The sequence below is a fragment of the Garra rufa genome, chromosome 4, assembly GCF_049309525.1.
Source record: "Garra rufa chromosome 4, GarRuf1.0, whole genome shotgun sequence".
NCBI lineage: Eukaryota > Metazoa > Chordata > Actinopteri > Cypriniformes > Cyprinidae > Garra > Garra rufa.
In genome coordinates, this window is record NC_133364.1 from 55,053,261 (window position 1) to 55,125,349 (window position 72,089).

Genomic DNA, 72,089 nt, shown 5'->3' on the forward strand with positions numbered 1-72,089 from the left:
CATCATGGCCATTACCACTGAACAGAACTGGTAACTTTCCATAGTTTTAGCAAAATAAGTTTTCTGAGTAAATTTCCAGGTGGCCAAGTGTAATGGTCGGCACTTCCCCCTACCCTAGTTTTGTTTCAGTTTCAAAACGCTGATCATCTATATATATTGGAATACTGTATAAACCACCCTGTCATACCATGCTATCACTGGGTTATACTTTTAGAGGTTTTGAGTTTACAAGAGAAAACCAATGAATTACTTTACTCTTTCCAACCACCGGGCATTATTTCGAGGAAACATTATAGTGGATAATCATGTCTTTCACACGTTACACTGTTTTGGCCGTGTTGTTGGCCAATTTCTTTATTTGGGAATACTATTTTAGTGATCCATTTCTTCTAATTTACAGGAAAAGATAAATACAATGTCTTCCATTCAAGGCAATCCAATCAGTGGGTTGCAAGGAAACTGTATGAGCCAACAAAACAAGACTTCCGGAAAGACTTGGTGCAGCAGGTAATTTCACGGCGGCTTGACAAAAATGTCACACTAGGAGACAAGGCGTTCCAGATACATCCTCCAATCAACCTGCCAGCCAACATTGCACCCACTCCAAAGCCAAACAAAGATAACTTGGTGGCACAACATACATCCCGCTTCCGAAAATAACATAATCAACAGGGATGACAGGAATTAAACATTCACAGGGTTTATTTCTGTTTTCATACAACATGTACATATGTGAAAATGTATTATTTAAATATTACACTGTTCAATAAAACATTTTTCTTTGACACATCTAAAACAAAAGCTCTGCTTCCTCTGACTCTTTGAACCCTTGATATTGTCCATTTGGTGATGGATATTTTGTTCTTATGAGGTCCACCACACATGAGGGAAGAACACGTCTGTTGCCTTTGCCGAGCTTCTCTCCTTTTAGTGCCCATTCTGTCACCATGCGATAGGCAACAAGCCTGTACTGTCTGGAAGAGCAAACAAACAACACAATATGAGCTGGTACATATTTTATGAAAACTAGCAAACAGTACTTGTCTTTGTAGTTATTTTTCAAATTGACAGCATGGAGAGCTTTATACAGAATCAAAATGACTGCTGAAGATTTGTCTGGAGAAACACTGGAGGGATGAATGAAATGCAATTGTCTGTAGGCTATGCAATAACTCTAGTATCCATCAAACCCTGAGCATCAATTGTGAAATGAATTGGCAGATACATTTGGTTATAAAGACAGTATTTCAATGGTTGATGTAGGTTAGTTACATTTGGTGTCAACTCAGTAATAAATTATTAATAATTTTATAACTGTCCACTCAGTAAAATAATAATGCAGTCAGATAGGCTATTCTATAGCCAACTGGTCAAGACAATGTAAAGTTGTCGAATTATGAAATAAAAAACTACAAAGCAACATGAGAGATCACACTTACTCTGCAGACATCTGACCGTCAAGTCCAGCTGGTTTGGGTCGCTTTTTCCAATTGATTTTAGGTACGTAGAACAACGTCTCCAGGACACCAGCATTTAGCATTGCAGGGAAAACGTCATTGGATGTAATGCAGACAGACGCGCTAGCCTCTTCGTCAATCGATAGGTTTTGCATCTGTGGCATGATGAGTTCCCATTCGTGGCAGCAATAGCTTTCAACCTCTGTTGGCATAACTTGACAATTTGAACAAGTGCACCACCATTTGTCGTTCATCCTGGCTCTTGCTACAGCTGTGGGCCCAGCATCAACTTCATCTCTGTCCTCTCGCTCTCTCTCTTCCCGTTCTATCTCCATCTGCTGAAGTTCGGCATTGGTATACTCCGGTTCATAAAGGTATCCCTTTGGTGTTGTACTATAATTACGTTCATCATCATCTGTTTCGTCTGACATTGTGCTAAAATTGGTTTCATCATTAGAAGTTTCGTAGTCAGACATGTTGTCAGCGAGTCGCGCTATCAACAGCTGATCGGAACGTGCGCACTGTTGACATTGACGTTGACATTGACAGCAGCGCGGATTGATGGAAATGGAAAGAAAATAGTGCCGATTAAAACAAAGGTATGATTTTTGTCCGGAGTGTTTTTTGTGATGTAAATTAATCAAGCTTTGAAACGCATATAATTTTTTCACGTAAAAACGCACAGTTTTGTGGCCCCGGAAACTAACCGTGACTACTTTTTTGAAAAACTTCCAGCGGCCAGAACTCTGACCAGGGAGGTGACCACGGAGTGGGTCAGTGTGTATACACTATAGTGCTGGTAAGGATTGCATACAACTTCATGTCTTAAATGGGCGAACTATCCCTTTAATAAACTATGATCTAAAGGGATTTGTTATTCTTCTGTTCCCTCTTGTGGACAACATTAGTATTACAGCCTTCATCTCTGAATCTGATTAAAATAAATGACTGGTGTTTTTAAAAATTGCTGTCAGAAGTTCATGAAGCTTGACATGTTTACTAAGAGTGAACATGAAGTTTTGAGAAATTATATATTCAAACACTAAAACTGGTCTCCCAACTTAAATTGACCACAGTAGAAGCTGAGAGGTGCTTCTCAACCATGAAAAGAATTTTAAAATTTCTGAGAAATAGCATGACCAAAGAGAGGCTGAATTCATTGGCCATGCTGTCAATGGAGAAGAGACTGGTGACCGAGATGACTGACTTTAACCGGGAGGTCATTGAGAAATTTGCAAGCCAAAAAGCGAGCAAAATTTGTTAGTAGTGCTACTGACCAGTGATTAGGCTACATTTGTGTGTGTGTGTGTGTGTGTGTGTGTGTGTGTGTGTACCTGGTATTCATCACGTTATGGGGACCAAATGTCCCAACAAGGATAGGAATACCAGTAGATTTTGACCTTGTGGGGACATTTCTCAGGTCCCCATAAGGAAACAGGCTTATAAATCATGCACAATGAGTTTTTTGATGAAGTAAAAGTATGCACAATCTCCTGTGAGGGCTAGGTTTAGGTGTAGGGCCATAGAAAGTACGGTTTGTACAGTACGCCTATGGAATGTCCCCATAAAACATGTAAACCCAACGTGTGTGTGTCTGTGTGTGTGTGTGTGTGTGTGTGTGTGTGTGTGTGTGTGTGTGTGTGTGTGTGTGTGGGCATGTTTTTGTGACATATCAGGACACAAATGTGTGTAATAACATGGGTATGACATAGGTATTACAAGGAGAGGGTGACTTATGAGGACATTGCCCATGTCCCCACTTTTCAAAAGGCTTATAAATCATACAGAATAAGTTTTTTTGAGAATGTAAAGATATGCACAGTCTCCTGTGAGGGCTAGGTTTAGGTGTAGGGAAGGTGTAGGGTGATAGAAAGTACGGTTTGTACAGTATAAAAACCATTACGTCTATGGAATGTCCCCACATTTCACAAAAACAAACGTGTGTGTGTGTGTGTGTGTGTGTGTGTGTGTGTGTGTGTTTAATGATTATCTTGATTACTTCATTACTGATAATAAACTCAAATTGAACTAAATTCACAGATTTATGGTACACTTATTGCATGCTTTGGCAGTCGTATTTTCATTTTTTTGATACATCACCTGATAAATGGCTTTTACACTCCTGCATTACTCCTGCATTGCACTGTTTCTCACACTAATGTGCCCTAATGTTTAATCAGGAAGTTTGCTTTTAAATGCTTTTATTTTGTACAAAATTGCAAAAAGTCACACTTGTGGTGTTCCCGGTCAAAAATGACCGGACTCCAAAGAATTGCTTATAAATCTCTCATTTTTCTATATTATCACCAAAAATTGGATTCATTCTTCTTGTCAACTTGTTTTCTTTCATTTAGGACTGGTTCTGTGTTTCTATTTGCATCCGATTAATCGTAGGCCTCATTTATCTGAGAGTAGTTACCGTGTTTTTTGAGTGAAAAAAGCATTTTTTTTTTTATGAATAATTTTCACAAAAATAAACAAAATAATATGAAAATTTGCACTGTTTCTCACACTACTGTGCTTTTATGTTTAATCAGAAAGTTTGCTTTAAAAAGCTTTTATTTTGTACAAAATTGCACCAAGTCACATTTGTCAAAAATGTCCGGCCATTGAAAGTGAATGGGGGAGATCACAAAAAACAGGACCTTTATTTGAAATGGTTTTATTTTCTAAAAAGGGGCACAAATTAACACTTATGCAGTTCCCTGTAAAATCTGACGATTGTGACACAAAAAAGAACACATTCAGATTATTTATATTATAACATTTTATGGAACAACAAACCAAAACTGTTATATTTCAGTTCCTGCAAACAGACACTGTCAAACTGAGACAATATCATGTAACAACAAATCTGACTATTGTGACAGAAAAAAAAAAATACATTAGCATTGCCATATAGAGAACCACTTCAACAAACACCTGGTTGTTGTTTGAACTCATGCATGCATTGACACTAGCATTATGTGTCTTGCAAATGTTTTTTTTTTTAATTATTCACATGACTCTCAAATAAATTTTGCAAATGTTTGCTCTCCATTTGCAACAGACCATGGATGTTTTCACATCTTTTGGGGCACAAAATGTGCATCTCTTCATTTTCTCTCAAAACCTATTGTCATAATGTTTTAAATGTTCAGGAGCACAACATGCAACTGAACACTAATTGTGATTTTTTTGCCCCGATTTTCCACCGATTTACAGTCTGGAGAAACTGAGGATAGTTGCTGAAAGTCAGGGCAAATCTTCAGATTTGAGTCGATGGATTCCATAAAAACATTGCGTAGTGTATGATGGTCACAGACTCCGAATTTTTAGCTTCAGACTTTGATTTCATCTAGTTGGAGGATAATCAAACATGTTTGATATTTTTAGCCCATTTGAGAACCTATACTGTTTTCATTTGTTATGTGACTCATAGCAAAAAGGCGCACGTTTCTGCATGAGTTTGTTGTGATCAGACTTCAAAGTCTGCTAGTGTATTATCCTTATGTAGTGTATGATGGCCAGTTTTCCTCTGTCACTGTCAGTGATGGGAATAACGGCGCTATAAATAAACGGCGTTACTAACGGCAACACTTTTTTCAGTAACGAGTAATCAAACGAATTACTCTTTCTCCCGTTACAACGCCGTTACCGTTACTGACAATAAAATGCGCGTTACTATAACTGAGAACACTGAAGCGGTTTTCATGCGAGCAGCGTCTTTCTCAGCCATAGGACCTCTCTTTCTCTGAGGTGTTTGTGTATGTTCGGGGCTGAGGCGGGACACATAACCAATGATGATGATTGGTGTGGCTGTAAACGTGGTGTAACTGAGAACGCGATGATTGGCTTACATTGAGTAAATTTCCATTGTTTGCCAATCAGAGGCAGAGTAGTGCGGGTGTTCACACACAAGCACGTGCACGTTTAGTCGCACACACCGACATCCAGGAGTCACAACGATGGCAAGTCCAACAACTTCAAAGGTAGCTTTTGAAAATTGGAAGTATAAGCATACTTTTCCCTCGCTGAGGTGAAAGGCAAAAATATTTATGTAACGTGCAACTTATGCAGGAAAAAAAGAGTCTCTCTGCGTCTGTGACAAGTAATTCTAAAATGAAGCACCTCACATCGTCACATGCCTCCACAAAATTAGTGGCTTAGAACGCAGTTGATAACGATATTTAAATTTCTAAACCATCTTTATTTGTGCTTTATTGTTCCACTATAGTAATGATAATGTTTATAATAATATGTTGAATCTGATAGTTGTCTTTCACGTTGTCCCACAACAACATTAAACTAGTGTAGATTAGTGTACAATGTTTTATATTTATTTTACAGTTATTCTAATTAGATTTTTTAAGTAACGCAATAATTACTTTGACTGGTAATTAGTTACTTTTATAATGATGTAACTCAGTTACTAACTCAGTTACTATTTGTGGGAAGTAACTAGTAACTATAACTAATTACTTTTTTAAAGGTATGTGCCCAACACTGGTCACTGTTTACAAAGTTGGTAAGTGTATGATGCCTATTGTTTAAAAAAATCTGTTCAGATTTTAAAAGTCATGTAGTGTATTCCAGCCTTTATGCTCATTCTTCCCCATTCATTTTCAATGGGCGGCCATTTTTGGCAAGTGTGACTTTGTGGAATTTTGTACAAAATTAAAGCAATTAAAAGCAAACTTCTTGATTAAATATTAAAGCACACTAGTGTGAGAAACAGTGCAAATTTTCATATTTTTTCAACTCATATTGTGAAAATGATTCATAAAAAATGATTTTTTCACTCAAAAAATGAGGTGCCTACTTTGAGAAAAATGAGGCTTACAGTTATTCAGATGCAAACAGAAACACAAAACCAGTCTTAAATGAAAGAAAACAAGTTGACAAAAAGATTGAAACCAATATTTGGTGATAATATAGCATAATGTGATATTTATAAGCAATTGTTTGGAGTCCGGTCATTTTTGTCCGGGAACACCACAAGTGTGACTTTTTGCAATTTTGTACAAAATAAAAGCATTTAAAAGCAAACTTCCTGATTAATCATTAAAGCACACTAGTGTGAGAAACTGTGCAAATTTTCATAATTTTTTATCTCATATTGTGAAAATTATTCATAAAAATTGCCTTTTTTACTCACAAAATGAGGTGCCTACTTTCGGATAAATGAGGCCTACGATTAATCAGATGCAAATAGAAACACAAAACCAGTCCTAAATGAAAGAAAACAAGTAGACAAAAAGATTGAATCCAATATCTGGTGATAATATAGCATAATGAGTGATTTATAAGTAATTGTTTGGAGTCCGGTCATTTTTGACCGGGAACACCACAAGTGTGACTTTTTGCAATTTTGTACAAAATAAAAGCATTTAAAAGCAAACTTCCTGATTAATCATTAAAGCACACTAGTGTGAGAAACTGTGCAAATTTTCATAATTTTTTATCTCATATTGTGAAAATTATTCATAAAAAATGATTTTTTCACTCAAAAAACAAGGAACCTACTCTCAGATAAATGAGGCCTACGATTAATCAGATGCAAATAGAAACACAAAACCAGTCCTAAATGAAAGAAAACAAGTTGACAAAAAGATTGAATCCAATATTTGTTGAAAATCTAGCATAATGTGAGATTTATAAGCAATTGTTTGGAGTCCGGTCATTTTTGACCGGGAACACCAGGAGTGTGATTGGGATCTGAACACAACCAGAGGGTTAAATTTATGATATAGTTTCGTGAGCCCACACATCCGAAACATGCACAAAGCTGCTGTCACACAGAGTGTGCGTACCAAACTAAGTTCTCTTTCATGTCTTAAGGCATTAAACTGTCAAATAATCACAAGGTTATTTCAAAAACACACATAAGTTATAAAAACAGCAGGGAAAGCAAATGAAAGTGTATATTAGATTTGTGTATTAAGTGACAGCAGCATAATATACAGTACCTATACTGCTATCTACACTGTTAATATGATCAATCAAGTAAAAACAGAAAAGCACTGCTCCTAACTGAACAACTTATTAGGTATTTTGTGACATCACAAAAGGTAGCGTCTGCTGACGGCTTGTTCTGAGACACTGATTATTATGGATTAAAAAAAGGGAGTTGATGGATTTTTACCATTCTAGGGTGGTTGTGTACACATGCTAGACACACATTTATGTTCAAACACCATGTAAAAGTAAATTTTGCATAACAATGTGCCCTGTACATGTTATAAATGGAGGGAGAAGTTTTCAAAACCTTTAGCTAGGGTGATCATATACGCCAGGCATCATTTTCCCAGACACATCCTATCCAGGCTATATTGCCTAAAATATCCAGGTTCTGGCTTTGTTTTCCTGTTTTTGTAATTGTGGAAGGTAATAATAGAAGAGTACTTTGACCAATAACATGCAAGCATTATACATAATCGACAAACCACACCAAGCAAAAAAATAAATAAATAAATAAACATTGTAATTAGGGATGGCCCGATACCGATACTGGTATCGGGTATCGGGTCGATACTGTCCTCATATACTCGTACTCGTACTCATAAAAATGAGCCGATACCACGCACCGATACCACGTACATTTTTTTTTAAACGAAACTGGCCGCCGCGAGCCGCCGCTTTGTCTAGGTTAACTGAAGAACGTAAAATGTCGGCGGTTTGGGCTCATTTCAAGATAAGGGAGGATGACAGCAGCAAGGCAGACTGTAAGTTATGTTCAGCTAAAGTGTCGAGAGGAGGAAAAGAAAGTACATCGTTTAACACCAGCAATCTCATTAAACATCTGAAGACGCATCATAGCGCTGAATACACACAGTTTAGTCAAGCTAAACAAGCAAATCAGCAGCCAACATTGACACAGGTTTTACAGAAGCGCGAGAAGATGTCAGGAGATAATCCACGGGCACTAAAAATAACAGAGGGAATTGCATACTTTATTGCACTTGATGACCAGCCATTGTCGGCTGTTGAAAATATAGGATTTCGACATCTTCTTGGCATACTGGAGCCGCGATACGAAATTCCGAGTCGCCATCACATTACAACCGCTATGCTACCGAAAGTGTTTCATGACGTGAAAAAGCAAGTCAGTGGACTGTTGCGTGACGTTTCGGCCGTCAGTTTTACAACAGATATTTGGTCAAGCAGTGTCTGCCCAATGTCTCTGCTCAGTTTAACTGTACAGTGGATTGATGACAACTTTTCTCTTCGCCATGCCACCTTGCAAGCAAAGCCGTTTCGGGGTTCGCACACCAGCAAAGCCATAGCAGACGCGTTTGATGGGATGCTTCAGACCTGGTGCATTCCGAAAACCTCTGTCCACGTCGTGCTACGAGACAACGCTAGAAATATGATTAAGGGCATGAATGATGCTGGACTCCCCAGCTTACCTTGTGCCGCTCACACTCTCCAGCTGGTGGTCCACGAAGGACTTTTGTCTCAGAGAAGTGTTGCTGATGCATTGGCTATTGGACGCAAAATCGTTGGCCATTTCAAACATTCTCCTCTAGCCTACTCCTGCCTCGAAGACATCCAGTTAGAGATCGGTCAGCCTGCAAAACGTCTACAGCAGGACGTACAGACCCGCTGGAACAGTACATTTTACATGATCCAGTCTCTGATTGAGCAGAAACGGGCTCTAGGAGTTTTTGTGTCCGAACATGAACTTCCTGATAATCTTACGGCTCACCAGTGGGCACTGCTGGAGAAGGTTGTAACTGTTCTGGGTCCGTTTGAGGAGTTAACACGAAAAGTTAGCTCTTCTGAAGCTATGGCAGCAGATGTGATTCCTGCTGTCACTGTACTGCAGCGATTTCTGTCTAGAGAGACCGACGATGACCATGGCATCAAAACTATGAAAGGGACTTTAGCTGCAGCTGTCAGGAGGCGATTTTCTGATGTGGAAGAACAACCCCTCTACAGCATCGCTACTCTACTCGACCCCAGGTAGGTGTGTGTGCGTCTCTGTGTGTGTGTGTGTGTGTGTGTGTGTGTGTGTGTGTGTGTGTGTCTGTCTGTGTGCGTGTGTGTGTGTGTGTGTGTTTGTATCTGTGTGTGTGTGTGTGTGTGTGTGTGTGTGTGTGTGTCTGTCTGTGTGTCTGTCTGTGTGTGTGTGTGTGTGTGTGTGTGTGTGTGTATATCTGTGTCTGTGTGCGTGTGTGTGTTTATGTGCGTGTATGTGTGCTAGATAGTGAGTTCAAAGTTGCCTATGTATTGCTGAAAAGTACATTTTAGTATTTAATTTTCATTTAATAAATTATTTGATTAGGCTATGTTATTTTAATAAATATGTATTGTCAGATGCCTAATTTTCTCCCTCTGTTAGGTATAAAAATCTTTTTTTCTCAAACACCAACACTGCTGCAAATGCCAAGGAGATGCTGATGCGTGAGCTGTTGAGGTCGTCTGGAGAAGAGGAGAATCATGACCTGCACGAACCTCCTGCCAGAAAACCATGCAGGGACCAGGCAAGCAGCAGCCTGGACAGTATATTTGATGAAATAGCAGATGAGCAAGCACCAGTCTCTCTAAACAGAGCTCAAGTAGGTTCTACTGCACAATTAGAGACATACCTAGGGGAGACCACAATTTCTCGAGAAGACAAACCACTACAATACTGGGCAGTTAACAAAGTGCGGTTCCCTACTCTGGCCAAAATGGCATCCAGATACCTCTCAGCACCATGCAGTAGTGTTGACAGTGAAAGGCTGTTCAGCTCAGTGTCACATATTGTGAATGAAGACAGAAACAGAATCACAGCTGATCATGCAGAGATGATTTTGTTCATCAAAAAGAACCTGCCTCTCATTCTCCCAAAAAGTACCTAAGCTAGTTCAGATCACATTGCTTACTGAAATGTTTGTTTAATTGAAACAAGGGTACTGTCACTGTGCCACATAGTTTAATTGTTGTTTCATTTAAATATGCAGTAGTTTAATTGAGACTTGCAATAGTTACATTGATGTTTTGTTTAATTGAAATATGTAAATGTTTAATTGAGACTACACAACAGTTACATTGAAATTTAGTTAAATTGAAAGCTGGAGACGCTGTCAAATATTTCATTGATATATTGTTGAGTTGACAGTTTTGACTGTACAATATGTTTTATTTATATTTTGTCAGTTGTGAAGACAGTGCCAGCATTGAGGCTTTTTGTTTACACAGAAATATATATAATTTATTTTTGATTTGAAATTGCCTACATTTATTTTTTTAATCATTATTTATTTTAGACTTGTTAAAAAAAATAAAAACAGTCTTCTTACCTGTGTTCTAAAATAATCTTCTGTCTTCTTTTCTGGGAGCCTGTAGTTACTTTTGCGGTAGAAATATCGGTATCGGTACTCGGTATCGGCAAGTACACAAATTCAAATACTCGTACTCGTATCGGTTTGGAAAAAAATGGTATCGGGCCATCCCTAATTGTAATTTCCTGGTGTGAATACACCTCATTAAAGTAAAAGCAAGACTGACATGCTCCACTGCTGTACTATACTACCACTGATGTATATTTTTGGTGAACGTGTACCAGCGGAGAACAGTAATTATTACTAAGCAACTGAAATATTATATTTATGTGTTCAGGATTCAGTATATGTAACCAGTATAGAACCTATGAAATATGATTTAATGCTTGAAATAGCAAATAATAGAAAATATGTCACCTTCCGTTAATAAAACATGTGTTTTAGGCATTCACAAATATTGTTATTTGTAGGCCTATATTTAAATCTTTCCATCAGTTTCACTGTCAATGTGATTTTGTTGTGTTCACTTATAATCCAACACATCCACATATTTTCTCATACAGGTATTTTTAAAAACTTGTTTTAGAAGCATTTACAAATAAAGTTAAAAGCTACACTGAAAGTCCCTTTTCCAGATTTCAAAGAAAACCATCAGCAGGTAAGGACTTCCTAAACCACTCCTCTTAAGTAGCTTAACCAGAAAAACTCTAGTTAAGTATGTGAATTTCAAACAAAGGAATGCAAGCACAAGTGGCAAATCCCACACATGGAAAATGAGGATTTCAATCAGGTTTTTAAACGTCATGCACTCAGTTCTTAAGACTGTGCGTGCTTACACTGATGATTCATTGCACACCATTATATCTTTCTGTAAACACCTTTACAAGCTTTCTGTAAACTGCCGTTTTAATTGCAAATACTCAATTAATCATTTCATAGTTAGCTACATATTTGCACAACTGGTGTGAAAAGCTATAAAAGACAGCTGGGAAGTCATTTGAATGTAGATGTATGGTTATGACTAATCTCACTTTGCTGGAAGATTCGACAAATCATGCAGTGCACAGAAAACATTTCAAAGAGTGCGCTGCCTGTTTAATGAGAGCACAGAATGGCTTCTCAGTCCATAATGCTTTCTTTGCATTGATTTTGTTGTGAGGACTTATTCATGCGATTTATAAAGGGAGATGTTGTCACCATATATGGTTCATTGGAGTCATTTCTGAATGCAAACAACCATGAATGTGAACGAGCATGATGCTTAAGAACATGTGGAATCTATCAACAATGAAGAAAGATCAAATAAGTTGAAAGGTTATGAGAGACAATTTTTTTTGGTTGGTCAAATCACAAGGTGCTAATGTGGCCCCAGAGCATATCTCTTGCTGACAAATAAATCTAATGAATAAACCTAATGAATAAATAAATAAATATGAAATTAAGCAAATATTAAATGGACATGAAAAGAAACAATTGTGGACATAAATGTAAAATATAATAAATCATAAATAATTCAAATTATAAATACTACAATTTGTAAATACTTGCAAAATAATAAATTTCTCATTTCTTTATATATTTTAAGATTTCTTTATATCAAGAGTAAAATTCTGAAAAGTTTTATTATGCATGTGTTTCCATGTAAATATCTATGCAGTATTTGAATAGTAGACACAGAAGCGCGTGAACAGGACTTTTATTTTGATTTGGTGGTGTGACATCATTATGCTGTGCCGCGCTCCTGCATTAGTGTTTCAGTTGAAGAAAGGTTTGTATTCTTCATTATTTAAAGTGTTTAAATTCATATAACGCGTTCAGTTTGTTTTATATTGTTTACAAGCCATTTAAACTTTATAATTAGTGCGTGTAACACTGTAATATTTTATCTGATAATGAACGTTAATAATTGTGAGTAAAGCTCATCCACACAGCGTCTGATTTCTCTCTCTGTAGTGATTCAGATCAGAAACACGAATAACAAACTCCGAGTCAATTGAGTCAGTTGATTCACAAAATGATTCACTGTTTCGAATCACCGATCGCTGAGAGACCAGGGGCCCGTTTCAGAAAGGAGGTTAAGTGAAAACTCTGAGTATGTTAACCCTGAAATGAGGGAAACTCTGGGTTTTCGGTTTCAGAATGGGAGGTATGTTAAACCTGAGAAAGCAGAGTAAGTCAAGCCCGTTTCTGAAAGAGAGGTAACTTATACTCAGAGTCAATTACCATGGCAACTTACTCTGTGAACCTAACCTGGTCGGGAGCAGGTTTTCTTCGGTAAACCCAGAGTTTCTTTCGGTCTCCTCCCCCTTTTTAAAGCGCAAGTGATGTTTAAATACATCATTCATTCATTTATGCTTCAAAAATGCTTTTCTTAATGAGTGTTTTGGAATGTAAATTTAGTGCATTTTACTTAAAACATGAAAAATAATCTTAATGCAACTGGAAACAAGATTATTTTTCTTACCCAATTGACAGATAATATGCAAAATAAGAAAAATACACTTAAAAGATTAAATAAACACCTTACACTGTACACTGTAAAAAAATATAAAAAATGAAATAAAGTGCAAAAACAATAATTTTACAGAGAGAAGTTTTTACAGAAAAAAGTTATTTTACAGATTTTTCGTTGTTTCAATTATGATATTTAACTTTAATTTTAAATTTTTTGTTTGGCAGACACAGCTTCCAGTCATTTGACCGTTTTTTTACGGGACCTTTTTTACAGTATAAAACCTTTATTTTACAAAATTTCCCTTGTTTCAGTTACAATATTTTACTTAACTTTGTGGGGTTTTTTTGGCAGCTGTATCTGCCAGTGGTTTGACTGTTTTTTTACAGTGTAAAACCCTTATTTGACAGATTTTACCTACATTACTGTTTTTTTTTTGTCCAAATTATTGTTTATGCAGTACATCACTGTGTTTTATACTGTATTGTTTTTGCAGTACATTACTGTGTATTTTATGTAGTATTATGGTTTATGCAGTACATTATTGAATGTTTTATACACATGCAGTACATTACTCTGTATTTTTGCAGTATTGTTTATGTAGTACATCACTGTATGCTTCATACAGTACATTACAGTTGTTCATGCAGTACAGTTTGTTCGTATATAACTGTAGTTTGCTGAGTGTTTTTATTAACATGCAAGTTCTCTACTTCTTCTGTTATTTGTAGACTTACACTTCAGAGATTCCCATTTCTGTGGCCACACCGAACAGGTGAGTTTTATTAGTTTGTTCGTATATAACTGATTTGTTGAGTGTTTTTATTAACATGCAAGTTCTCTAATTCTTCTGTTATTTGTAGACTTACACTTCAGAGATTCCCATTTCTGTGGCCACACCGAACAGGTGAGTTTTAGTTTGTTCGTATATAACTGATTTGTTGAGTGTTTTTATTAACATGCAAGTTCTCTAATTCTTCTGTTATTCGTAGACTTACACTTCAGAGATTCCTATTTCTGTGGCCCCACCGAACAGGTGAGTTTTATTAGTTTGTTCGTATATAACTGATTTGTTGAGTGTTTTTATTAACATGCAAGTTCTCTAATTCTTCTGTTATTCGTAGACTTACACTTCAGAGATTCCTATTTCTGTGGCCCCACCGAACAGGTGAGTTTTATTAGTTTGTTCGTATATAACTAGTTTGCTGAGTGTTTTTATTAACATGCAAGTTCTCTAATTCTTCTGTTATTTGTAGACTTACACTTCAGAGATTCCCATTTCTGTGGCCACACCGAACAGGTGAGTTTTATTAGTTTGTTCGTATATAACTATTTGCTGAGTGTTTTTATTAACATGCAAGTTCTCTAATTCTTCTGTTATTTGTAGACTTACACTTCAGAGATTCCTATTTCTGTGGCCACACCGAACAGGTGAGTTTTATTAGTTTGTTCGTATATAACTAGTTTGCTGAGTGTTTTTATTAACATGCAAGTTCTCTACTTCTTCTGTTATTTGTAGACTTACACTTCAGAGATTCCTATTTCTGTGGCCACACCGAACAGGTGAGTTTTATTAGTTTGTTCGTATATAACTGATTTGTTGAGTGTTTTTATTAACATGCAAGTTCTCTAATTCTTCTGTTATTTGTAGACTTACACTTCAGAGATTCCTATTTCTGTGGCCACACCGAACAGGTGAGTTTTATTAGTTTGTTCGTATATAACTAGTTTGCTGAGTGTTTTTATTAACATGCAAGTTCTCTAATTCTTCTGTTATTTGTAGACTTACACTTCAGAGATTCCCATTTCTGTGGCCACACCGAACAGGTGAGTTTTAGTTTGTTCGTATATAACTGATTTGTTGAGTGTTTTTATTAACATGCAAGTTCTCTAATTCTTCTGTTATTTGTAGACTTACACTTCAGAGATTCCTATTTCTGTGGCCACACCGAACAGGTGAGTTTTATTAGTTTGTTCGTATATAACTAGTTTGCTGAGTGTTTTTATTAACATGCAAGTTCTCTAATTCTTCTGTTATTCGTAGACTTACACTTCAGAGATTCCTATTTCTGTGGCCCCACCGAACAGGTGAGTTTTATTAGTTTGTTCGTATATAACAAGTTTGCTGAGTGTTTTTATTAACATGCAAGTTCTCTAATTCTTCTGTTATTTGTAGACTTACACTTCAGAGATTCCCATTTCTGTGGCCACACCGAACAGGTGAGTTTTATTAGTTTGTTCGTATATAACTGATTTGTTGAGTGTTTTTATTAACATGCAAGTTCTCTAATTCTTCTGTTATTTGTAGACTTACACTTCAGAGATTCCCATTTCTGTGGCCACACTGAACAGGTGAGTTTTATTAGTTTGTTCGTATATAACTGTAGTTTGCTGAGTGTTTTTATTAACATGCAAGTTCTCTAATTCTTCTGTTATTTGTAGACTTACACTTCAGAGATTCCCATTTCTGTGGCCACACCGAACAGGTGAGTTTTATTAGTTTGTTCGTATATAACTAGTTTGCTGAGTGTTTTTATTAACATGCAAGTTCTCTAATTCTTCTGTTATTTGTAGACTTACACTTCAGAGATTCCCATTTCTGTGGCCACACTGAACAGGGGCCCGTTTCAGAAAGGAGGTTAAGTGAAAACTCTGAGTATGTTAACCCTGAAATGAGGGAAACTCTGGGTTTTCGGTTTCAGAATGGGAGGTATGTTAAACCTGAGAAAGCAGAGTAAGTCAAGCCCGTTTCTGAAAGAGAGGTAACTTATACTCAGAGTCAATTACCATGGCAACTTACTCTGTGAACCTAACCTGGTCGGGAGCAGGTTTTCTTCGGTAAACCCAGAGTTTCTTTCGGTCTCCTCCCCCTTTTTAAAGCGCAAGTGATGTTTAAATACATCATTCATTCATTTATGCTTCAAAAATGCTTTTCTTAATGAGTGTTTTGGAATGTAAATTTAGTGCATTTTACTTAAAACATGAAAAATAATCTTAATGCAACTGGAAACAAGATTATTTTTCTTACCCAATTGACAGATAATATGCAAAATAAGAAAAATACACTTAAAAGATTAAATAAACACCTTACACTGTACACTGTAAAAAAATATAAAAAATGAAATAAAGTGCAAAAACAATAATTTTACAGAGAGAAGTTTTTACAGAAAAAAGTTATTTTACAGATTTTTCGTTGTTTCAATTATGATATTTAACTTTAATTTTAAATTTTTTGTTTGGCAGACACAGCTTCCAGTCATTTGACCGTTTTTTTACGGGACCTTTTTTACAGTATAAAACCTTTATTTTACAAAATTTCCCTTGTTTCAGTTACAATATTTTACTTAACTTTGTGGGGTTTTTTTGGCAGCTGTATCTGCCAGTGGTTTGACTGTTTTTTTACAGTGTAAAACCCTTATTTGACAGATTTTACCTACATTACTGTTTTTTTTTTGTCCAAATTATTGTTTATGCAGTACATCACTGTGTTTTATACTGTATTGTTTTTGCAGTACATTACTGTGTATTTTATGTAGTATTATGGTTTATGCAGTACATTATTGAATGTTTTATACACATGCAGTACATTACTCTGTATTTTTGCAGTATTGTTTATGTAGTACATCACTGTATGCTTCATACAGTACATTACAGTTGTTCATGCAGTACAGTTTGTTCGTATATAACTGTAGTTTGCTGAGTGTTTTTATTAACATGCAAGTTCTCTAATTCTTCTGTTATTTGTAGACTTACACTTCAGAGATTCCCATTTCTGTGGCCACACTGAACAGGTGAGTTTTATTAGTTTGTTCGTATATAACTGTAGTTTGCTGAGTGTTTTTATTAACATGCAAGTTCTCTAATTCTTCTGTTATTTGTAGACTTACACTTCAGAGATTCCCATTTCTGTGGCCACACTGAACAGGTGAGTTTTATTAGTTTGTTCGTATATAACTAGTTTGCTGAGTGTTTTTATTAACATGCAAGTTCTCTAATTCTTCTGTTATTTGTAGACTTACACTTCAGAGATTCCTATTTCTGTGGCCACACTGAACAGGTGAGTTTTATTAGTTTGTTCGTATATAACTAGTTTGCTGAGTGTTTTTATTAACATGCAAGTTCTCTAATTCTTCTGTTATTTGTAGACTTACACTTCAGAGATTCCTATTTCTGTGGCCACACTGAACAGGTGAGTTTTATTAGTTTGTTCGTATATAACTAGTTTGCTGAGTGTTTTTATTAACATGCAAGTTCTCTAATTCTTCTGTTATTTGTAGACTTACACTTCAGAGATTCCCATTTCTGTGGCCACACCGAACAGGTGAGTTTTATTAGTTTGTTCGTATATAACTAGTTTGCTGAGTGTTTTTATTAACATGCAAGTTCTCTACTTCTTCTGTTATTTGTAGACTTACACTTCAGAGATTCCTATTTCTGTGGCCACACCGAACAGGTGAGTTTTATTAGTTTGTTCGTATATAACTAGTTTGCTGAGTGTTTTTATTAACATGCAAGTTCTCTAATTCTTCTGTTATTTGTAGACTTACACTTCAGAGATTCCCATTTCTGTGGCCACACCGAACAGGTGAGTTTTATTAGTTTGTTCGTATATAACTAGTTTGCTGAGTGTTTTTATTAACATGCAAGTTCTCTAATTCTTCTGTTATTTGTAGACTTACACTTCAGAGATTCCCATTTCTGTGGCCACACTGAACAGGTGAGTTTTATTAGTTTGTTCGTATATAACTAGTTTGCTGAGTGTTTTTATTAACATGCAAGTTCTCTAATTCTTCTGTTATTTGCAGACTTACACTTCAGAGATTTGCATTGGAAGTGACCTTGGAGGTGATCAGTGTTCTTTAAAGGTGCATGGACTGAAAAATAGACTTATTCGCAAAACTGTGTAGTGTGCTAACTGAAACGTATACGATGGGCACCTTTTTGTTTTGCATTATTTGACTTATGAATTTCTGGTTATTGTGTTTTAAAACAATGAATGATCAATTAATTTTGTCTTGACATTGGTTACATTATGTAGTACCAGTTGGATCTAGTTGAATTTCAGACACCTTTATACTGTTTATACAGTATTATTGTTCATGCAGTACATTACTGTTTTTTTTTTGTCCAAATTATTGTTTATGCAGTACATCACTGTGTTTTATACTGTATTGTTTTTGCAGTACATTACTGTGTATTTTATGTAGTATTATGGTTTATGCAGTACATTATTGAATGTTTTATACACATGCAGTACATTACTCTGTATTTTTGCAGTATTGTTTATGTAGTACATCACTGTATGCTTCATACAGTACATTACAGTTGTTCATGCAGTACATTACTCTTATGCTGTATTATTGTGTATGCAGTACATTACTCTGTATTTTATGCAGTTTTATATTAATACAGCATAAAATAGAGTAATAAATGGCATGAACAACGGTAATGTACTGTATGAAGCATACAGTGATGTACTGCATAATAATACTGCAAAATGTACTGCATGAACAATAGTGTATAAAACATACAATAATGTACTGCATAAACACCACTATGCTTCATACAGTATTGTTGTTAATTGATCTTGCAGTGGAATAATAATAATAAAAATAAATTTCAAATGTTTTTGTCCTTAGTTATTCTTATTTAGAACAACTTGACAATTTAAGTTCATTAAACTTAAGTTATGTTCATTGCACTTATTTTATAAAGTCATGTCAACTTTATTCTTAGTTAAGACAACTTGACAATTTAAGTTCACTAAACTTAAATTGTTCATTGCACTTATTTTATAAAGTCACGTCAACTTCATTTTTAGTTAAGACAACTTCAAATTTTAAGTTCATTGAACTTAAATTATGTTTATTGAACTCATTTTATTAAGTCATGTAAACTTCATTTTTAGTTAAGACAACTTCACAATTTAAGTTCACACAACTTAACATTTTAAGGCAGCACGAACACTTTTTTAAGTTGAAACAACTAACATTTTTTTTTACAGTGTATTGAGATGCTGTGGCATGACCTTAAAAAGGCGGTTCATGCTGGAAAACCCTCCAATGTGGCTAAATTACAACAATTCTGCCAAGATGAGTGGGCCAAAATTCCTGCACAACGCTGTAACAGACTCATTGCAAGTTATGGCAAACGCTTGATTTCAGTTGTTGCTGCTAAGGGTTGCCCAACCAGTTATTAAGTTTAGGGGGCAAACACTTTTTCACACAGGGCCATGAGGGTTTGGATTTTGTTCCCTTCCAGGAACGTCGAGCTGCGTCGAAACGCTTTGGGAACGCCTCCCAGCATGACCGCGCTCTGAATCACGTGTGTAATCCGTCCGAAGGAATCACGTGACGTCACAGGCGTGATGACGTCACCGACCGGGAAGCCTAAAAGCACATACGGTGAGAACAGCACTAGCTTTCTGCCATTCAGCAAGCGCTCTATGTGTGTGTTTGTCACTCTGTTTTTATGTGCCAGTTTGCACAGCTTTTATTTGAGAGTGTCACTATGTCCTTCAAATAAGCAGCAGCATTTCATTCTGTGTGCTCCTCCTTAAAAAAAAAAAAAAAAAAAAAAGGGGATACACGCAGTCTATTTGTTGTCTGTTTAGGAGCGAAGCACGGGAGTCAGTTCTCGAGGGAACTGAATGCCCGTATTGTCTTCCCCACGGCTCAGTCCTGCTTTTGCCGAGGCAGGGCGGCAGCTGTTCTCGTGGGGATTGCACATAGATCTATGAAGACGGGTTAGAGACGATCTTTGATCCATCTCTGCCTTTTTCATGGATCTAGCGCTTTCTCTCTCTCGGGGTTCCGAAGCCCGCGCTGCGGTTCTTCTCCCTTGAGTAAGAGTGCGTGGCGAAGTGGGTGGTGTCAGCTTTTGAGGAAGCTGACGGCTCGCATTCTCGCTGTGCACGCTTCGCTCGCAAAGTCCCATTTTGCCGAGGCAGAGCGGAGGCTTTCATTGTGGAATCAGAACAGACTGCATATTAGATCGCTGGTTTCTCTCAGCTCCTCCTACTAAGAAACGAAAGTAAATGGGCTGCGGAGATTCAAGCGATTTATGTGTAGCTTTGTTCGAGCTGAGTAGCCTACTCACAGTCCGCTTCTGAGGGGGCGGGCTGTGTTCATTAATAAATGTGCCCATTCATAAAGTCACAAAGCACATATGTGAAGAATGTTAGCTCTGCTTCCATAGTCATTTAATTTTGAGGAATTGAATACATTTATACTGGCTGCCGGGTGCAGCCCAAAGTTAGGAAAGAAACCATTCCTCCACTTTCACTCTATATATTTAATTATATTAATTAAATGCTCATCTGAGCATTTTGGCAGCTTGGCATTAATGTGTCGTCCCCACCAAACTGGGGTTGTCAATGAAAAGTGTGCTTTCTCCATTATAGAGAACCACTTTTCAGTGCTTGGTGTGGAATTCAATCATGATGCAGGCACGTCTGTCTCCTGCTCTGATTGAATCCTGGCATGAGGCCAGTCAAGAGAGTATAAGTAGGCTGGCCACTCACTGCAAACAGTTTCATTAACTATAATAAGCCCAGATGGCATGGCTCCGGGCTAATGAGGACAGTCCCTGCTCCACTCCTCGCTCAGTGATATCAGAAACATCGCTCCTCACCAAAAAAAAAAAAAAAAAAAAAAAAAAAAAAAAAAATCAGATATAATGTTTGAAATATTACGGTCCTGTTCATAACACATATTAAAATAAAAAAATAATCAAATAAAATAACAGGCGAGTTTGGAACACTAGTGTGCAAACTTTGTTACTACCACATACCAAGCAAACATTGTCAGCATTAAAAGAGTATAATTGCTGCTTTATGCAGTGCAAAGTTTGTAATGAAAATAATATTATTAATAATAAGTTATTTTACCTACGGATCACTGCATTTCTTACAGATTTCTGCTCATTCGAAATCGGATACCATTACAGTACATTTGTTTTAATGCATTATTGATAGAGCGATTGCGTGTGAATAAGTGTTACCTGTTTAAATGATGCTTTCGCCTGAAAATATTTAGTATCTAGAAGGAACAAACTAATTCCTTGTGAACTATAATTTACCGCTCATGTCTATTGCCGCCGTCATCATAGCCTTCATATTCTTTCTGATTTGAGTGATCCATCTCTATCAAGCTAACTAAACATGTTTAACATGTGAATTCTTGCTTAATATGCAGTTATATTACGGACTGTTGGCATGAATTGTAGGCTACTTATGATGGACTTTTCAAAAACCCGCTCCTCCCTCCATTCAAAATCACACCGCTCCGCTCACATACGCTGATTCGCAGACAATAACTTATTACTTTTCAAAAAATGTTTTAGACCAATTGGGTGAAATTGAATAATTTCCCACGGCACACCTGACGATCTCTCACGGCACACTAGTTTACCCCGGCACAGTGGTTGAAAAACACTGCTCTAACAGCAGAGGTCAGTCTCGAGAGACTGATCCCCCTAGTGGACTCTCTGGCAGCGTGGGAACTTCTGCCAAAATGTCTCATGGGTCCTGCACACTGAAGAGAGGGGCTACCGCATTCAGTTCGGCTCCCCTCCTCCCCTCTTCAGTGGGGTCTTCCCACTTTTTGGATCCTGAGCAGGCTCTTGTTATGGAACAGGAAGTATATTTTCTCCTGGGGAAGAGGCCATCGAGGTGGTCCCTCCTCACAGTGAGATCCCGGGTTATACAGCCGGTTCTTCATTGTTCCTCAACACAGGAAGTTCCTGAGGTTTGCTCTCAGGGGCAGAGCTTACCAATTCGGGTTCTTCCTTTTGGCTTACATTCTCACCCCGTACTCCGGGGCATCCGCATACTCAACTATGTCAACATTGAGATGTTGTTCTGTCACACATGAAAGAGCTGGGGTTAGGACTAAACGCCAAGGAAAGTGTGCTTTCTCCATTATAGAGAACCACTTATCTGGGCGTGGTGTGGGATTTGACCACAGTGCAGGCACGTATGTCTCCTGCTTGTGTCGTCTCGATCCTCATCACAGTCGTGAGAAGTAAGATAAGGCTGGTCACTAACTATACAGCAGTTCAACTAACTGCTGGGTCTGATGTTGCGTCCAACGTGATATCTTTTGGCCTGCTGTACATGAGACCCCTACAGTGGTGGCTCAAAACCAAGGGGTTCTCCCTGAGGGGAAACCCACTTCGCATGATCAGGGTCACGCGGCGATGCCTTCGTGCCTCAGACATGTGGAGAAAGCCTTGGTTTTTGCCACAGGACCCAGTGCTCGGAGCTCTTTGTCACCGCGTTACGCAGCTCTGGCTCCTTTGCGATTCCAGGGCATCTGCATCCTCAACTTTATCAATGATTAGTTGATTTTGGCTCAATCTGAGCAGCTGGCAGTTCAACATCGAGGTGTTGTTCCGCCTTGGAAGTGTTGGGGTTAAGACTAACAACGCCAAGAGAAGTGTGCTTTCTCCATCAGAGGACCACTTTTCTGGGCATGGTGTGAGATTTGTCCACAATGCAGGCACAAATGTCTCCTGCTCGTGTTGACTCGATCCGCACTGTGGTGGTGAGGGTGAAAAAGGGCTAGTCACTGACTGTGAAGCAGTTCTAAAAAGTGCTGGATCTAATGGCAGCCGGGTTAAAATTAGCGGTAGTCCATTATGTTTTTATTGACAAAACTTGTTAATTAATATGTAGTTTACTATTGTTCCAAGTCAAATTATTTATTTTCTAAGTGATTACTTAATATGAAAGAAAATAAAATATAAAAAAAGAACAGAGATGCTTTGTCTTGAGTTTAAGTGATTTTACGACAGTATAGCCTACTACGTATTTTTATGACTGATCTGAAATCAACATTTTGCATATTAGAACTCTATTTAGAGCAATTCTGTATTCAGTTTCTTAGAATCCAAATCAGTTAAATTAACTGCATTTTATATATGCTTAATAATGTGTTTGTATTGTACTGTACATTATGTTGTTTGGTTCGTGAATTTAATGTTGTGAATCTGATGTCTTTCAGTGAAAATGTAGGACAATTTGTCTTCGGTTCATGACTCCTGCTTTTCATTTTGCATCGGCCTATATACTGGGCTCTCACCAGACTTTTTTTTGTAGTTTAAAAGCGCTATATATATGTCACATTTGTAGCATGTTTACATTTTTAAGGTGACAAAGTCTTTGAGTGTTTAACATTTAAAAATGAACCATGCTGTAGAATCTTTCTTACAGAATAGGTTCCTTTTCCAGGTTCTGTCTTTTGTATGAAAGTCCTGTAACAACCACTCAGTGGCAACCACAACTTTTTCATGTTGAACACAGGCAGAACATATGATACTGTGACAATGAATTATTACATATATGGCTAATATTCCAAGAGACAGTATACATCACTAACCTCATAACCATTTGGCACCGCACATTAGTATAATACCTAAACATCCTAAACATCAATTAGAATAGGAAAAGCTTTATTATGCACTTTATTGCAGATTTCTTAAACTGAAAATATGACACATACTCAGTTTTATAAGTCAAATGTAAAGAGTGGGGCCCTCTATATGTGTATCTTCATTTCAGTAGTTACAACCTCACCAAGGTTAATTTAGTTTTGCTTTTTTAAATTCGTTTTATTTTAGTATAGTTTTTAAATTTGCAATAAAACTTAGTTTAGTTTTTATTAGTTTCATTAACAATTTTGTTAGTTTTAGTTTAGTTTCTATTTTGTGAACACATTTCTATTTAGTTTTTATATAGTTTAGTTTCAGTTTTAGTTTTTTAGAGATTAAATAGAGATCACGATTTCCTAGCAATTCTAAACTAAGCAAAATAATGTGAGACAAAATATTAATTGCTTCAGTCTATTAAAAAGTGTTTAATTCATTTGAATTAATTATTAATAATTTAATACATAATATTTAAAATAGAATACATTTAATACACCACCTTTTAATATTAAATTTATGAAAAAGTGGTTTGAATGAATAAATGATTTGCTCACAAAAACATAACTGGATGAATCTGCGTTTTCTCTAGTCAAAGACAAATACATTTTTAACAGTTGTTTCCATCTAGTGGCGAAACAAAGCAATCGACACAAACATTACTCGAAGCACCAATTACTTTCAAAAAATGACGTGCTCTGTTTTGATCTCTACCACAGACATCACATCAGTGTTTATATCCAAACTATGACCTTTAATCAGAATATTGCTGTGATAATATTAACGACTGGGTATTTGAAAAGACTGTTTGTGAAGCTGATTTTTTTTTTTTTTTTTTTTTACATCAACATGATGACCGCTCTCTCTGGCAGTGCAAATATAGATTTGAATGTTCCGGTAAGACTTTTCAAAGGTTTAAAAGACATGAGGAATCGTTGTCATTTACAAATGATCGCGTGGGTTTTTGAATCTCTATCATTTAACGATTAAGCAGCTCCAGTATATTGGTTTGATCGCTTGTGTTACATAAAATACATCAATAAAAACTGATGCAGTAGCCGCCATGGGGTGAGAACATAATGATTACGAAAACGATTATTTATTTTTGATAATTATTATTTTATCTCAGTTAGTTTTTCAATAAAAGTTGTTAGCTTCGTTTCGTTCTAGTTTTTCATTTATTTTGACATTTTTATTTTATTTCAGTTTACGAAAATGTTTTTTGATCAATAGTTTTCGTCTTACTTTTAGTTTTCGTTTACGAAAATAACCTTGAACCTCACTAGCATTTGGATTTAACCATTGTGAAGATTTTAGGTGATCCTAACACCTGTGATGACAACAACCCCTGCAAGAACTTCAGATCATGATCCCAACTCTGAATCAGTATAACTGCAAAATTATCCTTATGATCACAATATGTAATCAATGGCTTAACATGTTTCTGCTTAACTGAATGTTGTCAACTAACCAGATCCAGACCAGAGGATGGATCAGAACCTAGAGACAACCACAACCTCTCTGAATGTCAGCTGAGACCATGACAACTAGATGTGCCCTAGAGACAGATCCCCTCAGCTGATGTATTAAATATCAATTAAAAAAAATAACCCTAATGATTTGTGGTCCAGAGTCACATATAGACATTACATTTCTGACATAGCAGATTTCTCTTCATAGTAACAGAAACATGCATTTTATGTATTGCTGCTTTAAAGCTACAGTATAAGTATTGTTAAAAGTGCTTTTTGTGAATTTGCCTCAGCACCTATTAACTATGTATATTTGTTTTTGGAATATTCCTTGAAATAAATAATCTGGAGAAATCACTGTATCCTATCTGTCACTAATTCTAAATTATAGACGTAACGCAAAACTATAGCTTTTATCACTCATTCTTTAGCAACATTTGAAAAAAGAAAAGAAATAAAGAAAAATGAAGTGCTTGACATGACCCTTAAACCACAGCAACAATCCTGCTTGAATTAAGACACAAATACATTTTTTTAACTACACACGTTACTGTAAATACATTATTTAATGGATTTAGAATGGTCATTAGAAGAAAAGAAAAATCCATTGAAATATATATGTAGCTTAAACAAAACAATCTGGGAGTGGTCTGTAAGACGCAATATTAAACTTCCCTTAAACGGCGTCTGATACATTGGATCCCATTATATTTACTTTCGATTTCAATCCATTTAATGGCTTCAGTGTTTGTTCTTGTCCGTGATTCGGTGGTATGTTCTTATAAATACACAGAGTTACATCATATAACAACATGACAAGATGATAAATAAAGGTTCATAAGTGAACTTACCTTAACTGAATTTAGTCACTTTTTGATGTTTTCACCGTCCAGCGTCTTCTCAGCTCTAACGGAAATGTTTCAACTCACGGAATTGCATCGCAGCTTGAGAGTTCCTTAAAAGTTGTTTCTGAATTTCTGAGTTTGCCTAAGGTGTTTTTAAGGGTGTTTTGCTTCTTTTTCTGTATTTTATTATATATAGTGAACAGTAGAGTTCCAGGTAACACACATACTGTAACCTACCACACGAAGCCGGTCACCATTAACAAAAGGGGTTATTTAAAAGGAAGAAACAACAAAAGGAAAGGAAGGAAGGAAAGGAGGTGAAGTAAAGCCAAGTATGGTGACCCATACTAGGAATTTGTGCTCTGCATTTAACCCATCCAAGTGCACACACACAGTAGTGAACACACACACCGTGAACACACACCAGAGCAGTGGGCAGCCATTGCTGCAGCGCCTGGGGAGCAGTTGGGGGATCGGTGCCTTGCTCAAGGGACTCACCTCAGTCGTGGTATAGGGGTTATGCCCAACAGGCTTCCGTTTTCTGCTAAACTGGTCTCGTTGCTTCCGGTTCACGCGTTTTGCATATGCCTCTTTAAATATGAACATGATTTACTCAAGATTCCTTCAAAGTAGACACTAAAAATGATCATAACCAATGTCCATCACATATGTGTATTGATATATAAAAGTTTTTAATTTTTATTCTTTTCAGTAACATTTATATATAAATATCGAATGAAACGTCCACAATAAACAGCTGGCTTGTTTAACTGATTACCTTAAAAGTCCGTCGATTATCGCCATTATTTATTACGGCTATTAACACGTTCTCCGACAAGCGGAAGCAATGAGACCTGTTTTCCGGGGTTGGTCAGGTGACGTTCGACATATAGCCTATTGAGGGTGGAGAGAGTGCTGCACCTACAATCCCTGCCGGACCTGAGAATCGAACCTGCAACCTTTGGGTTACAAGTCCGGCTCTCTAACCATTAGGCCACGACTGCCCCACGATTAGAAGGATAATTCCTCCCGCAAATACATTGGAGTGCCGTGCAAGGGAAATTCCCTGAAACCCGATCCTTAAAGGGACAGACACCCAGACCGTTACAATACATCTCCAAAGTGTATTTACATAAACCATATACATTTTTAAGAATTGAATACTAAATGTCTAATATGTGACAGGAAGTGTTCTAAGAGAATAGCAGCTGAGCACATCACAACCAGGGCTTTGATCTCCACGCCGCGTGGTCACATAGCGCTCAATAGTTCCAAACAGCTCTGCGCTGTCAATGTGTTTGAATGGGTTTAAGTAGGATAGAGAGCAGTTTCACTATATTTGCAGCAATTTAGAGTAATTATTAACCCATAATGTGCATTGATTGTGTATTGATAACAACTCTGAATATGCTTTGCAATCGCATTTTATTCTGGGGAGTGATAAAGATAATTGAACTTTCATTCAGTTAATTAACTGTAATATATAGTTCAGTTCTATTTAGTTAATATTTTGAGGAGTGCTTCTTGTCTTAAATAATAAGTGCAATAATGATCCTGACCATTTAAAACAGCCCAGACAGCAAGCTGACGTTGATTCAACGTCGATTTCTGGTTGTAAAGGTCAGTGTCGGTCGTCAATCAAATTTCGATGTTGAATCAACGTTCATTATTTGGTCGGTACATCAGAACGTTATTACGTCGAAAATAAAATGTCGATTCAACGTCGAAATCACGTTGGCTTATCAACCGATACAGCCGACGCATCTGATCTAAATCATAACGTCGGATATTGGTTGAAACTTTGTTAGAAGAATCGGAGATCTGGGCATGCACAGAGTGGGCTAAATGTATTTTTATTTATTATTTTATTTAGGCCTAGATTATATGTCTTTCTCTGAATATTAGGCTACTTAAAACTCTAAAGTGGATTATGGAAGTATTTTGTTCTTCCATTAGCAATAGTCGGTCCAGTGTTTACACACAGGCTGTATATATATATAAAAACTTGCTTAAATATTTTTCTTCATTACACGTTTTGTTTTTGTATCACTAAACGTTAAAAATAATTTAGCCTACTTTGTTTTGCAGACGCGAAATGTTATTCAGTCTATTCATTTATTAATATTTGTAAAAATAGGCCTAAAATAAATTCACCATATTTTCTTAATCTGCTTGGGATCATAATTTTTTTTAATCCATAAATTAGTAATTTAAATAAATTCTTATAACAGCGACATCCCTTTAATCTTGATCAACAACAACAACTAATAATAAACGAATTGGAGGTCCGTTTTCATTTTGTTAATATTCAGTTTTAAACTATAACTGCATCTGTCTTGCATTTAGACCAGATTTAGACTGGTGAAGGATAGGACAGGACAGTCGCAACAGTGGTTGTAATGAGTGCAGATATTTTGTTTTCTCTTCAGGAGTAGTTCTCAGTGCTGCTGACTTGCATTTCTTTGGTAAATGTTTTATTTAATCTATAAAACTTTTTTTTTTTTTTGTATGTTTAAAATTTGTATTTAATACAAAGCAAATTAAAGAGACGTGATGTCAGTCACCTAAACAAGACACATTGGGTTTTTTACTACGATTATATATTTAATTTTTACTTCTAAAATTCTCGTTTAAATGTAAGAAATATTGTATACATGTTAAAACGGTAATATATGTTGTAGAACTGTATTTACCGAAAATAAAAGCAATTAGGCAAAGAAAAAGAAAAGAAAAAGAAATGTCGAAAAATGAAATGTCCAAATGAAAAAAAAAAAAAAACGAAACAAAAATCGTCCGTGTATCATCTGATCATTAAGTTATTCCACTTAATCTGGCAAACGAAAAATAGGCAAAACAGGTTGATATTTCATTTTTGGGTTTTTCTGAATGAGCCAAAACATGACAGCTGATTTCTTTTTTTCCGTTTTTCAACTCGAAACCAAATATACAATAAACAGGAAAACCAAAACTAAATAATACGGCTAAATAACGTTTTTCTTTATTTTCAGTTTTTGCTGTGTTTTACCGCTTTGCGCATGCGCAATGAATAGCGGCGTAAAAGCCTGTCATCATTTGTAGTACACTATAATGTAAAGATATGTAGAAGATACACGTCATGCCAGCCGCACTTTTTTGCTCGTCTAATCGTGAAGTTGAATCAAATGATTCGAGATCCGATTGGAGCGCTTCGAAACAGTGGATCACGCAGTGTTTACTGATTCGGAGTTTCCAAAAAGCTCATTTGATACTTTGCTCACCTTCTCTATAAAATGTATTCGTTGTTTTAAATTAATCATTACTATTAATAGGCCTAACTTAGGATGTCTATTTTTATTAAATTGTGAGGACATAATACAGCTTCCGTCGTATTAAAAACATTTCATGACCTGACACCCATTATTTTTTTCTTACCTAAAAAGACGGGTATATAATGTGCGTTGTCAACAAATTACACTAACCAGTCTCTCCAGGATTTCACAATTTTTTTTTTTTTTGTGATTTTTTTTTTTGCGATTTATTTTATTTATTTATTTATTTGTTAATAATTAGGATATCACATTATCATTCCCCGCACCCATAAATCGCCCCCACCCCCCCGGCAAATGGCACCTATTTATTTATTGCTATTTTCCATAAAGTCAAAAAAGAGTATGATTTTAATGTTTCTGAATAAATTATATTTTGTACATACATTTTGACCGCTCCCAGCACCATTAGACGCCCCAAAAAAAGTGCGGCTGGCATGACGTGTATTTTCTACATATCTTTACATTGTGTACCACAAATGATGACAGGCTTTTACGCCGCTATTCATTGCGCATGCGCAAAGCTAAAAATAAAGAAAAACGTAAATTAGCCGTATTATTTCGTTTTGGTTTTCCTGTTTATTGGATTTTGGTTTCGAGCTGAAAAACGGAAAAAACAAATCAGCTGTCATGTTTTGGCTCATACAGAAAAACCCAAAAATGAAACATCAACCTGTTTTGCCTATTTTTTGTTTGCCAGATTAAGTGGAATAACTGAATGATCAGATGATACACGGACCGTTTGCAGTCCTCTCTGGTGGAATATACAGTAGGATGATAATTTAGTGTGGGAAGGGTCCGTGTATGTTTTATTCATTTCATTTTCAGCTTGAAACGAAATAATCAGAAATAAGAAAACGGCTCCTTTATTCTTTTTTTCATTTTTTTCAGAAAACGAAAAAACAAGATTTTGGCTCGATTTCTCGTTTTTTGGTTCACTGAAAGAAAACAGATTAACGACCTCAAAATTCGTTTTCCACATGTGGGCGGTCACGAGACGCCCCTTTATGCTGGTCAACCAAATCTGGACCGGTGACGCCATCCATTGTTCATTCAACAAAATAAAAGCCATTATTTATTACCATTATTTATTTATTTTCATTCTTTATTTTCATTCTAATTGCCACAGGAACGTTTCATTTCGCCATGATTTAAGTTATTATAAGTGTGCACAGCCTTGATGCTTAAGTGAAATGTTGATATTGAAAAAATGAAAAAACAAAGCTTAGGCTTGCAAAGTCGGCGTTTCACGGTGTTCGGTCATCCACCGATTAAATTAATTGTCCACCCTCCACCTTTCGTTTTTTATAGAAATTTCAATGTAGTTATACAATACAATCATCCGCTTCATACAGCATGAGCAACAGCGCAAGAGACGAGTGATTCAGCGAGATGATTGACACGACGATTAATATAGATAGATAGATAGATAGATAGATAGATAGATAGATATAGCTCTATACAATGTTATCTGGTGAGCACATTATTGGCTTCTTCCATTAAATTTGGTTGTCAAGTAAGTTTTTTAATTGTAGATTAAAAAATGTACTAAGCTGGTGATCCAGTGTAAATATATAATACTGTATAAAATGACAGTTTTTTATGTTTAAACATTTTTAATATATTTTTTTTATTTTTTACATTTTTTAAACTCTAGCCTAATATTTTATTTCCCTGGGCCCACCCAGCAGGTGACCAATTAAGTGTCATTAATTATCTGTGCACATTTAACTTAAATCTCAGCAAAATAAAACGTTCCTGTGGCTATATCGGTATACGTATATTACCTACAGGCACCTATATATTTTTCTTATTTATCAAAAGTTCACGTTGCGCTCTTGTGCTCCTGCCTCCGCTATGGTCCTGTCAATCATCTCGCTGGATCATGGTCTCCTGCGCTGTTGCTCCTGCTGTATGAAGCAGGCGATTGTCTGTCGTCCCGCTGCACTACCTTGATATTATTTCTATAAAAATTATTTCTATATAATATTTTAATAAAAAAAAATGACAGTGGGGCGGTGGGCAAGTAATTTAATTGTTAAATGGCCGAACACCGTGAAAAGCGACTTTTTAAAGCGTAATTTTTTTTTATCTAGCTGATATCAACATTCCTACTTAAGAATCAAGGCTGTGCACACTTATAATAACTTAAATCCTGGCGTAATGAAACGTTCCTGATACAGTGCAGTAAAAATCAAATCCTCCACTCTCGGACCTTCAGTCGATTTGCACTTATCGCTTGTCCAAAAATGAGCATAATGTCTAAAAGAAAAGTTATGACTGCTGTGCATTTACACTTGACTGAACACTGATCTGTTCTTCTTTGCGCTGTCTGTACCGCAGATACTCAGATTATAAACTATACAGCAAAATAAAACATGCTGGGTGCAGATTAATAGCTATGAAATAAATATTTATGTGAAACGAGGTTGAACAGAAGAAAGCCATAATTTTGTTGCAAAAAATATATATATATCATCTTATTTTTACATCTTACAATAAACAACGCAACACAAGCTTTAAATTATTTGAAAGCTTAAAATGTTTTGTTTGAATAATTTGTAACTATTTGTACACGTGTTAACTCAAAGACAAACCTTTAAAGACAAACTAATAATCAAACACAGGTGACATAAATTACTAATAATTACAAGAACAGGTGCAGGGAATCACAATGATGGGCTAAACCAAATTACACAGATAAACGGGGGGAAGACAAATGGGAAAAACCAAGGACAAAAACAGACAGAACTGTGACAAATGGCTTGTGGATACTGTTTTTTCTTAAATTGGAAAATGTTAGATGTTCTGGGAAAAGTAATTTCTTTAAAAAGTGGCAATGTTTTATTACTTATTTTAAGTCCCTTAACATCTTGCCATCTTTATAATAAATGCACCTCCTCCCTTATTAGTATTATTTTCATTTATAAATTTATTTATTTTATCCTCTTTTTAACGGTACAAATGTCATCAATCACAATGTATTTCTGGATATATGAGTGTGGTTGAGTGTTAGTATATTCAGAGGTATCTTTGTATGTACGTATATCCGACTATTATTATTACTCTTGTTTCTTTTTTGTAAGAAAAATAGGACAATAATTTGTAACAGTTTTTTTTTTCTTCAACAACTATTGTTTTACAATAAAGTTTATGACAAATGACGGTCATTGTGACATTGGAAAGTGATGGCGCTAGGGAGCCATGTGCTTTTTAAAAACGTTTTAATAGGTTTAAAATTAGATTAACAGCTCGGATTATACGCTACTTTGACATGAGACATAGAAGACCGGAAATGCTAAAAATGTAGTCAGGCGTGACTTCTGCGTTCAGAAAAAAGGTCTACAAGACAATCCTATAAGACAATTCCTAATACAGTCCTTTAGGAATGGTTCCAAAATAGGACTATTAAAGCCTTCCACAAAACCGCCAATGTTGGTGGTAGAAATGAGCAAGTAACTGACGTGTACAAATTAAATCCATGCACACTGATGTTAAAATGCTAACAGTGTCCTTTTTTATGCTTCAACCAAAAAACAGTGTACTTCCTGTGAGATCTCTCTTCAATTCATGACATTCAAATGTGAAGTTCTTACACTGTAGACAGAGTCCATTTGTCCATAGTCCATATTTCCAGTTGACACGGTAAAGTGTACCATGGACAAAACACATTGCTTTAAAATGTGAATTAGAATTTCATTGTAGAAGCCCTGTATAGGATTCCATTTGGAACCCTTCATAAGGCTTCTCTTGATTATGAATCTTCATGTGCCTGCCAAGGCTTCCTTTTTGACTGAAACTGTTTCCACACTGTTTGCATGTGTATGGCTTCTCTCCAGTGTGGATATTCATGAGTGTGTCAAGTTGTCCTCGTTGAATGAAACTGTTTCCACACTGGCTGCATATGTAAGGCTTTTCTCCAGTGAATTCTCATGTGCCTGTCAAGGCTTTCTTTTTGACTGAAACTCTTTCCACACTGTCTGCATGTGTATGGCTTCTCTCCAGTGTGGACCTTCATGTGCTTGTCAAGTTGTCCTCGTTGCCTGAAACTCTTTCCACACTGTTTGCATGTGTAAGGCTTCTCTCCAGTGTGACCTCTCATGTGAATTTTAAGGCATTCTTTATGAGTGAAACTCTTTCCACACTGGTTGCATATGTAAGGCTTTTCTCCAAAGTGAATTCTCATGTGCCTGTCAAGGCTTTCTTTTCGAGTGAAACTCTTTCCACACTGGTTGCATATGTAAGGCTTCTCTCCAGTGTGAACTCTCATGTGTCTGTTAAGGTATCTTTTATAAGAGAAACTTCTTCCACACTGTTGGCAGGTAAAAAGGTTCCCTGTAATCTCAATATTCTGGTGAACTTCAAGGTTTCCACTTTCACTGAAACCCTTTCCAGACTGAGGGGATCTGTAAGGCTTTTCTCTGTTGTGAATCTTTATGTGCTTGTCAAGTTGTCCTCGTTGCCTGAAAATCTTTCCACACTGTTTGCATCTGTAAGGCTTCTCTCCAGTGTGGACTCTCATGTGCCTTTTAAGGTGTCCTCTTTTTTTGAAACTATTTTCACACTGACAGCAAGTGAAAATACTCAAAGTCCCAGTCTTCTGAGCGCTTTTTTGTTTAGATGTCTTTTCAGACTCTAAAGAACAAAAAGATTTTTCTCCAGAAACGAAATTATGAAGATTCTCAAACTGATCTTTCTCTTCAGTTTCATTCAGTACTTCCCTCTCCTCTTTCAGTGATGTTAGGTCTAAGGGGAAAAAACAGGGATAAAAGTTAACCCCAGTTTAATGGCACAAAACAATTAACATCAAAACATGTAGATACTGTATATAATGCATAGATCTTAGATCCTATACCAGAGTGTCCAAACCTGATCCTGGTCGGCCAGTACCCTACAGAGATCAAGTTGTCTGTTATACAATTAATTGAATCTAGGAAATCTATATAGGCTGATCTCAATTATTATATCCCATTTTTATGTCTCCTAGGGGGAAAATTCAACAAATTTAGAGAGAGACTAGGAAAAAAAAAGAAAGAGGACAAACTCCCCACTCAACCGACAGATGGAAAATTCAATCACACAATAATTCCTTCTTTTATTAAGGGGGCAATTATGTTAGTCAATCATAAAAGTTAGCTGTTACACTTGACCTTTTCAAAGAAAAACACCAAAACAGACTGTCAGTCAGTATAGGGCCGGTACTTTGATTAGTAGTAAATCTCCATCACATGCGTTCAATTAATACACAGAGCAGTAAATCACTGACAAGCTACACCAAATCGCGCTCAAAATCGCATTCGATTAAGAGAGTGATTTGGCGTAGATTTACTACTAATTAGAGATGCGCGGATGGGCTCAATTGTCACCCGAATCTGCAGCTTCAAATAAATTATCCACCTGCCACCCACCCGCACCTATATTTTTCTCAGATTTAGATAACCGCACCCGACCCGCACCCGATCGTCATATTACACTTATTGTAATTCTTAGTTTTGCATGATGATATGATAAATTGATGGTTCATGTTAACAGCAGATTGATTCAGCTGATCTGCAAATCGCTGCACACTTATATACGTTTATCACTCATGATTTTAAGCCAAATCCATGCGGAAAAGAATAACATTAACAGACATCTGGATGCGACTCTCCACAATCTCTGACGAAATCGGTCGTGTTTTCTCTGAATTAGAGCCGTTTTGAACTTACTATTTGAACACATGCTTGGACTGAAGTTTACAGGGGTTCAGCAGTTTAAGAAAGGTCTGATCATAAAAATCTGCTTCTTTTCATTTTTAAGGTATTGTTTTCATTATAATCTACTGATTCAAATAAGTAATCAATAATATTATACCACTGTGTTCCTAGCCTGACATGCTCTCGCGTATGAACAGACAGCATCTGTGGATGCATCAGGCACAATCGTCAAATATATTTCAAAAGAAGCCGGCGCCACGGTCCTGACCACATCACTGTCTTTACTGGGTGTTTTTAGGGAATATTTCAATTTATTGACATGCGACTGAATAAGCTATTCATGTGTTGGACTGTCATGATTTTGGCTAATGCAGGACACCTACTGAATGATGCGCATCAGAGAAGTGGGTAAACGCAAAGCGACCAATGCACTACACCGCTGCATTACCGTGCTCAATAGCATTAGCACAGGCATAACTCCCTTCAAACTTTATATGGAATGTCAACGTTTCTGTCACCAAAAACTTAGAACAGGCAAACACACACACGCACACAAATGAAATCGTCTGCCTGATGAAAAACGTATTTAAAACACGTTCAAGTTTTAGAAAATGTAGTTAATATTTGCATCATTATTGATTTATCTCATCCACCCGCGACCCACCCGCAAATAATCAGAATGCATTTTTTTATTACCCGACCCACCCGACCCGCAGATATAACCGCCATCCGCGCATCACTACTAATAATCAAAGTACCGGCTTCATTGACTAAACGCACCTCACAACAAACTAACTGTCAGAGGATGAGAAATGGTGGAAAATTCTCATTAATCTCTCAAAAATCTTTAGCAATATTATTATTACAACTCTGGGAACACAATATAAAAAAATACTAAAATTAAACTATCTTTAAAGAAAACAGACAATATTTATGCACAAATTGAAAGTGAAAAAGTGAAAGTGAAGTGACTGCGAAGTATGGTGAATTGTGCTCTGTATTTAATTCACATCCACACAAAGTCAGAGCTTTCCCTATCCAATCTTTTTTTTTCTCCCTTGTCTCAAGAAATATCTGCATCCGCATGAAACCAACACAAAACTATGTAGTATATATGCGAGAGAAGTATGTAACAGTAATTCTGTCACAGAGATACACTAAAAACGGAAAAGAAAATTTTGGCAATGCCCATAAACCTTGCGTGCAGTATACAAAAAAACATGAAACAATGCATTTATTAATCTGTTAATATTAGTTAATAAAAAGACAATTATTCAGTGTTTGTTCATGTTTTACAGATTTACTGTACACATGAAACCGCAAGGGGGTCGCTTTCACATTTATCCACTCTGGGACCTGGTTCAAATAAATATCTGTTTCACTCTCCCAAAACACCAGATCCATCTGGACTAAACATCTATTCAATACACAATTTATGCGTATACAACCTAAACACATCTCTGTGTGGTCAAGGCCTTAGTTGTATGTAAGATTTTTTTTTTTGTTGTTGTTGTTGTTAAAGTAATTTATTCACAAGCAATATTCTCATCAGTTTTATCAGCTCTATTAGCCAAGGCTCCAAAAAGTATCAAAAATTATTTTAAACATTTGCATAGCAAACGTCACACACTATGCAAATGTTTTAATAAAATTAATGTGAGAAATAAACATTAAACATTTTCGGGGAAAAAAACAAAAACTAAATATAACAGTAGTTCAAACCAATAAGTGTAACGTTGTCCCCAGAAAGTAATTTCCCATTCTATCTTTTAGGCTTGGTCTACAATAAAACGTTTCCATTTGAAGGCCTCTGTTTTGGTCTTCCATCCTCACTGAGATGGCATTTATGTTAAGGAAAACTGAGCTTTTTGAAAACAGTCCCCGAAGTGGATAATTAATTAAAAAATGTCCTTTTAGCGTTGTTGTCACACCCTTGGACTTTACATTTTGGTTTTTCCCAATGCCCATATTTGGTTCTTCCTGCTTATCAAGCCCCAGCCCACCGACCACGGAGAGCCAGAGTCCATTGCAACAGAGCCATTGCCTAAAGGAGCGACAGCACGAACGATCGCCATGGATGTAGATCCAAGCCTGTTTGACCAGGTGCAATAGACGGCCACTGTGTCCGCAACGGCAGAGAGTTTAGTGGGTAGTGAGGGTGCTTAAGACAGCACCGCCACTGAGGGTGAGGTAAAACTGGACCTGGGACAGCTAGAGATGCAACAAGATTTGATTGATTTCACTAAGTATATAGACATTGAACTTCCTGTGTTCCTTGAACTGTGGGTCTGCATGGATTTCTCACCCATCCTCCCTCAATTGCCCCCGTCTAGCAGCCCTGCTACCGCTGTTTCCTGTCAGCCCCTTAGCTCACCATCTGTGCGGTGGGTTCGACACGGGTCTGCCAGTCTACACTGGCGTCATGGAGGATCCCTCGTCTTTGCTTCCTGCCTCAGAGTCCCGGACTCCGCCTCGGCCCTCTGACTCTGCAGCTCCTCCTCGGCTCTTAACTCCTTCGTCTCCACCGTCACCCATTGGTCCATCAGCTCCATTGGGCTCCATCGTCCCTACGGCTCCGCCTTGGTCAGTCATCGTCACAACTTCACCTCAGGACTCCCATTACCACCTCTTTGCTCCACCGAAGACTCCTCCATAGTCTTTGTTTAGTTTTTTTTTTTTTTTGGTCTGCGCAAGGTCACGCCTACCGGAGGGGGGTGTAAGGTCACGCCCTTGAACTTTGTTTTGATTTTTTCCCAATGCCCATATTTGGTTCTTCCAGCTCATTAGAGCTATCCCATCACCTGTCTTTGTCATTAGCACCCCTTTATAAGTTTGTTTGATTTCTTAGTTTCTCTGTCTGGCTTCATCGTTACCTACTATCTGTGTGTATGTTCCAGTCATCCTATATATCTGTCACAAGAATTTCATTAAATACTTTACATTTACTCCAATGCAGCTTCAGGGAGTGGAGGACTAAACTAAAAGATGAGAAGGGAACTCTGACGCTCACCTTGGAAATGTTGAACTCATAGGCGACTCTTGAGAGAGGGGAGAGCACTGCTGTGCTCAACTACATAAGACACCTAACAGGGAGGCAAAGATGGACTAAGAACATGATGAAAAAAAAAAATTATATCTCCAGAGAGCAGCATGCTCATAATTGACCCTATAATAAGCACAAAGGCAGTCATCGGGGAGGCCATTTAGGAAAGGCCTAATACACTTGGTATGGTTGCCTCATGAAGCTCCATGGAGACCCAGACGCTTTCCCATAGCGTGCGCATAGAGACCCTCGAGAGTGAGGGAGCACTGCTAAGCTCAATGACAGAAACAGCCCAACAGGGGAGCAAAAAAGAAGAGGCTTAAGAACCTGATATGACTGCGCACAGATCTCTCAGAGCAGAGTCCTTGGCTCTCAGATCAAGAGAACTCAAATGCTTCATCCGAGACTGATAGCTTTATCAGGCATTACATGCAGAAAATTTCTGAGCCTTCAGAATTTTCTTTCCTTCAGAGATACAGTGAGATAAAAACATTGCAACAGTGCTCATGTTTGTTTAACAAAGTCAAAGCCTTTTAGAAAATAAATTTTTTGTGGTCAGTTTTGATAATGTGGTCATGATACTTGAGTCGCCACAAATAAATCAATGCATGAGAAACACACAACAACCTGAGCCCAGTTTATGCCTACTCATCAACTTAACCTTTCATTGGGGTAGAATTAAAATAATGCCAAAGCTCAGCCCCTCCATCACCTCACGTACCCCAGTTTGAGAACCACTGGTTAATACCGTTCTCATGTTAAAATACAGTACCTTGGTGTAAGTTTGACCTATGCCTCCTGAACAGTGGTCATCTGTTTATTTACTTGATTATATTGATATCTGTTACGGTCATCAGTTGGAGTGCCTCGGAGCTCCAGTAGAGGGCACTCCAGTACAGATCTTTGTTCACTCAACCTACCATGTTTCACCCTTGTCTGTGTGCACTTGGATCCTCACTTCAGTCGTCCAGACTCATTCCATTACAATATTATTTGAATTATTTTCTTCATTTCCTCTCTTTAACCTGTAATTTATTTTATATATTTTCTCCTTCTTTTCCTTTTTCCTCATTTCCTCCTTATTCCCTTTTTAACTTTATATATACACAAGATAAGCTGTACAACTTATACGTTACAATCTTACACCTCACATAATTACATCAGAATTTAACTTAAATGTTAATGCTTTTGTTTCTGCTTATTATTTGTGTTTATTTTATTGTCAGACTTGCTTTATATTTACAACACTGTTTTCTCCTATTCTTCTGTATGTCCTACATTGTCTTGGTCTACAAAAAAAAAATGTATATATATATATACACACATACACACACACATATATATATATATATATATATATATATATATATATATATATATATATATTGGTAAATGAAAATCTTACTGGCAGAATTGCATGAAAAAGTATCATCTGTTCCATTTGTATAGTCTCAGTGAACTTTTATGAGGTTTAGGCTAATTCCATATTAATGCTACAACTTAAATGCCTGATGTCATCATAACAAATGGCCATAATAAAAAATAACAAGTGTGAAAGCAGGATCTTCTCAGCTGCACTTGAAGACAGAGTTAGTATGTGATCTCAACTTCTGTCAAATGTCAAAACATTTCTACTCTCGCGTGACATTATTCATAAATATTCTGTATTCATTTCTGTAATGAGTACAGCTTTGAGAATAAAAACCAACCTTTTTGTTCCTCGGTATCTTCATGTTTGACTCTGAATGTTTCTTCACTCTCCTCTTTAATAAACCCCATCTTTGTTTGTTCCTCAGTATCTTCGTGTTTCAATGTTTCTTCAATCTTCATGTCTTCACTCTCCTCTTTAATAAACTCCATGTTTATAATAGTGTGTCACGTGGATCTCAGTTGATTCTCCAGGAGTTTTTCTGTGTGTTTGAACACTTTGTCCTGTTTAAGATAAGAATAAAATTAATAGAAAGAAAAATCAATGCAAACTAAATCTCTGTGTGCATATAGTTCTATATAAAATGTATACAATATACAAATTACCAAAAGGTTCATATTTAGGCAGGCTATTTTTATTTATTTATAATTGGTATTCAATTATTTATCATATCTAAAATATTACACTTTCATGAAATCATTCTTGGTTGTGATTCACGCGTTTGTGTTTGTTGTTGTCGTTTGTAGTTCGCGTGCCGCTGAATCGAATCACTGAATCATTTCACAAATTATTTGATTCAAATGATTCGGATTCTCAGTTTGTCTCGTCACTTCTTATCATCACACGATTGATTCATGATATAGAGAGAGAACTGAGACGCGCTTCTCTGTTACTAAAGGCTAACGTTTTAAGTAACACTAAATAAAGCATTACATTTAATAAAGATGTGTTTATTTTACACAGCTTGCAAATGCTTTAATTAATGTAGCAGTTTGCATTGATCTAAAAACTTTAAAAGCACAAACCTTTCTTCATGTGAATCCCAACAGATGAGGAGCGCAGCGCATCTTTATGACGTCACATCACCAAACCAAAATAAAAGTTCCATTAGTCCACTGCTCTCTAGAATCACAAATATCATAGAAATGTTGTATATAGCATATAATTTCGTACTCACATCATGATGCTTGTCTAAAGTTATTAACATCATAAATCTAGGAATATTTTTCTATATTTTTTTACATTTAAAACACTAAACTACCACTTTCTGTTTTTATACCTTGCCATTGATTCACATTAAACTAGTTAATGCTGCTGTGTAACTGTTACAAAGAGGGTGTGATGGCAAATTTGATCTAGCACTCTTTGGACTATTGTAATCATCAGTGTCTTGTTATATTGTTTGTGTATTTATTCCTGTTTTGAAAAATCATTGAAATACTGTCAGTGATCTTACTTTTTTTTTTTTTTTTTTTTGCTATTGGGGTAAATGAGGACACAACAATATATTTGTCACAGTTTCTATTTACCACTACAGAAGTTTACAAAACGATGACTACTTCAATTTCTGAGAACCCCATAAATGTGAAAAGGGTCTATATACAAACAGAGTCATGTAAGAAAAAAAGATTCATGTCAATCTTTGCATGAATTTTGTCAGTTACTTGCAGAGTTAAGAATTTGAGATGAAGGACGTCCCAAATCATTTGTATTTGCCAGAAGGACGTTTCTGCCAGGATACTCCTCCATTTCTTCCTCTTCCTTTCTGTAAGAAGTTGAGTTAAGAGCTTCTAGGGTTTGCCAAGTATCTTAATTACTATTGACACAATTCTAGAGAGTTTTCTTACGCCTACAATTGAGGAGACTGTAGCAGTCAGAGGAGATGAAAAGTTAAAACACTGTCAAGACTAGTTTTCTACACCGGATGTAAGATCTGCAGACTAACACAGATGCTGAATGTCTGAAGAAGATCAAGTCACTGCGAGCATCTCTTGAAAATATACTCTGTACTTTTAGAGAAACATTGACTGTGATTTTAAAATGGTTGACTTTGGCTGTCTGAATGAAATCTTTAATTAAAATTGTATGATAATAAAGTTTATTTATTGTGAACGTTAATGAAATATGATTTACATTTCCCCAGATTACCTTCTTTAAAAACTGGTACATAATCTGTGCTGAAATATGATTATAATACAAACAAGTTACATATTAAGATCTCAGTTTTCAGTTGTTGGAAATGCATTTATAAACAAAAGTCATTAATAACAGATCCACACTGAAAATGAACAAATCTTCTGTAAGGATTGGATGGAAATGATAATACTGTCTGTATTTGATCTTTTTTATTACAATGGTAATGTTCTTTTATGTAAGCAATTTTGGTTTAATGCAGTTTTTGCAGTGTAAAGAAATATGATTCATTGATTATTACCTTTTCAGTTTCATTAATTGGCAAAAACATGCAAACATATTCAGTTGTTACTAAATATCTTCTTTTGTTAACAGTGGAAAGTTTAGGTAATAAACACAAGTCACGATAAACAGTTCATTAGAAACTTTAACTAGAAGTACATCCATCAGAAAAACATCAAAAAATATGTTATGTTAGTGTTATGATTTAAGTTAAATTAGAAAGTTAAGTTAAATGTTTGAGAACAAAATACCTTTAATACACCTGCATGAAAATGAAGATCAGGAGACTTGTTTGAGATGGTCCTGTGTGTCGCTGCGGTCATCCAGACTGACTAAAGCACTCAATCACTGGAGTTTTATTCAGATTTCAGGAGGCCGTTCTTACAGATGAAGACAAAGCTCTCAGATCACAAGCTTAAACACAGTATTCAAAGGATGTGAACAGTTCCTTTTAAATGAATATATTTAGCTTTAGGAGTGTGTGGATATGAATGTGAAATGATGGTAAGTGTCACCTTTTGTCTTTATTGGCTGTTGATGTTTCTGCCTCATTTCTTTAATTGGTGTCTTTGTTTCTGCTGATCAATATCTGAGTTAAATATGAATGCAGAGGCTGAAGGTGAGACTTTCCCTGATCTCTGTGATAATGAGTCTATAGTTCTGCTGATTGGATTAGAGTCGCTGAAAATCTGGGCAAATTCCTGTAACTGCTTACATCCTTTGAATATTTTATCTTCTAATGACAATCCTGAAATCTGTCTAAAACTTCAGTGATTGAGTGCTTTAGTCAGTCTGGATGACTGCAGCGTCAAACAGTAACATCTCTATCAAGAGTCTCCTGATCTTCACTTCTGAGTTTACAGGTCGAACTGGATATTGCAGGTATTTTGTTTTCAAAACTTTTAACTTCACTAAAATCATAACACTAATATAACATAATTATAGTTTTTGATAACATTCTTCTAGTTGAGATTGAGTTTCTATTGAACCAGGTGTTGTATCTTGTATTTATTAACTGAACTCTTCACTGCTCATCCTCAAATTTATAACAGAAAAAGTGAACCTAATTTCGCTCCCCATATGTGAATTAGTCCATCGTTCAAGTAGGAGAAAAACTGAGAATCCAAATCATCTGATTCAGATCTGATTGCTGAACTAGGGAGCAAATTGAGACAAACTTAGAGATTTAGTTTCCATGTATCTTTGAGAATAATATACTTTCTGATAATTATTATCATCTTAAAAACAGGACAAAGTGTCCAAACACAGAAACACTGGCGTTCATCAAAGAGGAGACTGAAGACATGAGGATTGAAGAAACATTCAGAGTCAAACATTAAGATACTGAGGGAAACAAACAGGGCTGCGTTTCCCAAAAGCATCGTAAGCTTAAGTACATCGTAGACCCATTGAAACCAATGGAGCTACGATCAACTTAAGCTTACGATGCTTTTGGGAAACGCTGCCCAGGTTAGTTTTCATTCTCAAAGCTGAACTCACTCATTTAAATTAAAATGTCTGGCTCTAGAAAAATAAAAATATGGAAAAATTCTTAAGTAGTCTAAACAAGACAGCTATTATGTGTAACATTTAATCCAAAAAAAGACAATTCCAACCTGGGCCTGTATTTTTTAAGTTTCTAATTCATCTTAAAAATGTGTAACTAGTCCCTGGTTTGACAGACAAAGCTTAAGTCTAGTCCTAGACTAAAATGTAAGTATGAGCTGTTTCAAATGAAATGAATCTGCAAAGCTTGATCTTAAATTATATCAATATCTTTTGTTTTGTCTCAAGATGAACACCAGTATGTTTGTTTCTAAGTACATATCTACTTTATATTAACCTTTCATTTCAGATTAAGTATGTGTGTGTTGCAATATTCTTCATCATGAACATGTTGAGGTTGTAGGCCAAAATCTCAGGTTGTCCTGCACATTTGATACATTTACATTTACATTTATTCATTTAGCCGACGCTTTTATCCAAAGCGACTTACAATTGGGAATACAACAAGTGATTCATCCTAAGGAGGCAGATCAACATAGGAAGTGTTCAAAAATACCATATATCAGGCGTTGTTAGAAGAGTGCAGGCTAGAAGGAGAAGATCAAGAAAGAGAGGAAAAACAGGCTAGAAGGGAGGATTTTTTTTTTTTTTTTTTTTTTTTATTGAGTCAGATAGTGTCGAAAAAGATGGGTTTTCAGCAGTCGTTTGAAAGCTGTTAAGGAGTCTGCATTCCGGATAGGGGTGGGAAGATCATTCCACCAGGCAGGGACATTGAACGAGAATGTTCTGGACAGTGATTTAATACCTCTCTGTGGTGGTACAATGAGGCGTCTTTCACTAGAGGATCTCAGTCTTCTGGAAGGAGTGCAGATGTGTAGTAGTGAATGGAGGTAGGCAGGTGATGATCCGGTGGCTGTCCTATATGCCAGCATCAGTGTCTTGAATTTGATGCGTGCTGTAACCGGTAGCCAGTGCAGGGATATGAAGAGAGGTGTAACATGGGCCTTTTTGGGCTCATTGAAGACCAGTCGTGCTGCTGCATTCTGAATCATTTGTAGAGGCTTGGTTGTACATGCTGGAAGACCAGCTAAAAGAGCATTGCAGTAGTCCAATAGCCTGGAAATGACCAGGGCCTGGACGAGGAGTTGTGTAGCATGCTCTGTTAGGAAGGGCCTGATCTTTCTGATGTTGTACAATGCAAACCTGCAAGATCGAGCGGTCTTAGCTATGTGGTCTTTAAAAGTCAGTTGGTTGTCAAAGATAACACCCAGATTTCTGGCTGAAGTTGATGGGGTAATTGTTGATGAACCTAACTGGATGGAGAAGTCATGCTGTAGAGATGGAGTGGCAGGAAAGATAAGGAGTTCCGTCTTTGCTAGATTGAGCTGTAGATGGTGTTCCTTCATCCATGCAGAGATATCCGCCAGGCAACCTGAGATCCGTGCAGCTACCGATGGATCGTCTGGTTTGAAAGAAAGATAGAGCTGTGTGTCATCAGCATAGCAATGGTAGGAGAAGCCATGTGCCTGTATGATGGGGCCCAGAGATGTAGTGTATATGGAGAAGAGGAGAGGTCCAAGAACTGAACCCTGAGGAACCCCAGTGACCAGTTGATGAGTTTTGGATACCTCGCCTCCCCAGGCCACTCTGAAAGACCTACCAGAGAGGTAGGATTTGAACCAGCGAAGTGAAGTCCCTGTAATACCCAGCATTGAGAGGGTGGACAGGAGGATCTGGTGATTCACAGTGTCAAAAGCTGCAGATAGGTCCAGCAAGATGAGTACCGATGATTTGGACTCAGCTTTTGCTGTCCGCAAGGCTTCAGTGACAGACAGTAGCGCAGTCTCAGTTGAATGGCCGCTTCTGAACCCTGATTGGTTAGAGTCCAGTAGATTGTTCTGTGAGAGGAATAAGGATAGCTGGTTGAAAACAGCCCGTTCCAGTGTTTTTGCTATGAATGGAAGGAGGGAGACAGGTCTGTAGTTGTCTATGAGTGAAGAGTTAAGTGTAGGTTTTTTGAGCAGTGGGGTTACCCGGGCCTGCTTAAATGTAGTGGGAAAAGTGCCTGTGAGAAGAGATGTGTTGATGATGTGTGTGAGCGCCGGTAGGATTGTAGGGGAGATTGCTTGGAGAAGGTGTGAGGGGATAGGATCTAAAGGACATGTCGTCGGATGGCTGGAGAGGAAAAGTTTGGTTACTTCTGCCTCCGAGCAAGGACAGAAGGAGAAGTGGGGGGTTCCAGCCGTGATTGTGGTCAATTTTAGTTCCTGTATGTGTGGAGCTGAGAACTTATTATTGATCGATGTAGTTTTGTCTGTAAAAAATGTGGCGAAATCATCAGCTGTTATAGAAGTTGTGGGAGGTGGTGGAGGGGGACAAAGCAGTGTATTAAATGTTTTGAAAAGGTTGCGTGCGTCCGGGGAATTGTTGATCCTGTTGTGGAAGTATGAAGATTTGGCTGTATGTACTTGGGTAGCGAAAGATGAGAGCATAGACCGATACATACTGAGGTCGGATGGATCCTTAGATTTGTGCCATTTTCTCTCGGCTGCCCTAAGTTTGGAACGATGCTCACGAAGAACATCGGATAACCAAGGGGTTGTCGGAGCAGATCGTGCTGGCCTGGAGGAGAGAGGGCATATAGCATCTAGACAGGAGGTAAGAGTGGAGCATAAGGTGTCAGTTGCTGCATTAGTGTCCAGGGAGGAGAAGTGAGTAGGAGAGGGAAGGGAGGAGGATACTAAAGAAGAAAGATGGGAGTGTGAGAGAGAGCGTAGGTTTCTTCTAAAAGTAACAGGTAGAGGGGTTGGGAGTGCACAAGTAGCAAGATGTAGGTCAAATGTAATGAAGAAGTGGTCAGAGATGTGTAGAGGTTTGACCACAATGTTGTCTGAAATACAATTTCGCATGTAAATGAGATCAAGTTGGTTGCCAGATTTATGAGTGCATGTAGTGATAACACGTTGTAGATCAAATGAAGCTAGAAGTGAATTGAAGTCAGCAGCATAGGGTTTGTCAAGGTGAATGTTGAGGTCCCCAAAGACTAGAAGTGGGCTGCCATCCTCTGGAAATGAGGACAGCAGCCCATCCAGCTCTTCTAAGAAGATGCCAAGTTGAGTAGGAGGGCGGTAGATTACCACAATGTGGAGTTCGATAGGAGATGTTACAGTGATTGTATGAGATTCAAATGAACTATAATTGCATAGAGGAGAATGGGTTGAGTATTTCCAGTTGTTAGAAATAAGAAGTCCCGTCCCCCCGCCCCTTCCAGTGTGACGAGGGGTGTGAGAGAAGGAAAAGTTATTAGAAAGAGCAGCTGGGGTTGCAGAGTCTTCTGGACGAATCCAGGTCTCAGTCAAACCTAGAATGCTCAAACCAGATTGCACAGAAAATGCTGAAATAAAGTCAGTTTTGTTGACAGCTGATTGACAGTTCCAGAGTCCAACCGTGAAAGAGAAAGGTTCAGTGGAAGAAGTGTCGATAGGACGCAGGTTAGATATATTGCGTCGACGTGTGCGTGTGATATTAGTGCGGTGTGAAGAGACCACTGGAATGAGTTGGAAACACATGATAGAGGAGGACAGAAAGAAGAGTGAAATAAAGGAGAGGAGTACTTAAGTGCGTTGTCGGTGTCGTTGCTCGGTTAAAGTCGCGCAGGAAAAGTCGCAAGTCTTTACTCTCGTCGGTCTTCACGCGAGGAGGCTGAACGCTTCCGCTGACGCTTCAGCGTCAGCTGTTCTGACGCAGTTAAATAGACAACCAAACAGTGCTTCAATGATAAAAGCTAGGGACGCCTCCTAGGCTCAGTCAGCCGCAAATGTCTCGCCCGCACGCAAAATGGCTCAATCGAAACTCAAAAAGCAACAGCTTCGCACTTGTAATAGCTCCAGAAGGGAACGATATGACAAAAACAAAAGCTTCCCTTGGCCGTACGCTCAGTTATCAATTTTAATGATTGCAATAAAAACTAGAATTTAAAGCAAAAACAATCGCAGGACAAATAACAGAAGAACACTCCTTTTCTAACAGTGAATAGATGTAAATAAAACAAACGAATAATTAAATAGAACAACAGAGTACTTTAAGAAGCAGCTCAAAATTAATATTAACGAATAAGTGAATAGAAACTACAGAGTGCGTTTTAGAAGCAGCTCAAATTTAATATTAACGAATAAGTGAATAGAAACTACAGAGTGCTTAAGAGAACAGCGGCTTAAAATTAATACTTAGGAATAAGTAATTAAACAGAAACGACAAAGTGCTTTTAGTAGCAACTCTAAGTAACGACCGCCTAGCGAAATAGTATTAAAGTAGACACTTACGCGCCGTCGTTCTTTCTCGTCTGAGGACTGAACTCACTTTCCCAATAAAAGCCTTAAATGTAATAAAGTCCTTATATGCTCGAACCCGGTAATTGCTGCTTGCAGCTGTATCTACCTATTTGATTGCTTAAAATCATTGCTCACATACAATTTTCATTTGTATCACTTTATTGCCCTGCTCTTTACTATTACATATTACCATCAATCCTCCATCTTCAAGTACTTTTGCACACCTGATCTCATCTGCTTGTTTCAACTCATTTATTAATGTAATTACACTTTCAACTTTTGTCTTGTTCTTGCAAATCTTTCCACAGTGATGGCACAGCAAAGACCTCTCTCTGGTGTTATTACATGACTCATGTCACACTGATAACATAAAAATACAGTTCTTTCATGTGTGAAACCTCATGTGGTATTTAAGTGCTGTTTTATATCTGAAACTCTTTCCACAGTGACCACATATAAATGACTTCTCTCCAGTGTGAACTCTCATGTGTCTGTTAAGAGTTCCCTTTTGCCTGAAACTTCTTCCACATTGCTGGCAGGTGAAAGGCTTCTCTCCAGTGTGAACTCTTATGTGGTCTTCAAAACGTTGTTTATGATTAAACCTCTTTCCGCACTGAGGGCATGTGTAGGGGTGCTCTCCAGTGTGAATTCTCATGTGGTCTTTAAATTGTTTTTGACAGAAACTCTTTCCACACTCAGAGCATGTGTAGGGTTTGTGGACTTGTGTCATGTGGACTTCAAGGTTTTCTTGTTGTTCAAAACTTATTCCACACTTATCACATTTGTAAGGGTGCTCTCCATTGTGAATTGTTGTGTCTGTTAAAGCTTTCTTTTTGAGTGAAACTTACTCCACACTGTTGACAGGTGAAAAGGCTCTCTCCAGTGTGAACTGTCATGTGGCAATGGAGGTTTTCTTTCGTGTGAAAACCTCTTCCACACTGTTTGCAGGTGTAAGGCTTCTCTCCAGTGTGAATTCTCATGTGCTTTTTAAGGTTTCCTTTTAAAGTGAAACGGTTTCCACACTGAACGCAAGAAAAATAACTCCTAGTTCCTGTAGTTTGAGCTTTTTTTTGTTTAGAAGTCTTTTTAGACTGTAAGGAACAAAAAGATTTTTCTCCAGATACGAAATCGTGATTCTCAAACTGATCTTTCTCTTCAGTTTCATTCAGTTCTTCTCTCTCCTCTTTCAGTGCTGTTAGGTCTAAGGTGGAAAAACAGAGATAAAAGTTAACCTCAGTTTAACGGCACAAAGCAATTACACTCTAAAAAGTGCTGGGTTAAAAAATAACCCAACCATAACCCAGCTGCTGGGTAACTATGGGACAGAACACGCGTTGGGTTGTTTTGACCCAAGTGCTGGGTTAAATCATTTGACCCAAAATGCTGGGTTGTTCATTTGACCCAACCAGTGGGTCAGATTAACTGTGTTGCTGGGTTAAAAACTACCTAAACATTGGGTTATTAGTTGTCTAATTGCCTTGCTACCTTTATATTTACCAATAATAATATATAAATCACAAAAGAATGTAAAATTATTATTGTTTTTCTGTAATTCAGTTACACAACACAAAAAAATGCATCTGTAAATGTCAATTTAATGAGTTTTCATATTTCTTTTTAATACAGTTTTCAAATAGGTGCAGCTGTCACACATTTTGTCCAACCCTTACAGACACAAATAACGGTTTTAGTAGATCAGTTTCTTTTAAACACAAAACTGTAAACAAGGCACAATATATTCCTATTCTTTATGTCAACATTGCAGCAGCAGAACACTCAAAAATGAATTGTTACCACATTAGAATCATTCCAAACATCGTGCCATTAAAACTAAGCCAAACAAAGAGTCCACCAGACAATTCTTACAATTTAAAACAAGTTACAAGTGGCCAAAAAAAAAACCTTTTGCCCTCAAAAACTTCACACATGAAGACTTATGTCCATCAATATGATATACCGCAAGCTGGAGAAATTCCCAGGCAACAAGTCCACTTCAATGGCATGGCCTGGAACAATGGCGAAGGTCAAGAAATGTTGTTGTCTCATCCCAAGGCTCAAATCCACCATGTTGGTCCCCACCTGTTAATTATACGGCATTTAGTCTTGCAACATAACTAACATTTTAAGTTAAGTGTATTTTATGAACATAAACACAGAGGCATGAAATAAATGCTCATTTTGCTTCTCAACTTTTCATACAGTTGTGGTCAAAATTATTAGAACACTAGTATTTTCACCAGCTAAATAAGGTTTTTAGTCAGTGATTTCTATCTTTTGCTGAAGTGTGTCAGTAGGAAATATCGGTTTACATTTCCATTCATTTTGCCATTAATTGTGATAATCCAGTGACATTTTTGTTTGTACAACAGCCAGTGCTCCACACAGAGATCTGATCTCATCATCATCCTGAAGAACTGTGACAGTGTCTCCAAGATGCTTCAAGAGACCTAACTGCAAAGCTACAGTACTGTTAAAAGTTAAGCACTTGTCTAAAAATGTCATAAAATAATGCTGTCAAAAATAATGTCATAAATAAATGTTCTTTATCAATTAACCTTGATTAACTAAATTAAATCAAGATTTGGTTTGACCATCCTTTTGCGTTTAAAGCAGCTTTTTCCCTACACTAGGTGCACTTACACATAGTTTTTCAGGTAGCTTTGCAGGTAGGTCTCTTGAAGCATCTTGGAGACGTTGTCACAGTTCTTCTGGATTTAGTCTGTCTCAGTTTGTTCTGTTTCTTCAAGTCATTCCAGACAGACTGGATGATGATGAGATCAGATCTCTGTGGAGGATTGGCTGTTGTGCAAACAAAAACCTCACTGGATTATCACAATTAAAGGCAAAATGAATGTTTGGAAATGTAAACTGATATTTCTTACTGACACACTACAGCAAAAGATAACAAACACTGACTTAAAATCATGATGATATTGGCATACAGCTCATGAAAACCCCAAATTCCTATCTCAAAAAATTAGCATATTTCATCCGACCAATAAAAGAAAAGTGTTTTTAAAACAAAAAAAGTCAACCTTCAAATAATTATGTTCAGTCATGCACTCAATACTTGGTCGGGAATCCTTTTGCAGAAATGACTGCTTCAATGCGGCGTGGCATGGAGGCAATCAGCCTGTGGCACTGCTGAGGTGTTATGGAGGCCCAGGATGCTTCGATAGCGGCCTTAAGCTCATCCAGAGTGTTGGGTCTTGCATCTCTCAACTTTCTCTTCACAATATCCAACAGATTCTCTATGGGGTTCAGGTCAGGAGAGTTGGCAGGCCAATTGAGCACAGTAATACCATGGTCAGTAAACCATTTACCAGTGGTTTTGGCACTGTGAGCAGGTACCAGGTCGTGCTGAAAAATGAAATCTTCATCTCCATAAAGCTTTTCAGCAGATGGAAGCATGAAGTGCTCCAAAATCTCCTGATAGCTAGCTGCATTGACCCTGCCCTTGATAAAACACAGTGGACCAACACCAGCAGCTGACATGGCACCCCAGACCATCACTGACTGTGGGTACTTGACACTGGACTTCAGGCATTTTGGCATTTCCCTCTCCCCAGTCTTCCTCCAGACTCTGGCACCTTGATTTCCGAATGACATGCAAAATTTGCTTTCATCCGAAAAAAGTACTTTGGACCACTGAGCAACAGTCCAGTGCTGCTTCTCTGTAGCCCAGGTCAGGCGCTTCTGCCGCTGTTTCTGGTTCAAAAGTGGCTTGACCTGGGGATGTTTCTACTCCAGACTCAGTTCACTGCTTCCGCAGGTCCCCCAAGGTCTGGAATCGGTCCTTCTCCACAATCTTCCTCAGCGTCCGGTCACCTCTTCTCGTTGTGCAGCGTTTTCTGCCACACTTTTTCCTTCCCACAGACTTCCCACTGAGATGCCTTGATACAGCACTCTGGGAACAGCCTATTCGTTCAGAAATATCTTTCTGTGTCTTACCCTCTTGCTTGAGGGTGTCAATGATGACCTTCTGGTCGGCAGTCTTACCCATGATTGCGGTTTTGAGTAATGAACCAGGCTGGGAGTTTTTAAAAGCCTCAGGAATCTTTTGCAGATGTTTAGAGTTAATTAGTTGATTCAGATGATCAGGTTAATAGCTCGTTTTGAGAACCTTTTCATGATATGCTAATTTTTTGAGATAGGAATTTTGGGTTTTCATGAGCTGTATGCCAGAAACTTATTTTATAATCAAAACAACAAACTGAAACACTTTCATGTAAAGGTTTCTTCATTCCTTTAAATAATGCTAATTAATTCCCACCCTCATTCAACTACTGCAGGTTAAGTTTAGGTATGGGGTCAGATTCAGGGATGTAGAATATGCTCATGCAGAATAAGGCATCAGTATGTGCTTCATAAGTACTAATTAACAGCCAATATACAAGCTAATAAGCAACTAGTTAAGTGTTACTGTACCATTGTATTTACCAGTTGATATGTGTCAAATACAGTTGCATATTGTTTTTATAGATTGACATATTATAAGTAAAAGCTTACCTTAAGTCATGTCACCCAGCTCTGAATGCACCTCACTGAGCACTGGCAAGAATTAGGTCTGCAACTGTAGCACAGTCTTCAAAAAGTCTGCCTCTGGATATAGTCCTAAAGTCTTGTGAAATCTGATAAAATCTGAAAAACAAATGTGGTTAAATAAGTTAAAGGTTTATACTGGTCTCCTAGTTTGTAATGCAACACAAGCATTCACTAAAATAGAGGAAGAGTAAGGGGCCATTCACATGCCGCGCCTAAAAACGCGTGAAAACGCAAGGCACGTCGCTTTCTCATTCTTTCCAAAACGCTCTGCAGCTTGCTCTCCCATGGCGCCAAGGAAAAAAGCGCGAAAATGCTCAACCTAAAAAATATGGATCTATCGTTGGATTCGGCACATCGCAGACATTTACTTGAAAAAATATGCCCTTAAAAGATCAATTTTTGTATGAAATGATCTAATTTTGACAAAACATTACAAAGCCATACAGTATGCAGACAGTAATGGAACTTACCCCCGTATTTCTTACCTACCCTTTCCATAAGGCGTTAAAATAAAGGCCATATGTATACTGTAAGTTATATAAATAACACTACACACACACACACATACATTTTATATAACAATAAAGCGATTGTTGAGGCAAAAAAAGTACATCGCTAGGCTGCTTAAGTTATTTAACGTTCGTCATTCACGGAATAAAATGCTATCCCCTCACAGCGACATATCAAATATTGCATTAAACAGTGAAAACAGTGTGCTCTAAAACACAACTTATTAAAAATAAAGGTAAATAATTATATAATCATATTATTAATTTACCTTATAATCCTGCTTGCTGCGAGACCGCCTGGCGAGGAGACGAGTGAAGAATCCAGAATGTTCAATGAAGTGAAAAAAATAAACAAACCGGTTGGGTCAAAATAACCCAACCCAGGTGTTTATAGTGAAAGAACCCCTTATAGTCCATTTGACCCAGCATGATCAACCCAACAGTGTGTTTACAGTGCCTCCAACAACCCAGAATTTTGACCCAGCACAATTAACCCAGCAACGTGTTTACAAAAATAACCCAGCACTTTTTAGAGTGTATACTATTCATATTATTTCATATAAATATATGGCAGAAATAGCAAGAGTAGTATGCTGCTAGTACAGTAATCTGAATTCAGACCGGGTTTTGGCTGGGCACGTTACGTTATTAGCAGGGACTTGCTGTTTAAGAGGAGAAGTTGAGAGAGCTGTGACTTCAGCAAAGTAAAACGCAACTATGGCAGAAGCCAAAAAAAACGAAAACATAATTTTCATTCAGAATGGGAAGAGGATTTTTTTTTGTTTATTCAAATTCGAAGTACATCTGTCTTATTTGCAATGCAAGCATGGCTTTACCGAAGAAGGGCAATTTGGAGCGGCATTTCAAAACTGTGCACAAAAGCTACGATGCGGATTTCCCCGCTAAATCAGCTCTACGCTCGTGAAAAGTCCGGGAATTGAAGGGGCAGTTAGCAGCACACCAGGCCAAACACCAAGGGTAAGGCTGCAACTATTGCATCTTATCGCGTCAGTTGCGTTCTTGCAAAACTCAAGAAGTCTTTCAAGGACGGCGAAGTTGTGAAAGAAGCATTTATCGAGGCTGCAGATGCACTTTTTAAACTAGCCGCCTCCTCCCAGTGCGAGAGGTCTCACTAAGGTAAAGAAATAACTTTATTGTCACTAGAATTAGACTATGTCTTATTAATATGGATTATTAGGGACTGCTTTTCAGTTTGTTTTGTGCATAATAAATACGTAAGTATGCTATGAGTAGCGAATGGCTTTCTGTTTGGACTGGTAGATCTCGGCTCACTGACAAATTTAAAAGTAGATCTTTGTTCAAAAAAGGTTGGGCACCCCTGTTATACACATACCTGAATAAAAATGTCTGGAACACACTTTTAGTGATCTTGGGATGTCTGCGAAGTGTCTGTCCATGAGCCTTATTGCGGGGATCCATGCCATCCACCTCCGCTTGGTTACATCGGACACATGACTCCCTTCGTTGTGTTTCCAGGCCAGGAAACAATAGAAAGAAAGTCCGTTCTCTGTTTTTCCCCCCGTCGATCGTGTGAACCGACATTACATTCGACAACATAACAGGTTCTTCCCATGCTGGAAATTTCCTTGGCGGCGTCTGCGCTTCACAACAAGTGCCCTCACAATATAACAATTTTTCCCATCAGCCACCGTGACGCTAGCGCGGTGACGTCACGCCCCCATCACCTATACAATTTTGACCCGGTGGGATTTTTAGTCAAGTACGACTTATTTTCCAAAAAAGGTGCAGCTTTGATAGTTTGTTTAACCATGTGTCATTCAAAGTCTCTACACTTTTTTTTCTGGCATCCATAATGTAAAGCAATGTAAAGCAATGTAAATTTGGGAGTTAATAGCAATCCCACACTAGAGGATCTTAAAGAATGAGTTGAGGCATATGGTTGCAGTAAAGCAGATAAATATGAAGAGCAGGAAACTGAAAGCCATTGAAGGTGAAGAAGAATTGGAATAATTTACTTATTCTTTCATTTGAGGGTGTAACGCCACACCAGCAGAGGGAGCCCTCATCCATGCACATGCTCTGTAATAAAGCTCGCATTTGGATCTATCAACACTGTCGTCGAGTCCTGCGGTTACAGAATACTTTACCTACCAAAGATCCAGCGGCTTTCCCACACAAATCACCATAGACCCAGCAGCTTCTAAACACCAAGCCAACATGAGCACAGAAACCAAGCTAATCCTTTCCTTGGCAAGTCTTCGCCAAGGAAATTTTTCTTTTGAGCGCTACGTGGGGGACTTTCTGGAACTGGCACATCATACTACTATTGATGAGGTATGTCTCATGATATTTTTCAGAGGAGGACTTTCTGAACCCATTTATTCACTCATGCTGTTTCCTGAGTCTACCTGGACGTTAGAGCAATATATTGACTTTGCATTGTTGCTGGCTGGGTCACCTTTTACTGTTGGGATTGCGTATGAGGAGCCCCGCAATCCCACAGTACCCACACCACTAGAACATTTTCATGTCCCCACTGTCATGTCTGGTATTGTTCACATCATGCCTGCCACTTCAAGGCCTGTTCACATCATGTCTACCAAGCCAAAGCCTTCTCACGTCATGTCTTCTTCTCCAAGGCCTGTTCACGCCAAGTCTGCAGCTCCAGGGCCTGCTCACGCGAAGCCTGCCGCTCCAGGGCCTGCTCACGCCAATCCTGCCAATCCTGCCACTCCAGGGCCTGCTGATGCCATGCCTGCTGTCCCAATGCCTGTTTGCAAGATGGCTGCCATCCCACAGCCTGTTCGCAAAATGGCCGTCATTCCAGAGTGTGCTCTCAAGATGGTCGCCCTCCCAGAGTCTGATCACAAGATGGCCGCCCTTCCAGAGCCTGTCGCCAAGATGGCTGCCCTTCCAGAGCCTGTCGCTAAGATGGCCGCCAAGCCAGACCCTGTTGCCAAGATGGCCGCCACGCCAGAGCCTGTCGCCAAGATGGCCGCCACACCAGAGACTGTGCCCAAGATGGCCACCACGCCAGAGACTGCACCCAAGATGGCCGCCACGCCAGAGCCTGCACCCAAGATGGCCACCACGCCAAGCCATGGTCTTGAGGCCAGAACCAGCCCACATCAAGTCTCGTTACGGCTGCTGTTCCTGTCAAGTCAAGTCACGTCACGTTACAGCTGCTGTTCCTGCCAAGCCAAGTCACATTACAGATGCTGTTCCAGCCAGGTCAAGTCACGTTACAGCTAGTGTTCCGGCCAAGTAAAGTCAAGACACAGCAGCATTTCCTGAATCAAGTCAAGACACAGTTTCACTTCCTGGGTCAAGTCAAGACACAGTTTCACATCCTGAGTCAAGCCAAGACACAACTTTTCATTCTGAGGCAAGACACACCAACACTCCCAAAGTCTAAACAAGATACAGCAGCACTTTCAGAATCACGTCAAGACACAGCAGCACCTCTTGAATCACATCGACCCGCAGCTGCTCCAGCAAAGTCAAGCCAAGCCGCAGCTGCACCAGCAAAGTCAAGCCAGGTTGCAGCTGTTCCCTCAAAGCCAAGTCAAGTCACAGCTGCTATTCTCCATGTGTCAAGCCAAGATACAGCTGTTGTTCTCCATGAGTCAGGCCAAGATACAGCTGTTGTTCTCCATGAGTCAAGCCAAGATACAGCTGTTATCCATGAGTCAAGCCAAGATACAGCTGTTGTTCTTCACGAGTCAAGCCAAGATACAGCTGTCCTCCATGAGTCAAGCCAAGATACAGCTGTCCTCCATGAGTCAAGCCAAGTCACAGCTGTGCCCCACGAGTCAAGCCAAGTCGCAGCTGTTGTTCCTGAATCAAGTAAAGTTACAGCTGGGTTGTCTATGTTAAGCCAAACCACAGCTGATTTCCATGAGCCAAGCCAAGTTACAGCAGATCTTCATGAGCCAAGTCAAGTTGCTGCTGTTGACCCTGAGCTAAGCCAAGCCACAGTTGATCTTCATGAGCCAAGCCAAGTTACAGAAGATCTTCATGAGCCAAGCCAAGTTGCTGCTGTTATTCCAGAGCCAAGTCACGTCTCGCCCGAGCGTCCAAATCCAAGTTACATCTCGCCCGAGCGTCCAGAGTCAAGTCACATCTCGCCCGAGCGTCCAGAGCCAAGTCACGTCTCGCCCGAGTGGCCAGAGCCAAGTCACGTCTCGCCAGAGCCAAGTCACATCTCGCCCGAGTGGCCAGAGCCACGCCATGTCTCGTCTGACCTGCCAGAGTCACGCCATGTCTCATCTGACCTGCCAGAGCCCCACCATGTCTCGTTTGACCTGCCAGAGCCACGCCATGTCTTGATTGCAAGTGTAATGGACCCTCCTCTAATGTCAGTGCGGGCTGCAGGCACACCAATAGAGCCAACGCTCCCAAGCCAAGCAAGCCACGCAGAGCCGATGCTCCCAAGCCAAGCAAGCCACACAAAACTGACGCTCCCAAGCCAAGCAAGCCACACAAAACTGACGCTCACACCTTCCAGCCCGATGGGCATCCCATTAACCACTGCACTGCCTGTGATGGCCATCGCCATTTTAAATGCGTGGGCTGCACACTGAATTCCAGAGGCCTCATCTGTCCATGAGTCTATCCACGAGTCTGCTCCAGAGGCCTTGTCTGTCAGTGAGTCTGCTCCAGAGACCTCGTCTGTCCATTAGTCTGTTCACGAGTCTGCTCCAGAGGCCTCGTCCGTTCATGAGTCTTCACGGCTTAGGTCCTCCAGTGCCCCACTGTCTGCCTCTGCTCCAAGGTCCAGGCCCTGACTCTGAACCTGTTCCCCTGCATGGACCTGGCCCCCACCCCCTGTTTTTCCTCTGTTCCCCCACCCTCCTGGACTGTTATTGTTTGAGCGCCAGGAGTCGCTCCTGGGGGGGATTCTGTAACGCCACACCAGCAGAGGGAGCCCTCACCCATGCACTGACTGTTCTCGCTCCCTCTGCTGCTTCTTGGGTAACATCCTGTTACCCAAGAAGGCCTTGCAAAGTATTGTTTTGCTGTAGCGGACTCTACCAAGCGTTTATCCTTGTTTTCACGCCATTGCCATTGTTGTTTTGTTTCATTGCCATAGTTTTGTTTCATAGCCATAGTTTTACCTTGTTTCACTGTTTTGTTACTTTGGACTGCCCTCTTGGATTTTGACCCATGCCTGTATTTCTGGATTATGCTTTTGTCTTGCCCCGGATGTTTGCTGGTATTTGACCCTGCCTGTTTTGACAACGATCTGTAATAAAGCTCACATTTGGATCTATCAACGCTGTCGTCGAGTCCTGCGGTTACAGAGGGTGATCAAACAGGCTGCAGTTTTGAACATATTGCAGTATTTTTCATTTTTCAGTTCCCACATTCTGCTAACTAAGACAAGTTTGAATATGAGTTATGAACAACAGATTGTGATGGTATATAAGGTATTATACTACAAGGCCATTGAATGCTTGAATCTGATTGGCTGACGAAGGTTCTAGAGGTGTGCATTATTCAGGGAAACGCACTGCAAACGTATTTCCAGGCTACTTAACCGCATTACATGTCTATATCAATTCGTCACACGATTTCAGTTATTTCAAAGGTACTTACAGCCTAAAACAGAGAAATAACCAAAACCCACAACGCTATTGGCAAACAAATAATTAAGGGCTCATATTAAAGAGCTGATTTTATAGTTAAGTCATGGTCATAAACTCCACATTTTAGAGTAAAAAAACTTGTTTAATCTTTCTAATCTCCTAATACTCCTAATTTCACTGTATTTAGAAAAATACAAGGACAATAAAGGCTTTTAATTCAATTCCATTTAAAAACTTTATTTAGATATTAAAAAAAAAAACTTAAACATCATGGCTTTCAACAATTAAAGCTAAAATATTTTTTTCTTATGCAAATACAATGAGTTGACCACAAATGTTAATAAAATATAACAAGTAAAGATAATGTATTAATGAAAAGGTAACATTTAATTATGACTCAAAATGATCATTAACTACTGAAAGTAAAAGTGAAAGCTAATGAGATTGATCTCTCTTCTACTAATTTACAAGTAGGGATGGGTATACATATACAGTACATACCAGACCAGTATGTGTAAACTTGCCAGAGATATACACAAAAAAACACAACTGATTTTTTTTGCATGACTGTGTATAGCAGATGATTGAATAAAATGTTTCCCACATGCAAAGCAATTATATGGTTACTGTCCAGTGTGGATCCTCTCATGTTTTTTTCAGATATGATGACGGCTTAAATCTCATGTTGCAGTGTGAAGACTCATAAGATTTCTGTCCCGTGTGGATCATCTCATGTGTTTTCAAATGTACTGATGACTAAATCTCTTGTTGCAGTGTGAACACTTATAAGGTGTCTATCCAGTGTGGATCCTCTCATGTGTTTCCAAATCTACTGACTGACTAAATCTCTTGTTGCAGTGTGAACACTTATAAGGTTTCTCTCCAGTGTGGATCCTCTCATGAATTTTCAAATTTACTGACTGACTAAATCTCTTGTTGCAGTGTGAACACTTATAAGGTTTCTCTCCAGTGTGGATCCTCTCATGCGTTTTCAAATGTTCTGACTGACTAAATCTCTTGTTGCAGTGTGAACACTCATAAGGTTTCTCTCCAGTGTGGATCCTCTCATGTATTTTCAGATATGATGACTGACTAAATCTCTTGTTGCAGTGTGAACATATATAAGGTTTCTCTCCAGTGTGGATCATCTCATGTGTTTTCAAATGTACTGACTGACTAAAACTCTTGTTGCAGTGTGAACATTTATACGATTTCTCTCCAGTGTGGATCCTCTCATGTATTTTCAGGTCTCCTGACTTACTGAATCTCTTGTTACACTGTGAACTCTCATGAGTGTGGATCCTTTTATGCAGTTTTAAATAAGTTACTGAAGTAAAAATCTTTTGACACTTGGAACACATGCATTCTCTCACACCAGTTTTTATATTCTCATATACTTGCAAACTTTGTAGACGCCAAAAACTCTTACCACACAAATGGCATGAATGTGGCTTCACCTTTGTATGAACTTTCAAGTGTTTCCTCAGACCTGATTCTGCTAAATACACTTTACCACATTGATCACATGTGTACTGCTTCTCTCTAGTGTGGATGTTCATGTGCTCCTTAAGGTTTGATGAGCGTGAAAAACTCTTCCCACATTGATCACAAGTTAAACATTTCTCTGCTCTTTTCTTTAAATCTTTCTGTTTGGCTTGAGAGCAACTCAATGGTTTTTCTCCAGTTTTGAAATGATTTTTCTCCCCAACTTCACTTGATTCTTCATTCTCCTCTTTTTCTTTAATTAACTCTGAAATAAAAGTAAAAATGGTTAATTTTCAGTAACTTGTTACAAACTGAAAAACATGAACAAACTACCATTTGAGAGCAGTGCCAATAAGTCCTACAGATGGTGGCATCAGAAGCAGATTTGGTAGAGCTGGTGTGTGGGATATCTAAAATAATGATCATTTAAAGTAGACATCGACCGATATGGGTTTTTCTATAACCGATGCCGATGTTTAGAGGTCAGGGTCAGCTTGTGGCCGATATGTGCTACTGATTTTTTGGCCGACATTTAGGGTCGATATCTTGAAGTTATCCCCTTTATTTGCATGCTAAAATGTCACACTAATAATAAGTGGATGCACAACATCTCTAAACTTAACATCATGAACACTGACTTGAACCATCTCTCGGATCTTAATTTTGTGCACTGCACAGTATTAAAATAAAAGATTTAACCAAAGTTAACCAAACAAATCAAACTGACCAAGTATTAAATATATAAAACAGATAATATAAAAACCTTTCAATCTTATACATAAAAGTTTTAGAACTGAGATTAATGTTTTAAATATAACATTTTGAATACAGGACTATTAAATGATTTATATAACTGAAAGGATCTGCCAGCAGGTGGCGGCAAGACACTGATTTGTTACTAAATCATATCATTCATTTGATTCCTTCAAACAGCTGATTCATTCCTGAATAAAGCAAGTGACTGTCTTTATGTATGGGAAATTTAATCATTTCGCTAGATTCGTTTAAAAATGCACGTTCATTCATAAACGAAACAACGCTGTTTAAATGGAGATGCACAGCGGCTCAGCTGTGACTTGTTTCAGACTACTTTTGATAAAAGCGAGCAAAATCGTACTTTTGACGATGAAATAAAGCAAAATCAGGCAATAGTGTAATCCGCCCGCCACCCACCCGCTAACCGCACACAATCTTCCTATTACATTATTCTAATTCTTAGTTTTGCATGATAATATGATGAATGGATGGTTAATTTTAACAGCTCAACTGCACATCGCTGCACACTTGTATAGGTTTTTAATCATGCTTTTAAGCCAAATCCATGCTGAAAAAAATAACGTTTACTGACATCTGGACGTGACCATAGGTATAATCTTTCAGTATCTGGGGTGACAGAGAGGACGAAGAAGGCGCAGACACATCAGGTGCAATCATCAAAATATATTTAAATGAAAGCTGGCGCCATGGTCCTCACCACATAACTCAGGTTCAGATTTTAGAGAATGTAGTTCATTTTTGCATTATTATTGATTAAACTCATCCACCCGCGACCCACCCACAAGTAATTAGAATGCATTTTTTTATTACCCGAGCCGTGGATTATCCGCAGCACCCGTGGATATAACCACAATCTGTGCATCACTGTCTCCGAGTGGGGCGGAGTAACGTAGCCCTAAATCACAACGCTGCATTGTTTGTGAGAGCTGCCACCTCCTCCACCTCAGTGAAATTCTCCAACTCAGATACAGGAAAAATCTGACAGAACACTGGGGCTAATATATTAGCAAGCAAGCTGCTGATAGTTTTTGACTACATTTCTTTACAGTTAACTGCAAGTAAGGGAACCTTCAACCAGCTGTAGCATTATGCCAGTTCCTTCTACGTTATTAATTTTTTCTTCCACTAAGTGAAAGCAACACTTCATAGTTTACTAGAAATATATAGTAAATATATGGCCATGGGACTTTGAAATATCAGAATAGAAGCTAGGGCTGGGTATAAGCGATATCATATCGAATCGCGATAACATTTATTTTGATAACGATGATGAGCTGTAGACATTTTTTGCTCGATATGGATTAATGTAAGAGCCAATCACACAGCAGAAATATGCGCCAACAGCCCATCAGCGTGCGCTTGCACGTCAGAGTACAAAGTTCATTTCCTACCGCACTTTCTAAAGCAAACTTGGTACGAACTCCCTGCAGAAAATACTTTTACGAAACCGCACTGCCTCAACTGTATGAAGACTGCCGCGGAAAGCTGGAAAATAATCTAAGGACCGTGAGATACATTGCAACCCAGGGCTCGAAATTGCGACCGTTTTGGTCGCATATGCTCCCCAAGTTTAATCTACTCGACCTCAAATTATATTTGGGAGCATTTGTGCGAGTGCGAGAAATCGTTCTGGATGGACTCGTTTGCATTTCTTTACAAGACTTTCGCCAGCCTAACTCCTGCACTGACTGCTGTGAGCTGATACAGTGACAGCCTCGCCGTTCTCACCAACATAACCATTTAAACAGATTTTAGATATTAGCCGTCAATCACCGCCTGTCACCGACACTACGCTCCGCTTTTTTTCTCAACCAACCTCTTTTGCAGGTTTGCACAAACTGCATTGCAATTAGGGTGTGTGTGATATGATGATTTTTGATTGTGTGGATAAAATAAAAGGTATCCTCATTCTGCTTTTGAAGAAGCGTAGTCTAATATATTTAGTGCTACAGCGCACATTCTGTAAGATGCAAAAGCCTCCTGTCCAACGCAGCATTCACATCAGATGATAACTCTGTGGCAGAGTTCAACTCACGTAGGGACGTTATTTCCACTGGTGACACTTTTCAAAATCCTTTTTTGTGTCCCCTCCACTTTAATTAATTTTGTTAAATTAATGTGTTGTATTATAGAATGCTCGCTCAGCACCGCACAACAATTCGCGCAATTGTTAAAACTGAAACCGGAAGCAAAACGCACACTGGTCTAATTGTGTTACAAATGATGTTTTTACAACAATTTTTTGTTTGCATTTTGTACATTTACTCTCATTTACCATACTTTGTCACAACTTTTATTTTTAAATTTATTTTAGTAAGTTGTTTTAATTTTTAAGGCCAAATATGTAATCTGTTTTTGTTAATAAACTATAGGCTACTTTAAAATGTAATTTAATGAAACCTTTATTTTTTGTGGCTTCAGTCAGTCATTGTTGGGATACTCTTTTAAAACTGGCAACATCAACAGCTTATATCGAAATATATATTGTTATCGTTCAGTATGGGGAAAAAATTATCGAGATTAAATTTTCGCCATATCACCCAGCCCTAATAGAAGCCTTACCTTTATCTCTCAGAACTGTTATTGAATCTTACAATATAACGCCAATAACAAGGAGCTGCCCGCGGATGTGCCTGACTTTAAATTGGCGCTACTAAACACGGATATCGGCCGATGCCGATCAGAGATGCTCACAAGTCTCTGAGCTAGCGTCCAAGTCAAGTCTGAAGTCTCTGAGCTAGAGTCCAACAGAACACAATACAAGGGTTAAACAAACGCTCATTTATATTTCATAAGGAAGACAGACAGTCGTATGTTAGATTGTAGCTAAAGCAAGAAGCAAGCTAACGGTAGATGGTCAATGCTGAGCTAAACACGTTTAACGTTACTGAGCTATCAGGATGCGTTTTCAGATGCCTGATAAAATTAGATGTGGTTGAGCCTGAATCTTTTATCCTCATCAGTGATGCGCGGGTTGATCCAAAATAAGCGGGTGCCTGTGGTCACCAGCGGTTACGAGTCATCCAAAAATATTTTTAATGATTTTCAGGTCGCGGTCGGTCGGGTCGTTTGAAATAAAGATGCCAATTAAACCTTTGTAATTTATATAGTACTACACACAATTTTCTATGAAATACATAGACCTACACTTTATTGGCTGAATAATATTTACCTTTTGAATGTTGAGCGTTATTAACTGTTGAATAAATGCTGATGCGGGACAAAATGCCCGATTTCCAACACGTTTAACTGAGCAATTGTACCATTTTAATAGGCTACTTTTAAACGCACATAGCTCAGTAATGTCAGTGTTATGTATTTTCTGAGGGGTGGGATTTTTGTTGGGAAAGTCGGGTTAGAGACGCACACTTCGATTAGACTAGATAAACACATGCAGCATCTTGATTGTTAAGAAAATGGTAGCCTATTCCTAATAAATGTCTCGAATATTTTGATTATGTCAAATGCTTCTCTTTCTTTTTGGAATTCTTAGACACATTTCACTGGGCCTATGTCTTTTCAAATGCCTAGGTCTGTTTAATTTCCTTAATTATAAAATTTCTAGCACTATTTTTAAACGTTTATTCAAGCAATAATTATCTCATGCTTGTTTAAAACCAGACATTAAAAACGAATTCCAAGTAAAAACTGTATTTTTTTCTTTACATTTCCAGAGAGCGAAACAAACAAAATTAAACATTACTTAATAAATTCAAAGCACTATAATTTCCTTATTCGCTTGATACAACTATTAATATATATAAAATTATATTATTTTGTCATATTGGTGATTCCTGAATTTCTATATAAAAACTTCATTTTCAAGTGCATTCGTTATGTTTGTATTAGAAAATTCGTTAACCCAGCCTATTAAGGTGATTTAATATTCTTGATCATTTTTAGAAAAAGTTAAAAGTTAAGAAAAAAGGAATTAGCTTGTAGTCTATATATACTTAGGGCTACAGACTGATCTTTTTCTTTACTTTTATTACACTGTAGCTCGAAATAAAATAATTCTTGATCATATTTAACATCGGAGAATCACTGACATAATTTAGAGTACTTTGAAAACGAAACTATTTAAATCTGTATAAAGGAAAGACAAAATAAATCCCAACAAGAACAATCTGTATTTTTTCTTGTAATGAAGAACATTTCTTTTGACAAAATGACCTAATTAATGCCCAATGATGTTTGAAAGTGAACACATCTCCACCGCATAGCCCCATATAATCGCTGGTGTCAGTCGCAAATATTAAACATGCGGGTCAGGAAACAGGTCGGTACAATTTACTTAATTTTTTTATTTATTTATGTATTTATTTATTTTGCGGTCCGAGTTGCAGGCGGGTTGTTGAAAACGTCAATCGGGTTCGAGTTGTTTATACATTGACCCGCGCATCACTGATCCTCATATCACATATTTTGCATTGAGCACTTCTTCTGTTTGGGCCATCTTGTTTGAAGTTTTTAAATCCAAAGCTAACAATGAATGGCACAGCAGTCGACATGTTTGTTCGTTGTCCTCTCATGTGTGGCGGCCGTGCCTAAAATAAAAAAAATAAATAAAAAATGTGTGGCCGCGCTTGCGCGCAGCAGATACGTTGTGTTACATGGGCAGGTAGGTAACGGAGGAAGGGGAATAACAGCGAGCTCATCAGTTGTTTCCTAAAAATAAACGAGTCTGAGTCGAGTCTGAAGTCTTTCTAGGACTAGTCTCCAGTCGAGTCTGAAGTCACTGTGTGTGCGACTTAAGTCGCACTTGAGTCCGAGTCTCAAACTCGAGTCCCCATCACTGATGCCGATATATTAAGAAATGGCAAATATCAGTCATGAACCATCTGTTCGAAGGAATCAAATGAATGATATGATGCAGTAATTAAATCAGTGTCTTGCCCCCAGCTGCTGGCAGTTTATCTTTAATATTTCCGTATTTAAAAAAAATAGATTTAAAAAATTAATCTCAACATGAATTTAGGAATTTGATTGCACTCCTGCCACCTCTTAGCCTCATTGAACATATGAAAAGGTAAAAAAATTCCCCTGTAAATTACTTTAAGGAGTCAAATATTACCTCGTAATGGGAAGACAATTTTTTTTTTCAGATTTTTGCATTATTGTTTAGAATGTGCTCCTAAAATTTTGACAAGTGCTCCTCACAAGAAAAGTAAGCGTAGAGCCCTGAGATAAGATTTGTGAAGCTGCAAAGCTTAAATTCTCAAAACAAAAGAGATATTTATTCTAAAAGTTAAGACTCAGCCACACCTCCCTAAAACAGCTTGTTCAAACACACCCCCACTTGTCCACATCACGGGTCGAGTAAATTAGCGTATTACCACCCATATGAATATGAATCTGAATACGAAATGGAAGAAGGTATAACTTTACTGGAGGACTGTTTCCTGATCCCGGGAGAGCAGATTTCAATGCCAGATGTACACAAAGGGTTAAGGCTATAAAGTGGATCAATCACAATGTTGCAAGGACAGTCTGTGCTTCTGACCGACAGCTTCTAAGTATGTTTTCATATTTAAAGAATTCAGTACTGACTATTTAAATGTGAGTTTTGAGCAGTGTAGAGTAGTGCTTGTTGTTTCTCGTTCTACGTTTGCAAATGCAGACATGGTGTTATGTTTACATGGTGCAACAAAATGCATAAAAAGACAGTATGAGTCATTATAATCAATCATCAAGATCAAGAATCAATATAAACAATAACAACAAGCACTACTGCATTATAATGAATTGATAATGCATTATAAAAATCTTATAGTATGTTGTATCATCTCGTATCATCATGTATCAGATGAATGTGTAACATGACACATTTGTATTATCAGTTTGATTATTTTGATGGTACCCTTTAGACAGCTTTTGATAAGTAACTCTGCAACTGCATGACAGCTAGCAGTAATTATTATTAGTATTATGCTAAATATATTCTAACACCATACTTTGATGGTTCCCCAAAAGACAAACTGATATGTAACTTTCCAAGTATGTGAATCTTCTACCTAGCCTAACCTTAACATAAGTTGGATAATACTAGACTAATAATACTAATAATAATTAAGGAGTGTTAGTTGACATGTAGTTGGAAAGTTGCTTATAGTCAATAGACTTGGGGACCATCAAAATAATACTGTTAAATTTAATGTAAAAAAATAAATATAAAAATGATATAATACATTATAAATTAAGTAGATTTAATATGCTTTCCACTGTGTCTTATAAATAATCTTAATCTTAAAAGTTAGAACCTTAAATACTCAAGTATTATAATGTATTATAATTATTATGATTATTCATGAGATGATAACATATTATAAGTATTTTTATATATATATATATAATGCATTATGTATTCATTGTAATGCCTTAAAAATGCCATAGTAATGTACTATGAATAGGGGCTTCATCGAAAATGTTACTGCCCCATACTGTTCAACAAACTGATCTGTTTTAAAGATTGTTTCTATTACAATTAACTAAATCTAAAACTGCTGTCAGTATTATTAAAGCTTATTATTAAGTATTTTGAAAGCCTGGGGCCCGTTTCAGAAAGGAGTTTAAGTGATAACTCTGAGTAAGTCAACCCTGAAATAAGGGAAACTCTGGGTTTTCCGTTTCAGAATGGGAGGTTTATCAAGCCTGAGAAAGCAGGGTAAGTCAAGCCTGTTTCTAAAAGAGAGGTAACTTATACTCGGAGTCAGTTACCTTGGTAACTTACTCTGTGAACCAAACCTGGTCAGGAGCAGGTTTTCTTCTGCAAACCCAGAGTTTCTTTCGGTCTCCTCCCCCTTTTTAAAGCATAAGTGATGTTTAAATACCTCATTAATTTATTTATGCTTCAAAAATGCTTTTCTTCGTGAGTGTTTTGGAATGTAAATTTAGTGCATTTTACTTAAAACAAGAAAAATAATCTTAATGCAAATGGAAACAAGATTATTTTTTCTTACCCAATTGGCAGATAATATGCAAAACAAGAAAAATACACTTAAAAGATTAAATAAACACCTTATGTACACTGTAAAAAAAAAAATAATAATAAAGTGCAAAAACAATAATTTTACAGAGATTTTCATTAAAGGTTTTACAGAAAAAAAAAGTTATTTTACAGATTTTTCCTTGTTTCAATTACAATATTTTTCTTTAACTTTGTGGTTTTTGTTTGGGAGCTGTAGCTGCCAGTGGTTTGACTGTTTTTTTTTTTTGTTTTTTTTTTGTTTTACAGTGTAAAACCCTTATTTGACAGATTTTACCTAGATTATTACAATGAAAGCAGAAACGCTGTTATTTTACAAATCATTACGAAAAAAAAAACCTTCAATAAAGTTTCAAAGTGGAAAATGAAGAGTTTTATTTAAAATACAAAATACAAAGTCTGTACAAATGGCATATAAAATGTACATTTTACATTTTTAGCTTTTTTTTTTTTTAAGAAATACAGCACAATTACATTTAAAATACTGTGCTGATGAAGAACATGGAACAGTTTCATCAGAATGTTTAATTAAATATATATTCAACTTAAGACAACTTCACTTCCAGAGAAAATATTTCCTGATAATTTACTCACACCCATGTAATCCAAGATGTTCATGTCTTTCTTTCTTCAAGTCGAAAAAAAAGTAAAGTTTTTGAGGAAAACATTCCAGGATTTTTCTCCATATAGTGGTCTACAATGAGAGCCAATGGGTTGAATGGTCAAATTTCAGTTTCAATACAGCTTTCAAAGGGCTTTAAACATTTCCAGTGACCCTTATTCCTTGGCTGGGATCATGTAGAGCCCTTTGAAGCAGCACTGAAACTGAAATTTGGACCTTCAACCTGTTGGCTCCCATCGAAATATGAAAAAAAATCCTGGAATATTTTCCTCAAAAACCTTTTTAACAGAAAAAAGAAAGACATTTTTCTTAAAAATGCATTTTGATTTAAGAATCTTTAGTTTTTTTTTTTGTTTGTTTTTTTTTAGTTGGAAACAACAAGACAATAATACTAAGTAAGAAAAGCATTTTTTAGGTGCATTAATTTATTGCAAATATTTTCATCATGCAGACACTGTCAAAGTGACAAAAACGGCATGTCCTTTCATACATAAGATTATTATTTATTATTATATACTACAGGATTATTTTGATTAGCCATATCCACATGCGTATTTATTTGACCTGTGTCATTTTTAAATGGTAGTCAGAGCACATTAGTAGTTTAGTACAGACACTGTATGCAGAGTGGTAAAGAAAGTGTGCCTTGCTCTAATGCTCTTACTGAGAATTTTAGTGTCATTGCCTACTGAGCACAAACTCACTGAATATGAAGCTGATTACTGTATGGAATGGAAGGATGGCAGATGAAAAGGTAGTTCAAAAAATGTGTGTGTGTGTGTGTGTGTGTGTGTGTGTGTGTGTGTGTGTGTGTGTGTGTGTGTGTGTGTATAAACATATACTTCCATGTTTAGCTGTTTTCTTATTTTTTTTTTTTTTTTTTTTTTTGCCTGTGGGATACCATGAAAATGAATAGTTCAGTAACTTACTGTTCTGCCAGTTTTTATCTTGGATATTCTAATTATTAATAATTAAATAATTATATTCGTAATAATTATTAAGAGTTAAAGTTAAGCATTGGCTCAAAGTATGTGGAGGTCTTTTTGGCGGGAGCTGTTGCCATGGTGAATCATAATTTCGGAGCTCCATTGATCAGGGCTTTTCATAGTCGTGGTGCAAGCACTAAACCCAGAGTCAACCTACTCAGAGTGGATTGAACTAACTCAGTTCAGCTGTTCTGAAACCAAAAACTCAGAGTTTCCCATCTCAGGGTAAGTCAATTCAGAGTTCAAGTTTAAACTCAGAGTTGGTTGAACCTCCTTATTGAAACAGGCCCCTGATGTACCAAAAACAGTCAATAAAGATGAATGAAGATTAAACACCAACCTCCTTGTTCCTCGTGTTTTATTCTCAACGGTTCTGGTTCCTCCTGTTTTAATTTAAAATGTTCTGGTTCCTCTTGTTTTATTCTCAAAGGTTCTGGTTCCTCCTGTTTTACTCTCAAAGGATTTGGTTCCTCCTGTTTTATGTTCAAAGGTTCTGGTTCCTCCTGTTTTATGTTCAAAGATTCTGGTTCCTGTTTTATTCTCAAAGGTTCTGGTTCCTGTTTTATTCTCCAGGTTTCTAGTTCACTCGTGTTCTCCTCACTCTCCACTTTAATAAACATCTTCACAGCAGCAGATCTCAGTTCAGCTGATACTTCTCCAGATATTCCTGCTTGCTTCAAAACCTAGTCACAGCTGTGAGGATGAGAATATTACAGGTATTTACTGACCGGATTGAAAACTGTATTTTTCTGTTTACAGAAACTTAATTTCTACCAGATTGAACTAAAACAGAACCACAACAAAAACAGAGCGTGCAGTGAAATCTTCTTCTTCTTAGGTTTAATGGTGTTTGTCAAACAGAAGTGTGTGTTAGTGCCATCCGCTGGACTGGAGTGTGAAGTGCCGAAATGAGCAAGTAGGGCTCGCTGCAGCCTGCGGTGGACATCCAACCCCGCCCACATCCATGTGTGACGTCAGACACCACGCCCACGTCAATGAGTCATCGTGTGACTCCCCTCCCCATCGGTAGCCTTAAAGCGGTGCATTTCAAAATACTTCACGAAATTTATCCATGACCATGTAAAGTAGCTCTTTCTAAATTCATGGACATTGATAATACCTGCAGTTTCTGTAACACACATGAGGAAGACTTGTGTCATTTGTTTTATAATTGTGAATTGTCTCTTAGTTTTTGGTCTGATGTTAGCACCTTTTTATTTCTGCAAAGAAATGTTAATTATATGCTTTCTTTAAAAGATGTTATCTTTATATAATATAAAACACAACATTTGCTTTTTAAATATTCATAATTTGATTGAAATGTTAATTATATGCTTTCTTTAAAAGATGTTATCTGTACTTATTCTCATAAAAGTAAAATGATTGAGTACGTTGTTAACTTTTACATTTTGCAAGGCAAATATTATATTCATAAACAGAAATTTGCTAAATGCATACCAAAATGTAATTTATTTTTATCAGAAATAGAAGTTTTTAAAAAGTGAATACATTTGTTGTTACATTTCACGGAGAACTTTTTTTCTGGTTATGCTCCCACAATATAATTTTTGTAGGCCTATATGTAAGGGAAAAGGAAGAAAATTTGAACTATTGTTTAGTTGTTTCTAGGTTTTAATTTAGTTTTTGTTTATTTATTTACTTTTTATTTATACGTTTATTTATTTATTTTCTGGTATTAGTTTATTTTTATTTTTTTTATTATTATTTTCCCCCCTCTTATTACATATTGTATTACTGTATACAGATTAAGCTTGTATTTTGTGTATCTGGATTTCTATTTCAATATTTTTGTAATGTCCAATTATTCTTTAATAAAAAAAATAAAAAAAAGAATCCCGATGTTGTACGCATGTGCAAGAATGGCGGAAGTATGTTGTATCGGGGATGTAAACAAAACAGTTTGTATTAAATAATACAAATTAAACCTAGGTCATCTTCCATATGGAACTAATTACATTCGAACAGCCGGTGAAACGCTTGCTTTGGTTGATTAAAGTTAGGAAAATGGTAATTGGTAATAAAACATTTAAACCTTACCCTATTTGTTTGTGTAATGACATAAATTCACGTTTATTATAATCGATTTTTTTGACATAGCTTAGACAAGATCAGATTTAGACGGACAACTAAGTTTTGTTATTGTAAAAGTAACACTTAGCATATTTTCATTTTCATCTAATTCTCTAAAGATATGTCCACAAATGTGAACATTGCTAATCATATTATCACTATTTTAATATGTGTTAATACTATTTAATATGTTGGATGTGTGACGTGTTTGAACATGGGCGCGGCGTCTGGTGTCACACTTGGATGTGGGCGGGGTTGGATGTCCACCGCAGGCTGCAGCGAGACGCTCCTCGAAATGAGGGGAAATATTACGGGGGGATTTGTGTCTACAAGGTGTGCTATTTAATATTTGTTTCCTTTAAAAAAGCCGATCTGCACAAATAAATGAAAATGACTTCAAATAAAGACTTGCATCATGGTATTGGATCAGCATCAACAGTCTTTGTGTGTGACTATTAGAGGAGAAAAAAAGAGAAAAATATACTTTACAAAAAAGTATTTAACCCACAATGCCCCAGCCTTAATCTACAGTTTAACCGAGTCCCTACAGGATGGACAAGTACAAAAACATTTGTTTCGAACTTTAGATTAGACACATTTTTCTGTTCAATCTTGATTTCCTTTTCCCATCCTCTCTGCCATTCCTTTATTAAATTTGATTATGACCTTTTCTGCATCTCTAATTGGCAAAAACCATGTCAACATATTCAGTTGTTACTCCTCATCTTCCCTTTTTAGCAGTGAACAGTTCAGTTAATAAATACAAGATACAATACATGCATTACTAGAAACTCAATCTCTAGAAGTGCATTCATTAAAAAGTATAATTGTGTCATATTAGTGTTATGATTTTAGTGAAGTTACAAGTTTTGAAACCAAAATACCTACAATATCC

At 37.5% G+C, this 72,089-nt stretch overlaps 1 protein-coding gene across 1 annotated transcript; it reads right to left on the minus strand.

Annotated features, from left to right (window-relative positions):
• Positions 1 to 19,766: 19,766 nt before the first annotated feature.
• LOC141333036 (uncharacterized) lies at positions 19,767 to 39,861 on the minus strand. The gene is made up of 3 exons (XM_073837982.1): positions 39,653 to 39,861; positions 33,143 to 33,950; positions 19,767 to 19,890 (listed from the first exon to the last, which is right to left on the minus strand). Exons 1-3 carry the CDS (start codon positions 39,801 to 39,803, stop codon positions 19,767 to 19,769), a joined length of 1,083 nt encoding a protein of 360 aa, XP_073694083.1. The 5' UTR covers positions 39,804 to 39,861.
• Positions 39,862 to 72,089: the final 32,228 nt, after the last annotated feature.

Excerpts from the sequence above, each read along its gene's own strand:
- LOC141333036 (XM_073837982.1), bottom strand. The coding sequence starts at position 39,803 with ATGGAGTTTATTAAAGAGGAGAGTGAAGACATGAAGATTGAAGAAACA. Across the intron at positions 33,951-39,652 it reads AGATACCGAGGAACAAAAAG|ACCTAACATCACTGAAAGAG; the intron begins GTTGGTTTTTAT and ends TTTTCCCCTTAG. Across the intron at positions 19,891-33,142 it reads CAAAAAGAAAGCCTTGACAG|ATCTATGTGCAATCCCCACG; the intron begins GCACATGAGAAT and ends CCGTCTTCATAG.